The sequence below is a fragment of the Aptenodytes forsteri genome, unplaced genomic scaffold, assembly GCF_000699145.1.
Source record: "Aptenodytes forsteri isolate BGI_AS27 unplaced genomic scaffold, ASM69914v1 Scaffold174, whole genome shotgun sequence".
Lineage (NCBI taxonomy): Eukaryota > Metazoa > Chordata > Aves > Sphenisciformes > Spheniscidae > Aptenodytes > Aptenodytes forsteri.
Genome location: NW_008794603.1, coordinates 2,404,056 through 2,475,422, shown reverse-complemented (window position 1 = coordinate 2,475,422; position 71,367 = coordinate 2,404,056). Strand labels below are relative to the sequence as shown.

Sequence of the window (71,367 nt, the reverse complement as noted above, 5' to 3'; positions counted from 1 at the left end):
CCTGGTTTGTTTTTTCATGCTGGTGCTAAGGAGGGGTCTCTGAGGGTATGAGTGGCTGGGCAGATGTGGAGGACTGCGTGTGCTACCTCAGCATGTTTGAAAACCATTGCCTTGAGTGCGTCATGGGTGTGTTAAGTTTGCTGGCTGTGACCAAGGCTGTTCGCAGAGTGCCTTGGCCCAGTTTGCTGGTGCCAGAGTACATGTGGTGCGGTCCACTCCCCTGGAAGAGTTCCTGCAGGTTTCTTTGCTGTCTGCTTGCTCTTGGCCCCAGTTATACTGGGGCGTGCTTGAACACACATTTTTGGAAGTCTGCATGCCACAGCTTTTGTGCCACGGCTCTAACGCCTGCTTGTACTGCCTTCTTGTAAGGATTGTGACTAGTGTGGCGGCCAGCCTGTCCTCTGTGAGACGCTGCGCATGATGGCAGATCTGCCAGTGTTGCTCATCCCTGTAAGGGTGGATAATTTCCTACAATGTTGGTTAGTATTGAATTGGAGGTAGAAGAGATGAGATCTAAATCTCCCTAGGAACAAATGTAAAATTAAACAAAATGCGTGTTTGTATTAGTCAGCCTAAAACAGACTGTGCTATTTAGGGCTCTCCAGTGCAATAAAGTTGTCTCTTGTGTTTGTGTGGGTGGACTGCAACAATTAAGTCATTTTAAGGCTGAATCTTAAAAGAGAAAATGAAATGAAAAGATAATGGTTTGGTTTAAGAGAATAAATTAATTGTATCGTGTTACGTTAGAGGAAAGGTAGAAAGTACCTTGCAGGTTGTTTATTATTGGTAAAAATCATGTCCATGTTACAAGTTGAAACTCTTGACTTCATAAGGAGTAATACTTTTGTGTTTTTTTTTTTTGTCCGTTAATTTACACTCTTTACTGATGCTCGAGTGTAACTGCCTGTTGAAGCTGCAGTTCTGTGTAGCAGCCTGCTAAAACATTGATTTTGATTGCATGGGCTGGGCAAATCCCAGGCTGTAGGATGATTTGGCAATGGATTTTATGTGGCAGTCAATCTTGTAGTATTATGTGTGCGACTCCTGATTTTCTATTGTCAGAATGAAAAGATATACGACTTGTAGTGCACTAGTCTGAGTATTAAATTAGCTAATTCATGTCTACTTAGGAGTGGAATTAAAATAAGTTGTGCATTTTAAAAAAAGCTATTTTCAATTTGACTTTTAAATACTGGCTCAAGTTAAATGATAATAAAAAGTATTTTAGATGTGCTCTTAGCTCATGAAAAAAGTGCTGATGCTCGTGAATTAAAAAAAAAAACCAAAACCGGGGGTGTGTGCTTTTGGTGATTGTGATTACAATAGAAAAATAAAATAAATATTTGGAAAACTTAGGCTGGAATTCTTTTCCGGACATTCATTCTTACTTGCTGGGTGTTGATCTAAGTAATTTTTACTCCACTTGACCTGTATTTTGGACTGAATTGTAAAACCTATGTGCATCCTGAGTCTATGATGATATGATAATGATAAAAAGATGCTTGTATGGCAATTTTCACTCTGCCCGCTTTTCATCTCAAGGGTAGCTAGGTGTAAATGTGGTGTGGAACCATCTCTGCTTATCTTGATTCAGGAGTTGTCTTCACTGAAGAGGTAGCATAGGGTCTTACTTTGGTGTAGTTCTTCCTCTCTCTCAGGCAGAATCCTTTTGCTGCAGTTGAGAAGCCCTTTCCATCCAGACTAGCTAACCAAACACAAGTCTAAGAGCAGAGGTATGTCTTTACTTTGTGGTTATGATGAAGGTTAAATCATTTGAGTATTGGCTATCCTCCAACATCTTTGCATAATTTGAACCCTTCTCTGTCCAGAAAGAAACATGCAAGTTATTTCAAGTCACTGGGATAGAAGAAAAAGCTCCACCTAAAAGATTGCGAAGAAACCTGGGATATGTTGCCCCTACCTGCAAATTCCCGCATCATGCACGTGCAGCACCAGTAAAGGCGCAGCTTGCAGTATGGCTGGTGGCTTCCTATTTTTCAAATGTGTCATAACTTGGTCTTTCCTCCATGTCTGTTCTCATGCATCCTGCCCCTTGGTTTTTGTTGTCGGGACTGTGCACTTCTTAAAAATTCTTGAACAACTCCTTGGCTTTGCTTTTGCTATCTCTCTTAACATCACATTAGTTGATTGTCAATTAGGCCTTTACAAATGTGCCAGAAATGCCACGTAGACACTTTTGTGTGTGTTTGTGGACCCGGCATGTTTGCATCAGCCTTCAGTAGAGAATAATCTAAATGAATAACATGTTCCAACTTGCCTAAACAATAGGGTTTTTTTCTGTCTTTGTGTAGGCATTTTACACATTTGTAAGACTCACGTCCATATCTCTGAAGCAAACTTGTGCATAATTGTTCTGCAAAACGTGTTCTAAAATCCGAAGCTGTTTAGACCCTTCCCTCCATACATGTTCTTTACGACACAAATAATATTTTGAAGAATGAGTGCATCAATATGACTGTTCCTAAATTATGGAAATAAAAACCTAAGCACCATAAAATATTGTTTGAAAGAAATATGGTATTTCCATGGCTTATGCAAGAGTGGCATTTTTTTAATGAGTGGAAACGTCTTTGACTTCATCTTTTTAGTTGGGATTTGATCCTGGATGTTGGTTAGACATTCAAATAAGACATTTATTGGACTCTAATGTACAGGATTTTGTGGGAACTTTATCTTGTTTCTCCATTAGGAAGGCCAAAATGACATGCAGTTATGAGCCAGAAGACCAAACTCTCTTTTAGAAGCTGTTGGTTTTCTTATGCAGTTACTGGAGTCTCTGGTGAGAAATTGGTGTTTCTGAGTCTGCAATGCAGTTTTATGCCGCCTTTAACAAAGGGTCTGCTAGGAGTAAAACTTGCTTTATTCCCAGTCTGGGGATTTGTAAAACTTTGACGTGTAGACCAATTATAATTATGTTGGTTTAGTTCCCGAAGTGGATGCTCTTTATTCTAAAAGAGGCCCTACTGCATGCAAACAAGAGTATTGTTAGCATTTGAATGGTTTTGGCTTAGCTTTAAAATAAATATCTACTGCATATAGAGCTCTGGAGAGTAGACTAAAGCAAATGGAAAAGGTGAATTAACTTGAAGTTGTTCTGCAAGGCTGGGTTAATAGAGCCACAGCACATCAACACAGTGGCAGATGAAGACAAAAGAAAATGATTTTGAGAGCTTGTTTATATTTTGAGGCTATTCAGAAGTGAAGTAGATGCAATTCAGAGGCTACTGTTCCTCTGCACAGAGTCCTCTTGTCGTCGTTCCTACCCTGCAGCATCAGTCCTTGTATGGCCTAAGCGAGTTTCCTGCGAGTGCCCACGCTATTCCTGCAAGGAGTAGTGAGAAACATTTGTTGCTGTTTTCTGATGTAGGGAAGCCTTTAACTTGCAGCTTTTGAAAGACTGCGAAGTTTGTCTCGTGGTACTTGATGGTTCTTTTGAGACCTGGTTGAAGAAATCAACAGGTTCCCTCTTTGAAGAGGGAGATTTACAGTTTTTTCTGGCTGTGATGGAAAACCTGGAAAGAGAAGCAAGTGCGTTTCTTCAGGCATGTGTGTGCCACAAGATGACAGAAAGCAAAACAAATTGGCAAACCCCCCTTTTTCTGGGGAGGGAAGGAGCCTAACTCATAGCTTTCGACTGCCTTCTGATAGGAATGCTGGGGTTCGATAGTTCAGGGTGAGTGGAGAAGGCTCTTTTTTTTTTCTTGATGCTGCCTAGTTGAGAGTACCACATGGTCCTTTCCCTAAGGAGTACTCTCTGGATGGACTTCTTTGTAGGATTATGTGATTGTGGGACTTCACAGCAGTTGGGGAAATTGGAGGACTTTGTGGAGAATCTGGGAGAGCAAAGGAGCCTCCTTCAACAAGCTTTGGAGGAGATCTGATGGAATATTAGCCAAAGACGACCACAGAATTTGGGTGTAGGTAACTGTCTGTAGAAGTGAGACTGGAACCAGCCTGGAACTTGGAGAACCAATGCGACCTGCTTTGTGTAGGGTCTTCAGCTTGGAATTCCAATGCCTGTGAACTGGAAGTGGCCCTGACACTGGGGTCACAAGGTTTACAGGGTGAAGAACCCATGTGCTGGGAGTGAAGGTCTCCTCTTCTGTCAGGCCACTTAAAGGAGAGTTCTGGAGAAACAAGATGGAGTTTGGCTCTCTTTACAGATACAGGTAACTTGTGGGGGTAGAGGTGAAAGAGGAGCACTCGGGCAGGCTTCATGGGACTCTTATGTGTCACTGTGAGAAGGGTTAATGGCAAAAGGCCAGGCATGTAGCTGAGTATCCATAACAAAATAAGTTATTGCTTATCAGTTGTTAATTGGTGCTGTTCAGCTCTGTGCGTACACTTAGTGTTTTGTGAATATGGGTAAAAGTTGCTGAAAACATTTCATCGACATTTCAGGTGGTGTGTCTTGGTGTTTACCCTGCAGTTTCTGTGTCCTAGTTGATGCACTAACTGGTACGCTGTAGTACCATGGCACCATGATAAGGTTCTTGCTGGCAAGTCAGAAGAAATGTGATGGCATCGAATTGCGTGTTTGACTTGGGATTGTCTTACCTGAACAGTTCCTAGTAGCACAGGGTGAGGACTGTGGTTTTTAACAGCTTTTTGTCAGTGGGAGGTGCGAGGGAACTGCTCCTTACCGTGTGAAGGCTGGAGGCCTTGCAGTCTCCCTTGTGTGGATTGCACTGGCAATGACCCTCTGCAGGTTGAACTTCAAGGCCCCTCAAAGGAGTAGGGCTTGGTGAGCATCTGCTAAATTCTTGCATGGCAGTTAAGGGTGCATAGGAAAGGTTTCTTTCTAAAATGCTGACCAATGTGAATATGAAGAAAAAAAACAAACCCGCAAACAGAAGTGAACGATTAGGTGTAAAATGAAATCTCTGAGGGTTTTGTGTGCCAATAGTGTGAAAGGATATGAAATGTATTTTTCTTTCCCTCAAAGTTCTGAAATATTCTTCCAAAAATGTTAAGGCTTTTTTGACATGATCGATCTTGTTTCAGTCGCACAGGTGTGTTTGGTTGTATGTGAAGTGAGGGATTCTTCTGAAAATGAACATGTTGCAGTTGTAAAAGTTGGTGCATAAACATGTACTGAAAATGTGCCTGCTTATCCTTAGCTCTTGAAGGCGCTTTGAGTACAGTTCTTGCAGTTTCTCTGTAGCTCATCTTTTGGAGTTACAGCTTTCCTGTAACAAGTGCATAAATAACAGTTCATTTTTTAGTTTAATGTTTGTCTTAGCTTTATATTGATGGTTGGCTTGTCCTTTGTGTTGTGCTCCAGGTGGCTCTGCACAAGAGATGTGGAAGTGCCTTAGGGTTGCTTGTGTGCACTCTGCTGGCACTGCTAAACATCCCAGGAGGATGAAGAATGTCCCAGGTTCAGTTCGTAATGGCATATTAATTAAAAAAGGAATGTTGGACAAGCCAAAAATGTCTGATTTAACACTCTCAATTTACATATCACAATTGTATGAAAAAGATGTCTGTTAAATGTGTTAGTTGACAGCTTGATGCAGCTTATAGTTTTTACCCAGATTGTTCATAGAATCATTAAGGTTGGAAAAGACCTCTGAGATCGTTGAGTCCAACCGTCGACCCAACACCCCCATGCCCACTAAACCATGTCCCTAAGCGCCTCATCTACACGTCTTTTAAATACCTCCAGGGATGGGGACTCAACCACTTCCCTGGGCAGCCTCTTCCAATGTTTAACCACTCTTTCAGTAAAGAAATTTTTCCTCATGTCCAATCTAAACCTCCCCTGGTGCAACTTGAGGCCATGTTCTTAGGATTATAGCCAATACGCAATCATCTTGGTTCTAACAACTGGGAAAAAAAAAAGTATGCTTAACATGTTATCTTCTTTTTGGGTAATAATTATTGGTCAAGAAGGCTGCAGTAGCTACTGTGTCAAGAAGCAAACGAACACCAAAGGAAAGAAATTAGGCTTGTGTGGCTAACCATGAGTTAAGCTTAGTATTAAAGTTGGTTTTCTCGCATAATAAGAAAAAAGTACAGTGGGTTTTCTGACATAGTATTTGATCAGTTTCTTGAGACACAAAGGAAATACTTAAGTATCTAAATGTTAAAAGGAGATTCTGTTGATTCTCTGATCTTGAAAAACTACTTTCCTTACAAAACAAACAAACAAACCTGCAAAAACATGTCTTCTCTGTTGCAAGTAATTTAAAATGCTTAAATAAAATAAATTAACATAGTAAAGATTTTTCCATGTAAAACATGCAAAAAAAAAATTAGCATTTGATTTTACTCTGAATTGAGTTTAAAAACTAGAAAGCTAAAACTTAGACCTCTGTGGAAGAATTTGAGGAAATAATGAGATTTTAATCCCTGAGCTGACCTGCCCCTGAAGTGATACTGAGGCTGAGGTCCTGAAGAAATAGACTTCACCTTTGCTGTTGCGCATTTTAAAGTATAAAAGTTAAAATTAACCTAAATTGTTGAACTGTTTTGGGTTTAATTTAATTTGTATTTTTGTTTGCTTGTTGTTTTTCATAAAAGAACACAGCAAATGGTAAATAAAGCTTATTAAATGCTCGCCCCAGCTGCATAATGAAGATGATTTAAAGGTGATTAAACACTCCCTCCCAATCTTAGACATTTCAGACATTCCTAAAAAGTTCTTTAAATCTTTCACTTCAAGATGGTACGCAGGCTGATGGGCCCTTGCTGCCGAAAGGGATCGCAGCGGGCAGGTACAGCAGCAGGCCGACTGCGCTGGTGCTGGTCCTGCTGCCTGGCTGGGCAGGTGGCACCTCTACCTGCGCTCTGCTGGTCGGGTGGATTCAGAGCTGGGAAGTCAGCTGTGACTTCCGAAAGCAGAAAAGCATGTTTCCATCTATCTGTGAACTGAGAAACAGGGGGATCTTATCCCCCCCACACACCCCCAGATCACCCAGACAAGATCAACTAGCTGGTTTTGGTTAATTTAGTTCAGTAACTGCAGGTATGGTGTCTTTTGTCTAATAAACGGGCTTTAATAGCAAAATGTTTTGACAATTTTTCTTGCATAATTAGCACAGTCAAGCTGTTGTAAGCCTGTTTTCCAATTAAAAGTAAACTTTTGAAATATTTTATTTTGATTATTCACTCTCTTACAAATAGATGTATTGCTTTCTATTACAGTAAAACGTGAACTATAAAAACTAGGAACCTGGGTTCCTGGATATTGAAGTAGAGGCATAGAGCTGCTTTGGTTAAGGCTTGGTTAATGAAATATGCCCAATGCGCTGTAAAACAGACCTTCCTAAACAGCTGTGACTTATGCTGCCCTTCCATGTGAACTGCTGTTTGTGTCCCCATCCTTCCCGTGCTGTATGCTTCCCTCACAGCATGCTTGCTCTGTTTCTCTCTCGCTCGCTATTACTCCACGCACTTTTTGCATCTCTTTTGCCTAATTCTTGGTTGGGGTAAGCAAAGATTTGCAGCAGTAACTTTGGGGGCTGTCCCTCCCCATTACTGGAAGTCAGCACAGCATGCTCTCAATAACAGTCAAAAGTCATCTTCTTCCCTTCCATCCCCTGTTATTCTTAACAAGACTGCCTTTTTCCCTGGGAAACGGTCTTTAACGTCCGTATTTAGTTTGTCCAAAACAAATGAACATATTGTTAAGACTATAATTAACCTTTCTTTAGAAAACAACGAAAAATAAGTGCAAAATCAGATGTAAAATTGGTTAAGTTGTGACTGAACTTGGTAATTTAAATCACCTTGATCAACCTGGAAATATTTAAATACGTACCAAAACCTGAAATGAATATTCTACCTGTGAAAATGTAAAATGCTGTTTAGAAAATCTCAGAAAACCAAGTAAAATTCTACATGGTGTGGGTTTGTTTTTTTTTTTTAACCTTGAATTTTGCTTAGCTTTTCTTTGAATCATTATTCTCACACAATTACTCAGCAGGGTTTATTTTGCATTTCTCTAGCTATTTTTTTCCTGGTAGTAGTCCAAAGAAACTTCCATCCTGTGCATCCATCCCGAGTACAGAATTCCCTGTTCAAGTGAAGTGGCTATAGCAAAAGGGGGAGTGTGGCTGTCTTCAGGGGTGTTGGATATTTATTCTGTGGATTTATCCAAGGTGAGCTGAGAAGTGTTGGGGATATGAAGTGCTTTGAAATAAAGTCACTGTCATTTTATGCATTTCTAAGAATAAGATTTTGAATTTGAGGGAGGAGACAGGAAGAAGGGGATGAAGATGGAGTGAAGTCTTAAAGCAGTGTGGAAGGTCCAAAGAAACCTTTACCTTTCTATAAGAAAATTTCTCTAACGCCATTGTGGCATAACACAGCCCCTAGAGCTGTTGTGCAGAGAACTGGAGCAGTCTGGGAAGGATGGAAATACTCTATATAGTGCTAAAATAATTCTATGCAGTGTTACTTGCCTGAAGCAGCTTGTGCAGACTGGCTGGATTTTCAGGTGGCCAGGGATTGTTTTCTCCTGGGGAGTAGTGCAGACCTGCAAAGATCCCTAGCTCGTACAGCCCTCCCCAGAATTGCTAGTTTGGCAACTCTGCCCCTAGGAAGTTTACCACAAAATTATTTTGAAGCTGTTTGATTTCTTTGCAGTCCTGCTTGTGGGAGCCTCAGTGTTTTTGGACTTCATACCATGGCTCAGTCTGCCTGCACTGAGCTGGCATTGCTGCTGGTGCGTTGCTGCTGGTGCCTGTGTCATGGTGTGATGGCAGTGCAGGCTTTTGCACAGGCAATGACAGAGCTGTTCAAACATCTCTTACCCTTTCCTCCCCAGCTGGTGACAGGTGAGCTAAGGCTGTGTTGATATGGTCAAATAACAGACCACCGAGCAGAGCCTTTGCTCAGAATTTATGTTGCCAGCAGTTTGTGGAGAACTGCCTTATGCTCTCTGGCTTGCATGTGGTGCTAATATGAGATTGTCTACCTCTGGTCGTACAGAGGTATAACAGTCCCAGGATTTTAAAGAAAGAAAACAAACTGTTGAGTGCAGCAGTGAGATGTATAGTTTAATCGCTGCTTGAGGAGAACTGGAAGGTTATGTACAGTTGCAGGTCCAGAAATACATGGCCCTCTAAACAGCTGCAGGTAAGAAGTAATCTCTTGCAAGGGCTGTTATTTAAAGATCTGTTGTTAGTAGTTATGTTTCTTGCAGCAGTGTTTTTATATCTGTGGATCGGTGTTAACATGAGTCCAGCAACACTTGTCTTCACCAAAACCCAGATGCTCTGTTGTTGAACGTTTAGTGTCATTGCTGAAGATCACAGCCGACGGGCACCCTGGCTGCACCCTTCAGAACCTGATAGGAAAAAAGGGAACAAAAAAGTTGTTGATCCCAGCTAGAAAAAAGTAGTTCGAGATCATGCACTGCATTCAGTTATCAACACTGTTTTCAACACAAATCCAAAACATAGCCCTATACTAGCTGAAGAAAATTAACTCTATCCCAGCCAAAACCAGCACAGCTACTTTAAAAAAAAAAAAAGTGTGAGGGTGGAAGAGGCAGTCAGTCACCTCTCTCTTCTTAGCCTTCTGCTGCTGAGTGAGATCGACCCCAGGCTCCATGTTCCTGTCAGCTACACAGCTGAAGGAGGAAATATTTCGGGCACTGTTCATTATTGCCTCCCTTAACTTCTTTGACATTAGCCGAAGTTCAATCTAATCCTTTTGTAAGCAAAGTGACAATGTTTGAAAATTATCTGCTGTGTAGTATATGTGAAGTTCTAGTGCGGAAGATAGCTGGAAGAGAAGGTGGCCAAAAGGAGACTGCATGGACTAGAAGGCAGATGGGAAGGTGAAGGATAGGGGAGGTTCCAGAAAATGAAGTGAAAATGATCGCTTTGAAGGACCTGGAGTGAGTGAAAATGATCATGGTGTTCGCAAGGGAACAGAAAAAGAGGAGAAATCAAAGTGCTTTTCTTAATTAAATGATTTATGCCATGTAACTTTCGTAGATAGCTAAATTTCAGTTTAATGCATTGTCATGAACTAGGTATTAAGAAAATGCCACATTGCTCCTCTAATTCAGGAAAATTCTAGGCAGAGAGAAGATTTTGTTTGATTGTATAAATGGCTTTTCATGAAAAACAAACCTGACCAACAAATAACTTCATGCAGTAGTGGTTCACTGGTTTGTTAGTTTCAAAGTCTGCTAGCCCCGGTCTTGATTATCTTTGTTCTGGGAATCCATGAGGAATATTAGATGATCTTTTCTGAAAATTGCGAGCAGGACAAGAGTGAAGTCCCTTCCCTCAGACAACAGTAAGACAGTTCAAGCCCAAAGCTCTAGTACAAACGAATGCGGTCTTATCCATGTCCACAGTGAATGTTACACAAACAAAAGGCAAATGACTGTTGCACAAATCGGTAGGGATGACTTTTATTTTTACTAGCTCAAATTGTGCAGTAAGTTCATATTATTCAGTCAATTCTGGGAGTTTTGGAGATGTTTTAGTAATTTCTGTGTTTATCTAATCTGCTTGTTCGCCAGTGCTTAGCTTTATTTGGAGTGCCAGGCTGCTTGCAATGTGGATTGGAGACCTGCAGTGGCAGGGGGCATTGGGTGATGGCACAGTCCTGCTGTTAGCAGAGTTGGGTGTGCGGGGAAGCTATTGCGACGTCAGTGCTTCTGAGTACTATTGCTTTTAGTTAATCCTTCTTTTAAAAAAAGGAAATAGCTAAGAAGTTAGTAGATGCCTTGGGAATAGGCAACAGCTGGGTATAAAGCAAAAATCTGCTAAAACGGTAGTAATTTCTGAAGTGTTGCGTAGAGGTTTTTTTTGTTTGTATTCAGTAGCAAATTACCATTTGAGCGTATGCTGTTGTTGCTTCCCCGAAGTTGGCTGAAGTTGGCATGAGATGTCTATTTGAAGCTGATTGTCATTGCTATGAGACTTTGTTAAAACGGTTGTACAATGTAGTGGTTGGCACTCTGTCCTTCCACTTGCAACACAATGGATTCTGTTCAACAGGAACTATTTTAATTGGTTTCCACTCTGTTATGTTAAAACTCTGCTGCTAGATGTAGAAACCTGTGACATATGTTTTGTTTGTTCCTGAAAACATACACTTTATTCTGCTTTGGTCATTCAGATTCATTTTATGTGATTGTCAGCTGAAAAAAAAAAAAATACTGCATTTGGCAGCACTTCAGCAGCAAGGAAGCTTCCTGCGGCCCAGGACTATAAACTGTATAATTTGTCTGGGGGGGGCTGTGCGTTACAGAAATGAAAATTCCTTCTCTGACAGCATTCATTGCTTAGCACGCAGCAGCGTGGCTGTCGGAAACAGCTGGCACTGTGGAGAGGGATGCGAGGCAGCACTGGCTCAACGCACCCACTGCTGCAAGGATGGAGGATGGGTTTCGCAGCTGGTCCGCAGTGGCAGGCAGCACTGCACTCCAGGAGCCCTGGGCTCGGGTGGTGGGCGCTGCCAGTGAGCAGCGGGTGGAAAACATATCTGCCACTATTGCCTGGCTCCGCTTTCCCGGAGCGCCCAGTTATGCTGAATGCGTGCCCGTGGTGGGGAGCTGTGTGTTGGGCTAAAAGCCAGGTCTTCGTCAAGTTTAGGTGTGCCGTCTGTTGCGAGGAGAAGGCAGGCAAACAAGTGGGAGAGTATTTCTTTGGTGGTAAGCCTTAAGTTCGTAATTCTCTTCAGTGTGATAGCTGGTTAGAAAATAACCAGTAGTCATGACTTCTGTTAATTAACTACTAAGAGTTAAATAAATGTTGTTGGAAAAACTAGTGTGTGTTTATTTGGCATGTCTTTCTCCAGAAAAGGCTGGTGCTAGTTGGTACACGCTTGATTTCTGTGCATGTCTACAGCGTGGTTTTATGTTTTTTCTCTGTATTGATTTTCATGATTCATTGAACATGATCTAAGCAAAAAGCATACTTAAATGACACTGGAGACAGCTGTCTGTTAAAGTGGGACATTTATGTATGCTGAAATGGCGCCAGGTTTTTTTCCATTACTTTATCAAGTAACACACACCAGTAATATTTCTTTGTTTAATTTCCTTTTCTAGGTCACTGGTATGTCACCTTTCTTTTGTTTAAAGAGCTATGGTAAATTCTTACTCTAAACTTTCATATCAGTTTTGTTCCTGTTATTTTTCTGATAATCCTTTTTGAGGTTATTTTGAAGTGGAAAGAGCTTTACATTGTGTTTGGGAAGTCTGTATGAGGGACTCGTTTTTTCTCCCAGTAGAGCTGTTTTGGAAGGTGCATGTGGGAAATTTGGATAAAAGCAGAAATGTATAAAGCTCTGGAAACTGATCTGTAGCTCTTTCCAGTTTTAATCTCTCTCTCTTCTTTGTATGGCAAGCTGAAGTTCCAGATGTTGTTTTGGCTTGGAGATAGTGAATAGGGGGAAAAATAAGCATTCTTAACGTTAACAGAGTCAGACTGGCTGGTTCTGTACTGACAGGAAAATGGAGAGATAAAACCTCCATTAATGGTGCATGCGCTGCCTAAGTAGCCAATAAAACAATGCCGTCTTCACTGGAAATAAGTCCCAGATTGGCAATGATCAGTGCCAACTGCAAGAGGAGACAGCTGCAGAGGCTGAGAAGTATTAAAGTAAAACTAAACATTAACTTACTTGGATAGTAGTGGGGTTTTGTTTGAGTGTGCAAATCCCCCTTCCCCCCTTTTTTCAGTTAGAAGTTAATTCTTGGCCTCTTTCTTCTTGCTCCTGACACGCATCTTAGAGTCCTGCTTGCTTACCTTCAGTAGCTGACTGTGGATGTTAGGTGGGGGTGCAAAGCTGGGGTGAAGGGATGTCAGTAAAATGTGCTTTTAGGGTCAGATGGTTTTATGGCTCTTAACTACATCAGAGTTTTGTCTTGGAGCACCAGTGTGGTTTTTGAAGCTCATCCCCCTGATGAGCTCCATTTATTGTGAGTTGCAGAGCGGTTTGGGCATGCATGTGCTGGGTTCCTTCTGGAGGAAACTAAGCTGCAAGCTCTGTTTCTGGTGTGCACCAAATGTTCTCCATCATGAAACATGGGCATAAAGGTCTCAGCCTCTTCTGGACAACTTTGAGCCGCATGTGGTAGTGGCAACTTCCAGTAAAGGGACCAGGCTAAATCCACTCTTAAGTAAAACTGTTGAAATGCTTGTTAGGAGTATATATAGTGGCCAGGAATGCAATTTCCTGTACTAGTCTATAGGTATATGTAGAATAGCCTATCCATTTTCCATGTTATATTACATTAAATATATCAATATGCTGTGTCCCGTGTCTCTTCCTGAGCTGTTCCTCCTGTCATGCTTATTTCTAAAATGTGTGAGCAGTTTATTTTTAAATGATTGCTGCAGTTCTGCTTATTTCCTCCTTAATCTTTTTGGTTTTTTTTTTTCCATTGTTGAGACTAGGAAATAGCAGTTTCTGGTCAGTGGCCTGCTGCTCCCATCGCCCGTCCCTTCCAGTATGGCGTAGTTGTCCTTCGGGGTTTTTTGACCAGTTCTTGTAAGAATGCTCAATTCACTTGCCTTGTTTAATACTATAAAGCTAAAAGTTAATAGTGCTGACACTGACTCATCTAAGTTACAGAGGAGCCAAGCTGTTACAGCTCTTCTGGTAGCTGAAATCTTGTCTGTTTGCTGCTTGGATTTGGGATAAACTTGTCCATGTCACAATTTGTGTAATTTATTGAAACAAGGGTTTGGCTTTGTTTTGGGTGGGTGGGAGGGAACTGGTGTGTGTTGGTGTAACAGAGTAAGAGACACTCGGAGCATGTACAGTCTTAGCCAGTTGGACGTGCATGTTAACACGGGCTAGGATTGTAATGACTTAACCCTTTTTGCCTTGTTTTTGCCACAGAGATGGGACAATGTGCCTGGAGCCAGCTGGCTGACCAGCCGTGGTTGTGTAAGCATTGCCTGATGCCCCAGAAACACCATCCTTAGAAATCCTACAGGACTGGGCTGTAGGAAAAGCTTCAGAATAAATGGGCCATTGCATACGTTTGCTGGAGGAAGATACAGAAAGAAAATCTGGGTGTAGGAGACTCCTGCTGCCTACCTTTGTGCTGCTCTGCATTCTTTCACTCGGCTGCCTGGAGGCAGCAGTGGGGTGTCTTGCTCATGTGGTTCATGATTCAAGCCAAGCCCAGATGTTTTCATGCCCAGTCTGGCCTATTTTCTGAGAATAATTTTGGATGCCTCAGTCCATTTTATTGTGGTTTCCTTAGCGTCTAGTCCAGCTGAAGCTAAGATGATTCCTGGCCTAATTGAATGCTCATAGGCAGACACAGCAGCTACTGCTTTATCTCTGCAACCATGTTCCTGCGAACTTCAGAGCACTCAGAATTAGATCCACACTGGTGAGAACCTGAGGTTGTTTTTTGTTGCTGTTTTTCTTTGAGTGGAAAGTTTTGCAGCATAAAACTCAGAAGAGTCTATCTTGTGGCCAGGAGGTAGGTGAAAACTCGACAGATTCCTGTGGAGGTAGATCTGGCCTTGCTGACCAATCTGGCTTTCCATTTCCACTGAGCAGCAATAAGGATATGGAAACCTTTTCATACTCGCTGTTGGACCTCTTCATCAGTATTATCATCTGTGCTGACAGGTTGATGACAATAACTATCCAGGGCATCCAAAATTTAGTTCCTTGTGCCTTTGACAATGCTCTGTGCCCCTTTTGTAGGAACAGTTTCCATAAAAGGTGTTTTGTGGGAAGTATGTTCGCTCCTTTAACTTGTGCATTCTCATCTCAGAGGAAAATGGCTTTATGCCAAATACTTCCTGACATTGAGAAAAAAAAAAGTGGTGTGGTCACCTACTCTGTATGAACAAGTGGTGTCTTTTCTTGTATCCTATTCAGAACAGTCTCTTACTCCATCACTTCCCATTAGTGAGGAGGGCTCTTGACCCAAAGCATATTTGGATGCTTCCTTTTTGAAAAGCAGTTGGTGAAGGTTATCTTTTAACTTGTTGTCTTCAGTCTGTTATATTAACAATCATGACTGGATCTGCTCTGTGGAGATGTTGAACCTTAGAAATCGCCAGTGGATGTATGTCATAAGCTCACTTTAATCAAGAGAGTATGGCTTTGTTTCTACGTGATCATAGATGAGTTGCTCTTAGGCGGTCCTTCATTCAGAGATCCAAAGGTAGACTTGTCTGTAAAGAGAATTTTAGCTTGCATTTTACTTCACGTTTGCAGCTAGGATTATGTGCGAGGTCAGCTATGGTAATTTAGCTGTTAAATAGTAATTTGATTGATTGGTTTTGGCATCTGTAGCAGCAATTAAAACAAAAGTCTGAGTAAATACATGGAACAGCTTTCTGAAGATATACAAGTACAGCCAGGTTTGGCAAGGCCATGTGAGATGCGTGAATTTGAAAGCTTATAGCTAAATAGGTGGAAAGGGGCCACTTATAACAGCTCTGGAAAGAAGTGTCAGAATTGTATATATTTGGAGTAAATTTGATATTGGGAGAGGTGACAAGATGCCCGATTATTAGATTGAGGGTTGCGTAGTATGGCAATGATGAACGTCGGTTGTGACTATGAAAGGGTAATTCCATTGTCAGGAGGGACACAGATGTTTACCTGTGAGGTCAAGATGGACACAGCTAAAACAGCAACTAAGGAACGTCAGGACAGAGTAATTTGGAAAGAAAGATCTCAAGTGTTTTAGTATACAGGTTTGAATGTTAGCTGGATTAGTGTTGGCAGGTGAGGCTGCCACAGGTAAGACATGAGCAGAACAGAGACCTGTGGTGGAGGTTGCGGAGACTTATAAAGCCTCAGGTGAGAAAGGAGGACAGCTTGCAGGATGCACTGAGGGAGTTGGAGCAGAGCAAGGGGAAAGGGATAATGGTGGAGGGTGAGAACAGAGGGTAAAGCTGTGGTGTGAACAGCAGCACAAGTAAGTTGGAGGTTAATGTTGCTGACATGGAAGGGACAGAAATATCATTGGAGAGTTCTAGGATGGAGAAAAGCCCCAACTGTTCTTTATCTTACTAGCTCCTTAAACTCAGCTTTGAGTTACGTTCATCGTAGTGATGACTGACCTTCCGATGTTATGTTTCTAGATTTAATGGGGTTCTGTATGCCTCTGTGCGGTAGTGTCCAATTTGCATAATCTCAGCAGAAGAAGAAAGGTTGCAGACCACCATGCCTGTAATATAACTTGTTTTTTTCTGTACTTTATATTTAAGAACAGAATGATACGGCTCTGGCCTGTCCAAACAGGCAAGACCAAATTGTAGAACAATATTGTTAAAATTTTGTGGTGGTGTAATATAATCTCTGAAGAATTTTACTTTCCTGTGCAGCAGGGTGTTTCCTTCTTTTCTGGATTGCTAATTGCATTCAGCTTTTTGGACTCCAAAGTAATAGTTAATGAAAGAATCTGATGAGATGAATAGCTGTTCAGCAACACGTGCCTGTGGAGTGTTAGGAACTTCTGTTCTCAGTCTGATTTGTTCTAAAAAGATTTTGTTAATTTGTATTTGGCTTCCTTTGGATCGCTGACGTTTGGGAGCAGTTAAGCTTTAAGTGGTGTGCAAAATGAATAGCTGACTTTTTCGTGTCCCTTAACCTTTCCTACTTTGTAGCAACCCATCACTCCTGAAGAATGCTGTTCTAATCCCGGTGTAATCCGTGAGCAATGAGCCGGAGGTGTAAAGGCCGGCTCTCCCAGTGTCCCAGCTCTCCTCTCTGCCCCTCGCCATCGAGCGGTGGTCACGCATGGTGGGGCTGCTCCTGCAGTGCCGGCAGCCCCATGCCACAGCAGCTCTTCGGCCTGGCAGCTGCGGCGTGTTGTTCCTCTGCACATCTCGCTCTCCTGTCCTGCTTGTCTGTATAGGTTTGGTGGCTTTATTTTAATGAACGGCTGTGTTTGCTGTGTCATGCTGCAGTTATATTATTCTGCCAATGCAATGAAATGGATTAAAAAAATATTTTTTTTAGCTAATTTTTATCAAAATACCACAAGCTGCATTCTGGTTAGGCTGCTTGGGCTAGGGGATGTAAATAGAGTATTCTTGTGGTAACAACCCTGTGAAAATAATTGTAGAGGTTCAGATTTACCTAGGCAGACAAAATCCCTCTGGGATTATTGATGTGCAAATGAGGGTCCTCACTGGTGGTGAAATACCGATGCAGATAAGGGGTCACCCGGAGGCAGATAAGGGGTCACCCGGAGAGTCCTGCGGCAGTAAGGGAGCTTCCAGCAGCTCCTTCAATTCGGTTACTGAGTTTGGCTCTGAATGATCTGGCCTGATAACATCAGAGGCTGAAAATAAAAAGCATTTGCGCCTCTTAAGGTCCCTGTGTATGTGAAAACACAGAACTAGACTGTAGTGAGACACTGCTTAATTAATACATTTGTAGGAACTAGACTACACTTTTATGTTTCAGCAGGGCTTGCCAGAGTGAGAGATGGTCTTTGAATGCTGCTCACATAATATAATCAGACCTTGGCTTTTCTACTAAAAGAAAAAAAAAACCCCACAACACACAAAAACAACCCAAGGTGAAGAAATGAGTATTCAAAATTTGTGTAAAGAAAAAAAGAGGTGAAAACCAGAAAAAAAAAATTGAACTTTTTTGAGGAAAAATTAGGACTTTCATTGGTGAGACTGAAGCTAACGATTTGTTAGAAATGTTTGTTTTGTGTTGGCAGAAGTGTTCTGTGAGAAACTTAACACACAATATATGTAATATTTAAATAGTTAATAAAAAGCATTCAAAAATCCTGATCTTAAATTAATAGTCATTGATCTCATTTAGACCGTAACTTCAACCATCTCAGTTTTTTTGTTAAGATTATAATGCAGTTCTCTGGAAGAGTTAAAACAAACTGTAGGACAGGACCATGTGGGGATATTCGGTATCTCAGCAGTGTACACAAACAGTGACACAACCTTGGACTTCTGTAGGGCTTGACATAGGTGCAGTGGTTTTGATACCTGGTTTCAGTCCAATGTGATGATGTAATGTGATTGACCATCTGGTAGAATTGCAGAGAGATCTTCTGTCATCCTGTCTTGCAGGCCACCTTCTGAAACTTTCCTGAGGCTGATTGGCGTGTTTAGTTTATTATAGTATTATTTGGGGACATGCCACAGTTTCTCTTAAGTGGTCTCACGAAATGGCAAGGGCTAGCCTGCCAGGAGGGCTCTTTGCTGAACCAAGCCTGTAGCAGGAGGGGGAGCTGGCAATTGCTTGACACAAGGAAAGTGAAAGTGCGTAATAAAAATGGGAGCTTTGTTTTAGACTAAAACAAAAAAAAACCTAGAGAAATGTTCTGATGAAAATATTTTTTTACTTGGCAGATTGTTAGGATTTTGCTTTAAAAAGTATATTTTATTTGGAGAGCTAGGGGGAGTGAGTGTTAAGACCCTGCTGTCTTGCTAATTCTTTTGTAGGGACTGAAGGTGGTGGGTTTTTTTGTTGTTTTTTTGTTTTGTTTGGGTTTTTTTGTGTGTTCCCACCACCTCTCCTGTGCTAGCACTGGCAACATTGCACCGCTCGGCTGAGCCTCGCATGTTTAGTCACAGTGAAGACTAAACAGTGTGTGGTCTGATCAGTGGCCTGGTCCAGCTTACCCCATGGCCTTGCAATCACTGCAGCCAAGAGGAGGGGTGAGAGCCTGCTTAGAGTGATGGCAGTGAGCTGAGGACACGGTTGGACAGCCAGTTTTGGCACTGCTGTGTCTAGATTGGTCCAAACTGGTTGTGAAACCATACCCTAATAAAACTTGACTCTGATCCTGTGTCAGACTATATGCCCTTTCTGTGCAGCTATGAATTAAGCTCAGTGTTTCTGCCCATACTTCTTGTTTTCATCACCTGTCAAGACAGACGTGCCCAGGATGTGATATAAGCAGTGTTTGATAGGCAATTTTGGAACGCCTGCAAGCTGTGAAAGTGTGTTCCTCCCTGAACTCCTTCATCACATACTGCACAGATAAGATCTTTAATAAATAAAGTATTGCTAGCTGGATGAAAGCAGGCCAAGTCTCAAAGAGGTAGACTTTGAGTAAGTTAAAAGTAAGTAGCTGTTACTGTGTGCGTTTTGGGTTTGTGTGGTTATTTTATTTTTCCTAAAGAATGCAGAAACAGCTTTTACAGGCAATTTCTGATAATTTGTTAGTTGAAAATATTTGTGTTTGGGTCTTATTCACAGCTGGTGGATAAATCCAGGTTTTCTGTTTAGATTAGAGGGAGTTTATATCTTCACTGGAAGTTCTGTGCTGAGATCTGACAGCAGATACTGGCTTCTGAGAGAGAACAATTCTAGGGGAAAAAGTACTGTGTATGACAGGGTATTTTGCTTGCCTCTTATGCCCAAGGCCTCAGCACAAATTAAGTCGCCAGCTGTTAATGGAAATTGTCTCCACTTTGGGCACTTGGAATAGCCTTAGCAAAGTGAGTGGTACCCAAGGTTGTCTACAACTCTGAATTGTTTCTAATAGGGGAAATGTCCAAGAAACTTTGCAGCTGTGCAATGGAGCCTTTTTCATGGCAATTACAGAATGCAGCGTTCCTCTCTGGTAGGAACTGTCTGTGTGCCATGTAATAATACCTGTGTAGCAGTAAAATGTATGTAGTATAAAATAACATCTTTGTTTATATGTGAGAAGCCACAATAATTCACGTATATCTAACAGTGTCTTGAACTGATACCTGCTTGATGCCTCAGGCACGCAGGTTGTAAGATGAAGCTACTGCATGCTTTGACTGTTCACTTGACTGTCTCATGAAACTGCTTGTAAATTCACATCTGTTAATTTGCCCATACAAACGAAATCATATGTAGTTGGTTCTTTGCAGATGTGGAATTGCATACCTCACTTTCAAGATGCTCACAGCGATGACATGATCAGTGAACCATACGCAGTAACTTAGTGAATGAGTGTGTTTAAGGGATGTTGCTGTGTTCAGGCTCTGCAGAGGAAAGCTGTTCCACGGTGCAATGTTAATCCTTGATAGCTGCCTCCTCGTGAATTTATTTACCCTGCAAGGCAGTAAATGATATGGAAAGAAGCGCATGTGGCTTCAAAGGCACCAGGAAGTTGCAATATGTATTGGGGTTTTCAGATCAATTTAAAAATGTCTGTGCTTACTTCATCATTTGAGTAAACCATCCACCATTGGGTTGCCTAAGACACCCGTATTGATGTAATACCTACACACTACCTGAACTTTTATACTTGGGCTTTCTAATGACAAGCCACTTCTGTCTTCTGTCTCCTTCAACCACACAGGGAAGTTCTGCTGCCTACATACAAGGTCGTGAGTCCACCTGCTCACCAGCTGACCTGCATGGGGAAGCTAGCATTATTTTTGGTCTCTTCTGTGCCCCTTGTGCATCCTGGGCCTTCAGCTGCTCTGCTTATTCTCAGGGGATTACCCCTGTTCTGGGCACAAGAGAGCCCTGCCTTCCCCTCCATTAAAGGAAAGGCTGTATGTGTGTGATTCGTGCCTTCCCCATCCTGCTCAGGAAGGGGCTGGTGCTGCTTCTGGTTCACTACTTTGCCTAGGTAAGATTATTTTCTCTCTTGGATAAGTGGTTGCATTGTCCCTCCGTGTCGTCCTGTGTCTGTCCCCTCACCCCGACATTGTGAATGTTAATTATTTGTTGTCCCATGCTATGCCATTTCTGCAGTTGGTGTGTCAGCTGGAGCCTTTGGGTGACAGCATAGGCAATAAATGGATTCTTACTTGCATATGCCAGGAGGGAGACCGAACAGGATTTTATTTCTATAAGTGACGCTCGTGCTTTGTTACCTCTTCCTTTTCTTTTAAGAACCTAGGGAACGGCTCTTCATGAGCATATTCAGAGCTATTAACCTCATAAGGAGTAACTTTCATGACATTTTACATTGTATAGGTTGTTTTCCTCCTGGTGGTTTTTATTCTTATTCATCAGTGTCGTGATTTTGCTTTGTATATGAGGAGTATAGGAGAACCAGTATCTTGCACACTTCACTCTCTCTGGTTTTGTGGTCATTTGAATCCAAGACACTCAGCCTTTCAAGGTGGCAATCTTTTGCAGATTTTCTTGAGCTGAAGTGTATTGATGTGTGTCTTGTGCACTTCCAGGTGGATGCCAAATGGAGTTTGTGGCTGGCTTCCATCTTGCTGAATTCTGGCAACAAAGTTTAGACTTTAAGAAAGGAACACCCAAGGTTGCTGTTCTCTGACATTAGGAATGCCTTTGTGTGTGCTGTTCTGAGGTTGTTAGTTGGTTTGTGTGTGTTTCAATTAAAAAAAAAAAAAAAGCTGTGAATTATTGCTTTTAAATGCACATCTTTCCTTCTAAAGACACAGCTGTTGATGAATTTAGCTTCTATGTGGCTATTGTGGATGGTAGAATTACAATCCAGCGTTATGGATGTTTTCTTTTGATACAAATCTGGTGAGGTACATGCAAAATATGTACAGCCCTTGGGCTCTTGGCGGGTTGCCACCAGGACTGTCAGTGATAGTGTGGGTGCTTCTGATCTCATCAGAAAAGTCTGAACTCCCCTAATGGTTCGTGTTCCCATGTCTGTGTCATATTGAGATGAAATGTAATCTTAAATTTCTTCACTAATTGGACTTACTCTTTTGTCTGGTGTGGTCTTTGCTCTGTATCAGGGTGGTGGCATCAGAGATTAAACGCTGTTTCCCAACAGCCTGTGCTGGTGTTGGTGTGGTGTTTCATGTTGTCTTAACTCCCAGTTCTTCTCTCCCCTGTGGCTTGTTGCAGCAGCGATCTTGACAGTCCCAGCTATGGATCCGAGGTCTCCCTCACCCCCATGCTGCTGTCAGGCCATAAAGGAATGATTTGGCAGGAGACAAATAGTTTTCTTAGGAAGAAAAGAGAAAGCAATTTATGTTTGCTGTGAAAGCGGAAAAGGTACTGGGGTTTTCAGGATAAATTCTTTAAAGTGTTGGGACTTTATGAATACAAACCGTAAGGATTCTATCAATTCTTTTATCTAAAACAATTAGTTGTGCATCTGTATGTTAAGTTGGGTATCCTAACCAAGTATTATATCTGCCATATGCTATGCTTATTATTGTTCATTTAGGCTTCTGAAAACAGTTTAATTTATTCCTTCTTTGGAATCCAAAGCTGATTTCAGAGTAGATACTGGCCTGCTCTGGAGCTAGGTTCTCTTCGTCGTCTGCACTTCACAACAGATTTGTTTGGAAATCTGTTAGCTGCTACTTTAAAAGAGACTTTTCCATCGTGACCTATAGCAAGATTCAGGTTTTCTAATTATATGCCTTTGTAGGAAAAAGTTAAAACCAAATGATCTTCTTTTCACTGCACATGGATGAAATTCACAGACACTGTAACCTGTCTCCAGCTCTGCCATAGAGCATCCAACACCGGTGTGTATGAAGTATGGCATGGAGTGCTTAAATCCCAGGTGCTCGTGTTTTGGATGCCCTCTAGTGGCTACTGCAGCTGTAATAGTTCTCCTATAGGACATGTTGAACAGTTGCAGTTAAATAATAATAAAGATTGTGTCTAGAAAGGAAAACAAATTTTGTGTGTTATTTGCTGGTTGCTTTCTCATTGCTCTTTCTTTATCTGGATTAAATCCCAATCCTCCGCTTTGGAAAAAGTTCTTGTGAATACAAACACGAGATAGTAACTGGATATCTTATGGATCTCTAGATCCATAGCAACTTGCTATGGAGTTTTATTAGAGAATGTTTTGTTCTTTACATTAAAACTTATATTTTCTCTCTAAACAAGTAGTAAGTGGAAGAGACATGCTTGCTGGTGTCACTAGAACCAGAATTTGGTTCTTATGTATGTGTATTAATTGCTTTAAAAAAAAAAAGTTATTTTTTTAAGCAATGCAAACAGGACTTTTAAACTCATCCCCTGCTGTGTCTGCAGTTTGCAACTGGGATAACCTGAAAGTCAAATAGAGCAAAAGCCTGGCTGCAGTATTGCATGTGGTTTTTGTGCCTTCACTTAAAAGGGTACTGTGGGAACGTGGATGACTGTAAAAACCAGAGCACCATTTCAGAGCCGCAGGACACCGGGGCTCCGTCCCTGCCCCAGCACCTATGGTGGCTTTGAGCAGTGCCAGTGCCTGGTGGGACCCCTGGAGAGAGGCTTCCCAGCCCCGCATCCCACAGCTGCCTTGCAAGCGGTGTGCTCTCCAGGCTTATTTTTAACTGCTGATTTAACAGGTGCGTGGCAGATACAGCATACCCTGAGCAAAATGGCAGCCAGCAAGGAATCGTGACACCTCTTCCGAGGCTCTGGCAGGATTTCAGCTGTATAAACAGTGTGTCTGTCGGCTGGTGCTGGGTAGCGGCGTGGGCTGAGAGCAGACCTCGCCTGATCCCACCTGAAATGTTCTCTTGCCTTAGAGCAGGGATTAAGGACTTGACATGGTTTTAATATAGTGAAGAGTTTTATTTGTCATTTTTTTTAATTTTTAGGGTGGATGCACTTGCTCTCAAATAATTTTTGAAGGAAAATCGGTGTTTTGCAAAGGTCAGAGTCTCCCTCCCAACTCCTTCCCTCCTCTGGTCTCTGAACCCCAGCAGGCCCAGTTGAGGTGGTGTAACTGGGCTGTGCTGTGCAGGCAGCTTGCCAAAAGCCTAAGAGCTGTACCGAGTCTGCACATACATGGCACAGGATTTTAACTGGCAATAAGTACATGAAGAGTGGGGTTTTTTTATAGGCTGTTGTAAGTATGCACAGCACTCCTCAGCGAAAACAGACAAAATAGTCTTTGAGGCTTTTGGGAAAATGAGTGTCTACAGGAACAAAGTTTCATAGAAGCAGGGTTTAAATTCTTAGTATTTGGCTTTTTTCTTTGAGAGGACCATGCATGCTGTGAAATTCATAAAGTCTGTTAATAGTCTGATTTTGTTTTTTGCATTTATAATAGGAAAAGTCTATTCATAAATGTAACCCTACCAAAGAGGCTTGCACATATAGTTGCTTGCCAATGCAGGGCTGAATGCAGGTCACTCAGCAGGCCTTTCTATAGGCACTGGGCAAGCCGTTTCTGGTCTGCGGGACCAGGATCTGGGCTGGAGCAGTCTCTGACCCAGCTCCTGCCTGTCCCTGCTGGTGCTCGCTTGCTGAGTCACCGCAGGTGGCTTCACTTCGGTGTGCCCACCTCTCCTGCAGCTGTGAAGCAGGGGAAGGATGCCAGCCTTTTTTGTGTTAGGCAATTAAATGCATTTAACAAAAATTTGGTGTAATTTCGGGTGCATTACTCAATGAAGTCATCCTTGGGCTGTGTTGAAGGGGAACCTTGAACAGTGTTTTGGATGAGGGATCGAGAATGACTGTTATTGTGGTTTTGTGGCTTTTCTCCTTATTTCATCCCTATGGTGAGGACTAGTAAAAATCCTCATACTTGTTGATGAATTGCTGTCTGTCTCAACCCGTGCTGGCTTTGTCCTGAAGTGCAGACATAGGCTGGGGTTGTGGGGGCATGTGGAATCAGAGGATGGGGAGCTGATTTTAGCACCCTGAACATGTTACAACTCCCCTTCTTGAGATGGGAAGTAGTCACCATGGGCCAGCTCCCATGGGAGGTTGTTTGCCTCTTCGGGGGGGTGCAGTCTTGGATTTCCTTCCTCTGAGAAATACAGGGCAGGGACTTGTGTGTGTGTGTGTGTATATATATAGTTTTTTTTTTTTAGGGAATTGAAATAAACTGTTTGAAAAGAAAACAAATAGGCACATGCAACTTCCAGAGTTTTCCTGGTTTCCATACTGTAGTCTGCTTACTGTATCTAAAATTCCTTCTCTCTAGCCAGCTGACATTTCTTGTGTTCAGTCTCCTTTCCTGGCAGAACTGAACTGAACTCACTGCAGGTTCCTCTCCTGCTCTCTCTGCTTCAGCCAGGTTTGACAGCCAAGGGTGGGGGGACTTGCAGGCGGTGGATGGCTGGGAGGAGGGAGGGAGCCCAGCTGAGGGGAGGCTGCAGCATGTGTGGGTCTCTGAGCCGACCTGCAGCATCTGAGCTTGTGTGATGGCTCCCCGCCAGCAGAAAACAACCATTGTCACTTTTTTAATTGGGCATGGAGGATGCAACCGTGAATTACAGATCTGTAGAAAATCTGGCAACCGCTCTGCATGTTGGCAGCATGCTACTGTTTAATGTCTTAACCCACTCTATGTTGTCAAATTCATTTTTGTCTCTTGTAAAGCCCTTTTTCCTTGTGGTCAGCGTCCCCGCTGTCTGAGGGGCTCTCTGGGTGGGTCGGCTGCCCATCCCTGTTGGGCTCACCCTGAGCACTCCCCTCTGCCCAGCAGCCTCCAGGGCAGCTGGCTCACCCAGCTCCACTGCGGCTGCGGGCCGGCATCATTAAAATAAGTTTTCTGCCTCTGCTCTTTGAACCATTGGTGTGTTGAAAGAAAGAGGGCATGTCTCATGAGCCACCTTTGTCTGGACTTGCAGAGAGTTATCCAGGTGTAATGCTGAGGAAAACGCTGGTGTAAGCTGTTCAGCCAAAGGAAGTGCGCGTGGTGGCTGAGGACAGTATTGCTCTCGTGTCCTGCAGCTGGCCCCCCTTTGGAGTGATGGACCCCTTTGAGCTGATCCAGAGCATTGAGCAACTGATCGTTCCCTGGGATAGCTTTCTTCTGCTTTAAACTTCCTATATTGGATTGCTTAATGATCATGCTGCGTATGACTTTATTTCATAGTATTTCTAGCATAATTGTTGAAGGTTAAATATTGGCATGTATTAAGAATGCATTGATGTGTATCAGGAATGAGGAAGGTAAAGTTACTTGGTGAATTGATGTTTGAAAGTGAGTGTTTCACTCCTAGAGGTTAAGTGGTGAGCGTTGCCTGATCCTTTCTGTAAGGACAAAAACTTTGAATACTTGGGTTCAGACATATTTAATCATCTTAACTGATGATGAAGCAATTACTGAAATGTTTCTCATACTCTGCAAAACAAATCCATGTCAGGAAATAAATACAGAAGTAAATGGCTTGGCTTTCGTGACCAAGCACTTAAGCAGCCTGTTAATGATTTGAAAAGGCAACAACAGAAGATATCTCAAAGAAAAATGGCAATATCAAACTTATTTTCAAGTTTCATCTGCTTCACTAGAGTTGAAAAATGAAGACAAATACTTACACGTAAGAAGAATGGTAGTGAATCAGTGCCTTGGTCAAGGAGAATAACTTGTTTTGCACGTACTACTTGCCTCTGCTTTTGACTGAAATTTTATGGCATGTGATGAGGCCAGAGAGTCTCTGTAGGAACCAAGTAGCATAGGACAGATGAGCCCTTCTGAGTCATCTAGGCCTGCTTGTTGGGTTAAATCCCATTGAAGATTGATTGTAGTTAATCTCTATCCCTTCATAATAGTGATCACTTAAATGCATAGTTTAAGAAACTGCAGAAAAGTTCCTTTCAGAAGCCTGTTAAATAATCTTTATTTCATAGTAAAAATTGGAGCTTTATTTTCTTGTAAAGACCAAATATCCTGGAAAAGATTTGAAATACACAAGAGAATTCACTCCTTCATTTACTGTTATAGAGGGAGCATGTGCCTCTACTGATATGCTGGAAACAGCCTGAGTTTTCACACAGGTGAAATGAAGCTGGGCCATTGAAAGGAAAACCCTTGGAAAAGCAGCTTGAACTGGGAAATTACTCTTCTGAGAGTGGTGTCTCCCTTAAATATATCTTGCTCTTTTTCTTGCCACCTAGCAATGGTTTCTGCTGGTTAAAGAAAGTTATTCAGAGTTTTCTGGCTGAGGTCTTGTCTGTTTCCCCTCAAAGCCCAAATAATACACAGTTTGTGGGCCTTCTTTTCAGTTCACAATAATTTAACTTTTTAATACCTGGTTGAAAGAGCATATATTCTATTTTACATGCCTGCTTGGTACTGAAAGGGTTCATGTTTTCCTACTAGCATGCTTCTAAATATGCACTGTAGTTGCACGTGATGTTTCTGTGACTCAAAAAAAAAAAAAATTAGATTTAAGAAATTGCAGTAAATTATGAATTTTATAAATGAAGGAAATTACTTAGGAAACAAGACAGTAAAAAGGACACCAATCAACCTTGGTTGTTCTGCGTTTTGTATAAGGAATTGATGAAAGACATTGCTAAGCAGTGATTTTGGGGTGGTTACATTTTAAGACAACAGTGAAAGTGTACACAGCTCCCATGTCTCTTCTCTTTCTGCAGCTCTACAATGGTAGATGGAGTTATGATTCTTCCTGTGCTGATCATGATGGCGCTTCCCTCCCTGAGTTGGCAAGGTGAGTGACGTGCGTGGTGGTGCAGTAGCTGTCTGCTGCTGGAGGAGCCGGGTTCGAGCGCCGGCTCAGCTGTTGGAGCCGCCTGGCACTGCTCCACGGCACCCTGCTCGCTTCACGAGCTGACGGCATGGGCAAATTCCTCTCAGGAATGAGATGTTTGCTTTTCCATTTCAAGTTGCTTCAAAGGATGTTCGTTGCCGTTTATGTATAAAATGTATAGCAGGTGCGATTGGCATAGGTCTTGTCAGGGCCTGGGGAGGGAAATGGGAAACCTTGTTTGAATGGCAAGTTATTGAGCTATGTAACGAGTAGGCCTCTCTAGCCCATGGGCTGAGGTGCAGTTGTTGTTTGCATTCTTAGAAGCGAAGTTTTTTCTCTGGGAAAGCTCTTTGGAGTATTTAGTGTGGTGTTAGATAACTTTTCAATGATTGCTCCACTAAGGTCTTTGAATATGGAAAGTGACTTTTTCATAAATCGTCTATGGCAGTTGTGTGCACATAAAGGTTTTATGACATGCAGTACATTTAAGACTTGCCTCAGCAAAATCAGAGAAGGGTGTTTCCACTGCCGTGGAGAGGCAGGAATGGTTCATTTGAAGGTCTTCTGGATGTTTTGGGAGACGACCTGAAAGATGCATACTTGCTACTTGCAAACAGCCTTTTAAAAATGTTGAATAAAGGTTTTCTGTGAGTAACTTGGTTTGCTCAGTTTTAAATTTTAAGTGACTCGAGAGGTGTATCTAGTGTTTGTTACGGCATATCTATGTTCTTTTGTGTTTACCTTGTGAAATCTCTTTCTGAAATACTCTGCTAAAATGCATTTATTTTCAAATGTTAATGCAAATAATAAAAGGGAGAGTACATTAAATGGAATGTTAGCATGGATGGTGGAAGGTGAAGATTAAAAACGCACAGAGGTCTAGTGGTTGACTTTAGTCATGTCTATGAATAGGAAATTGAGACAAAATTTAAAAAGGGAGGAACGCTGGACAAATGTTAGTGGAAATACATTAAACCGCTAATGTTATTGATACAGTATTATCTTGAAATAAGGTTTGGTAGCAGTTATCACACTGTACCTTCTTATCACTCTTGAAGTGCAGCTATCTGAAAAAACATTTGATAAGCAGCTTTCAAAGCTGCTTATATTAAAAATCTTAAAGTTCAACCACCTGCCTTTCACATCCTTAACATGAAGAGCAGTAGATGGGGAAGAGAAACACATGGAAACACATGGAGCTTCTGGTTAATTTCTCTTGTACAATGTGTGGAATCAGACACTTGCACTACCTGCACAGTGCAACCTATAGAGCAGTATTATCAACCCACCCTACCCTTCCAAAGCTACCCTACATGTGTTCAAATCTTAGTTATTTGACCTGACTCCACTTAAAAAAGGAAAGTAGGTGCTAGGGCTTAGAACGGTATCTTTTTATTGAAAAGATGCCAATAAGTGATCAGGAGGAGAAGAGTTACTAAATCCATGCCAAGACATTTTCTTTCTTTCCCTGGCTGTCTGTAATACTAAGACTGGAGGTACAGGATCACGCCTCATCTGGGAGCAAAGGCAGAGCTGGGCCAGATGTGCTGCTGGAACGCGCTTTGGACAGAGTTTGTGTGGGGGCAGGAGCATGTGAGCAGAGATGTGCAGATGTTGTGTTCTTGCTGTCCATCTGCCTGTGCCAACGGGACATCTACGAAGAACAGAGTTTCCTGTTCACGATGTGGAGCTGCCGTGCCGAGAGAGAGCTTGTCCAATAATGCTTTCTAAAGAACTCTGTGTTTGGGGCTGCATTTCTCTCCCACGGTGATAGAGCTCCTGTGAAAGACTTTGTAGAAGAAACATGATAATCTTGCTTTGCTTTTCTTGCTTTATTCCTTCCCTTCTCCTCCCCTCATATTTTCTTTGTCTGTGAGCAACTTCTTGTCTAATGCACTTAAATAATACTGCTCTTCCCTCTTTTCATGTTTGCTAGTAGTAATGCTGTTCTTTTTCCTTTGGAAATAGTTTCCTACTTCCAAGCTGGTTGTAGAGGGGTGTTTGGGGAGGCAGAAATACCTAGTGGACCCCTCAGCAAACTTTCATTTACATCTCTTCATCTAGGTTTTGGCTGCTTCACCAACCAGACACATGGTAGCAATGGGAGAACTCACCGCTTTGTTCCTTGAGCATCTAAGTGCCGCTCGGTGCTTATGAGCCAGCAGCCTATGCTAGGGCTAAGGTGGTAAGACCAGAAGCGCAGACTTGTGTTTGGAATGTTTTTCAAGGGGGAGTGCACCTTTAGAGATCCTTTGAGGGAATGGAAGTTGATCCTCTGCTGCCTGCTAACATTCCCATATGCTTTTTCTGAATTTTTTAAAAAGTTGATGTTCTGGGGGAGAACAGTTATTTTGTCTTCCCTTTGCACAAAATAACAAAAAAAAAAAAGTGTGAAGCCTTCTGATTTTTTTCCCCGTGTGTTTTATCACAGATCAAGCCACTTCCTTTCACTGGGATTTGGGCTAAGTTTGGGGTTTTTGCATTTTTGATGAGTGAAAAATGTCTGGGCATATCTTTGGGTAGCATTTGGGGTAGACTGACTATTTCTGCATTGCTATTAGGCTTCAGAAGATGAGATTAAACATGATTTAAAAAAAAAAAAAAAGCAACTCCACAACCCAACCCAGAAAATCACTGGGTAGAATTCTAAGTGCAGAAACACGTCTCTTCCCTACTTGAGTGTCCAGAAAATCCTTTTATTCTAAAGGTTTATTACAGCACTTACTTCTGTGTTACTTCTTTATTAGCCCTGTAAAGTGGGGAAAGGGGCTTTTCTTCATTTCCCAAGAAGCTAAACGCTGACGAAATAATGTCATGCCTATGCTTGAGAGCGTGAGGTTTCTCACTTCCTAGCGACCGTGCACAAATACCGTTTTCTGCTCCCAATGGCAATGTTAGGAGCATGGTGCATGAAATGCTGCCGATGCTTCTGCCCTCTCTAATGGCTGGGGGAAGGCATCTGGGCCGTGTTCTGACTGCTCTGGCTGCTGCAGCTTCCCTGCCAAACGCAGTCCCTCTCCTGGCTGTGAGAGCCGGGCAGGCTGGAAAGGGTCTTGTGTCACACCATGGCCAGGAAGCATTTGGGAGCTACTGAAACTCCAGAAACTACTGTCTGGCCTGCTGGAAGCTGGCTCTGGGAACAGCCTAACCCCCTCTCCAGCAGCTGGGCTTTTGGGGAGGCTGCCCTTCTGTGGAGCCGCGCACCTCTGCCCGGCCTTGGAGCTCTCCGACTGACTGTCACTGTCTGTAGCGCCTGTGCTTTTTCTGTTTTAGGGTTTTTTGTAATATGGAGAACAATAATAAGACTAAACAGCTGTTCCTTAGTGCTGGAAAATTCAAAGGATTTTGTTAAATTAATAAATCCTATATAAAATAAATTAGGCTGCCCAGGGAAGTGGTGGAGTCACCATCTGTGGAGGTATTTAAAAGACATGTAGATGAGGCGCTTAGGGACATGGTTTAGTGGTGGACTTGGCAGTGTTAGGTTTACGGTTGGACTCGATGATCTTAAGGGTCTTTTCCAGTCTAAATGATTCTGTGATTAAATGATTCTGTGATTATTATTATGCCTGTTGTATAATGCTTGTTACTGTATGCATTGAGAAAGAGAAAACTCTGAATGGAGTAGTCATCTCTGCAAGCTTATTATTTTTTGTTTCCCTGAAATGGCTAAGAATTATAAAGGGAAACTAAGCACCAAAAAAGAGCTGTCTAATGTACAATTAAATGGACTCTAAAGAGATTTTAATTTTTCCAAGTCTGCTTTCCTTCATCTTCAATTCATTATGATGTGAAGCCCTAGCAGATCCCACCTCTTCCCCCAGTCCTAGTCATTTAAAAAGAACATTGCTGCTTTTAAATGTTTTGGCCTTCGAGCGTGAAGTCCCTTTCGTCCTACTAGAGATTTCAGCAACTCTGTAGCTTCCAAGAACTCTGAAATAAGCTTCACCTGTGATTTGTAACCTTTCTGGTTTGATTTCAGGGTTTTCCACTTGAAAAGAGTGATCCTGCTTAGCAGGTGCTCCTGCTCAAAGCCAAGCAGCAAGCCTACAAAAGGGATAACAACCATAGTACGGCTCCGAGTGGTCTCGGGTTGGAAAGCCGGAGCCCGGTGGCTCAGGGCTGGGATCGGCCGCGCGTGCCTGAGGCTAGCCGATGACTGCAGTGTCTGTGCATGTTCAGTATGCGGCCACGGAGGCACAGTGCCTTCCTGCTGCACAGCTGTGGGCTGAGCTGGAGGAGAGCTACCGGACGGATCTTCTCTGCCCTCTCGCTTGTGACTGAAGGTGTCACTCCTTTTTGCTTTTCCTCACTCTTCGGTAAAGAAGAATCAATTAGACGGAATTGTGCCTCTTAAACTTAGGCTGATGTGAAGTCATGTCTTGGTGAGCGAAGGACTAGTTTGTTTAAGGCTTGTTTACCTCTGTCCATCCTTGGCCACCTGGCTTTTTTTTCCAGCCACATATTAAGAGGTCTTGTGTCACGTAGATTATCCCTCTGAACACTCGCTCGCATGCATGTGCTAAATATATATTACATCTGTGTAATAAGATGTCCTAGTTTTTATCTGCAAGGTGAAATTTTGAAAGGGATGATATGCAGTGGTCGTGCCTCACTGGAAGGAAATTATTTGATATTGTTAAAGCCCTTCTTTAAAAGGTACATGTAATATAATTAGAGTCTGTGTCTTTAGAAAGAAAATTGAGACTCTTATGGTGTGTGTGTATATATATGTTTTTACTTTGTTATGCTTTTAAAAATTATTTCAGTTCAATATTTGCTGACCATGTCACATAGTTAACGTAAGCATTTTTTCAAGTCAAAGCAACTGTGTTGCTCTAGTGCCAATAAGAAAAAGTGGCCAAGTGCCTATTGTACTAGCTGTTTCGATGGAAAATGAATCACTCTTCTAAATGTGAAGAGATCACCTCAAAATTAAGGTGTGTTACCAGAAACATATGTAGTGTATTTCTCCTTGGAGAGAAGTTTGGTGTTTTCCCAAACAGTTAACAATGTTTACAGTCCAGGAATTGGATATAAAATATGAAATAAAACTGTCTAGATTGGTAACAGGTTGTGTGAAACAAACTTCACATAGAAGTAAATGACTTGTCTTTGTTTCCTTGCATCTGTACATTTCCATCGTTAACCAGTGTTCTGAGTCTTATGGTTTGGTGTCCTATGGATTCAGGTTGGGACGGCTGAGGCTGTGTGCCTGCACATGAGCACTGCACGCAGCATAACGTGTCCTGTGCAGTCACCAAGAGGGTTAAATGCTGCACCTTCCAGTTTACTGATTAAAATGTGGAGTGTCTTCGTTCTTGTTCTGTTGAAATACCTAGATAATTAGTCAGCACTTTTAATTGTTGACTTTCACAAAATGAATAAGCAAACAAAATAAAGGAGCTTCAATTTTAACACTTTCATAATAATGAACTAATAAACTAGTTAATGAGAAGTTAACGCAAATCTCTGTATCTTTGTGTGGCAAGTCAGATTTTTGTGTGTGTGTGTGTGTGCAAAATATATATATGGGCCAGAAGTGCAGCAATGAGTCTCTGTATTACGAAACAAAAATATATGCAGTGAATGTGTTTAGGTAATGGAAGTATTTTTAAGCTTGGCTTCTTGCCTGCACGTGTTGCCTGACTGCTACATAAGTAGTTGGCCTGACAGCCTTCCATGCCTGGAGCTATTGTTGAGTAGATACTTACCTCTGAGCGTGTGTGTTTGGGGGAGTTGATCTGCTTCAGCCATAACCTCTTGATTGCAACTGGCCTGTGGCATTTGCTGGTCACATCTGCTCTGCAGACTTGCTCGCACAGCTATGCTCGTGAGAGCTATGGAGAAGTATCACCCAGTCCAGCTCTGTCTCTGCTGTGGATTCACTGTATGCCAACAAAACTGTGCTTTGCAAGTGCAGCTGGTTTCACTTTGGGGAAATATGGCTGGGATATCCAGCCCTTCATAGCTGGCTTTGTGCATGGGGAGAGTGCTTTGTGGGTATAGTACAGTGGTTAGCTTGTACGTGTTCACTGAAGCATCGGCCCGTCTGTCTGATCTCAGGCTTCTGACCTGCAGCTCTGTCTTAGCTGGTGGCCTGCAGAGGCAGGAATGGGAGGACATGGTCAGTGCTTTGGCTGGTTCTGCAGCCTGAATAAGCCTTCCTGTTTGGGTAAAGCTCAACCTATTTTTTAAGTGAGTGTGGCACTGCAGGAGCATTAATGAGGGAAGGGCTGGCTGGTGCATGGTAATACGCCATGGAGTTGGAAAACCAACTAAGTAAAGAAAGGAGCAGTTTGGGCATAAGGAATAGTAACAGTCATGAAGGAGAGTGTCACTGTTTCCAACCCAGGAGCTCTTCACCAGAAATGTTTCATTTTTACAGCCGATAATTGGTCTGTAGTGGTCCATGGACACATCAGAATCTGCAGCAGTTCACATGCATGTAGTCAGTGTTACTCTGTCTTCATGCTCTGTTAAATGGATCCACAGCCTGTGTGTCATGTTAGATCGCTCGCCCTGCCTTCAGACTAGAGCAATCTTTTCAAAAGACAGGTAGCATGTTTGGAGTTGCAATGCCTTACTTCATTGCTTGTAAGGGATATCAGGTTTGCTCTGCATGGGCTGATAAATTGCCCTGTGGCTGCGCAGTTGCTTCCTGGCCCATTTTGGGATTGCAGAGCTCCTCCAAGAGGTGGCACGTGAGGGAAGGTGGTTTTCTGCCAGAACCTCTCCTCTGGCTTGTGTGAGGTTTGCTCAGTTTTGAAGGGTCCTTGGGTCAAGAGAAGAGGGAAGCATTAGGCTGGATCAGGCTACAAGCCAGATGAATTTTCCTTGTGGACTTGGTATGGCTCTCAGGTGGTAGGTTAGTTGTCCTACTCTGTGTAGCAGCTATTTCTGCTGTTACTTAGTAGCTGAAATGGCTGTTACTGCAGCCTGCAAACCGCTTCAGCTCTGTCTTCACAGGCCAGTGTTTGTCAATGACAACAGAAATGTCTCGCTCGCTGGGAGGTACTGAAATCATAGAATCATTTAGGTTGGAAAAGACCTCCAAGATCATCGAGTCCAACTGTAAACCTAACGCTGCCAAGTCCACCACTAAACCATGTCCCTAAGCACCACATCTACACGTCTTTTCAATACCCCCAGGGATGGTGACTCAAAAACTTCCCTGGGCAGCCTCTTCCAATGCTTCACAACCCTTTCGGTGAAGAAATTTTTCCTTATATCCAATCTAAACCTCCCCTGGCACAACTTGAGGCCATTTCCTCTCGTCCTATCGCTTGTTACTTGGGAGAAGAGACCGACACCCACCTCGCTACAACCTCCTTTCAGGTGGTTGTAGAGAGCAATGAGGTCTCCCCTCAGCCTCCTTTTCTCCAGGCTAAACAACCCCAGTTCCTTCAGCTGCTCCTCATCAGTCTTGTTCTCCAGACCCCTCACCAGCCTCGTTGCCCTTCTCTGGACCTGCTCCAGCACCTCAACATCCTTCTTGTAGTGAGGGGCCCAAAACTGAACACAGTATTTGAGGTGCGGCCTCACCAGGGCCGAGTACAGGGGCACGATCACTTCCCTACTCCTGCTGGCCACGCTATTTCTGATACAGGCCAGGATGCCATTGGCCTTCTTGGCCGCCTGGGCACACTGCCGGCTCATGTTCAGCCGGCTGGCAACCAGCACCCCCAGGTCCTTTTCCGACAGGCAGCTTTCCAGCCACTCTTCCCCAAGTCTGTAGCGCTGCGTGGGGTTGTTGTGGTGGAAGTGCAGGACCCGGCACTTGGCCTTGTTGAATCTCATCCAGCTGGCCTCGGCCCATCGATCCAGCCTGTCCAGGTTCCTCTGCAGAGCCTTCCTACCCTCGAGCAGATCAACACTCCCGCCCAACTTGGTGTCGTCTGCAAACTTACTGAGGGTGCACTCGATCCCCTCATCCAGATCACTGATAAAGATATTGAACAAGACCAGCCCCAAAACTGAGCCCTGGGGAACCCCGCTCGTGACCAGCCGCCAGCTGGATTTAACGCCATTCACCACCACTCTTTGGGCCCGGCCAGTTTTTTACCCAGCAAAGAGTGGGTAAAGTCCTTGGTCCTAAAGGGCTCTGTGGGGAAGGCTGTCCTTACCAAAGGTACAGATCTTTTAGGCAGGTTGTGACCATGCCTTGGGAGGAAGCCCATTTTAGATCTCTGGCTTTGAATGCCTTTGGCAGTTCCAGCCAGACAAATCAAGATTAAGGTCTTGTGTGTTACAATACCAGTTGTGTTTTACTGCTGCTGTTGTGGGAGGAGAAGGAACAGAACTTCGATTATAGGAATGTTTGGCATAATTTTTTTCTTTTTTTTTTCTTTTTTAATTCCCACAAAATTAGCAAAGTTATTACTTGGTATGTGTATGACCGGAATTGTGTATACCAGTACTTGAAATCAATGTGACAGACACTGTCTGATTTCAGGATTCTTTCCCTAATTAGTTTTTGTTAGTGGTTCAAAAAATGGAAAATTGTATTTGTGTATTTCTTCATTGTGGGAAGAGGGGAGGAAACCAAAGCGGAAAACAAACTGTGTTATATTCCCAGTGGGCAGACTCTCATGGTAGGCTTGAAAAAGTCCAACATGTGGTATGCTCAGCTGCTATTTTAGAAGCATCCACTGTATTTGTGGCTGCAAATTTTTCTTGTGTGTTAGTACTGAAAGAGAGAACATAAATATGAGTTAAGTTGCCATAAACGTGTGTATGTGTACGCACGGGATGTGTGTAACAGATAAGTGACTTGTTCTGTCCTTCACAGTTGTGCCTCTTTTCTCAGCCATCTGTGAGTGCACATGGCTGTTTACCACCATGGGCACCTCTATTTTCCAGGAAACTGAAGAGCGTCCAGTGTTCTCCAGCAGCTAGTCGAGAGTGGTGTCCTCTCCTGCAGAGACTGGAGTGGCCCAGTGCTGTGTGTTTAAAGGCATGTGATATTCCTGAAAGTGGCAGTGTGTGCGGTTCTGTGCAGAAAGAGTGGGTTTTTCCTAGCTAGTGATCTCTGGACACTTTGCTGAGGAACTTAGAAGTTTAGTTTCCTACTCTATACGTTCTCTTAAAAGTTCTTCCATTTACTTAGCTGAAGCATCTGGAGTTGGAAGGGAGGTGTTGTACCTGCTGACAGTGTGTGCTGCTTCTCACTTTATTTTTTATCTCCGTGGTTACTCAGACTTGCAAGGTACTCCTCAAAGGCTTGTCTTTCTGGGAAAGTTGGTCCAGATTTACTTTTCAAGCAAGCTAGTTAAACCCACTAAATCCTATGTAGCTGTTTCCGCTGCAAGTTTAAATGACCTTAATTTGATTTAGTTAGTCATTTCTGGAATGCTTGAGAATATTTCCATATAGAAATATAATGTGTTTTAGCAAATCTGTTTTAAATTTACACTGTTTGTTAGGTTTTTTTCCCTCTGCTGAGTGTCCCTGTGTAGATGATCCTCCCATGTTATATAGCTGCAGTAGTGTGTGTGCGCAAGAGGTGACGTAAAATGTCACTGAATTCTCAAAATTTGAGTACTTGGAGTGGGCAGATATGAGTGGTATTTGATGATGCAAGCTCATATCTTTGTCTTGCTGAAACGGCTAAATTAGTATCATTAGCTCCTACTTGCTGGTTCTTCAGCACTAGCTGCAAGTAATATTTCTTCCCTTAAACAGAAGGTTTTATTGTCTAATGATTTCGTTATCTCTATATTACTGAAGCTATTAAGAATACAATGGTGTTTTTTCCTCAACTCTCCCCTTTTACAGATGATGAACTGAAGCCAAATACAGTCCAATACGAATGTGTGTGTGAAGGCATGTCCTGTGGGAATGGAGATCGTTGCCAAGGCCAGCAATGTTTTGCTTCCCTGAGCATTAATGATGGTGCTAAGGTTTACCAGAAAGGCTGCTTCCAAGTCTACGAACAAGGGAAAATGACGTGCAAAACACCTCCGTCTCCTGACCAAGCTGTTGAGTGCTGCCAAGGACACCTGTGCAACATGAATATCACTGCACAGTTGCCTTCTTCTAAAGGTGAGAGGTTAATTAATAAATAGTGAATTTTAAGAAAGAAAAAAGGTTTGGCTTTCATTTGATGTGATGGGGGTGAGACGGTTTCAGTGCTAGCGAAAGTAAGGGCTTAATCAACACAGTAAAGCCCTTTCTATTTTGTTCCCCACCCTGGGGCCCACTGGCACACATCTGATGTCCACAGGTTGAATGATCTGTATTGCTGGATGAATGACGGGTTAAAGCGCGCAGTCAGGGTCAGGATTGAGTTACTGCCTGTGAGTGAATTGCACAGGCACAGGTGGGGCTTGTTCTGACAGCTCTGCAGGGAGTTGCTGTGGTAGCATCCTTTGTGTAAGTGCATACCCATAGCTCTGGCTGTGTCACGGCCTCTCTGGGACTAGGTGGCTACCAAGTTAAATGTTGGTGTCAGTGCTACTGGTTTTAAAGACTTTCTCTGGGAATTTGCAAATTTATTTTTTTCTTTGTTTTTTTTCCTCCCCTCTCCTTTCCAAGGGCAAACCTTTCAAGGAGAAGCTGCAGGTTACAGCATGGAAACACTAATCATTGTTATACTGGCTCCTGTGATAGTGTTGATAGTTTTTTCTGCAGTAGCTGTGCTGATCATCCGGAGAATACAGAAAAACCATATGGAGAGGCTCAATTCTAGAGATGCAGAATATGGTACAATTGAGGGACTCATTGCATCAAATGTTGGAGACAGCACGTTGGCAGTAAGTAACCTGTGTGCATGGTGAAAATATGTGTGAGCTTTCTTCACTTCCAAACTCCCCTCTCGTACCCTCCAGACATGGCCACATCAATAACAGGACCTTTTGCTGCCAGGGGATGCCACTTAGCATCAGGACTTCTGTGGTGACATTCCTACGCTTGCAAAGCCGTAGTTTAAATGAAATTTAACCAAAAGATGGCTTTTGCAAGTATAGCTCCTTTGACCTGGAGAATGGCTATAAACTGTAGTCAAACTGTTCATGTTCCTAGAAGCAATGTCTAAACAGCAAAACAGAGTATGCCTGATTGTTGGGTAGCCTGAAGTGATATGAAAGGTGTAAAAAAAGTACTGCATCTTTGATATATGAAAGACAGCCTGAAAAGTTTGAGAAGATGTGATGCTAGGGGGAGAAGAAAATACAGATATTTGTAACTTTCAAAAACTTCAAACCTGACTCCCATGATCTTAGTAGAAGGGCTCTTGGACGGCTAGGAAATTAGTGAAATTTTGTTGACAGAAGAGCAGTAGGAATTTTAAGAAATGAGAACTGCTTACTCAAAATTCAGTTTTTAAAATACGTTCTTGTTCATGCAGTCTCTGGAAAATAAAATGACATGGGGAAGTGTTTCCTTTTTAAAGACTTAATGTATCTTACCATTTCACTTGAGGCCAGAAAAAAAGTGTTCCCAGCATCTTTCCCATGCTTTATCGAAACTGAGCAAGTAGGGCTTCAGAGGCAGCTTGAGTGTTTGTTTCTGAAACCAATGCAAAGCGGAAAAGTTTTCTCCTCCTTGCATTTCTAAGATAAAATCTCTTCAACATTAAGAGGTTGGAAAACATTTTCCATTTTGGTGCTTTCCTGCCATAATACGCTTTCACTGCAGGGTTGAAAAGTGGCTAAAGAAAAATGGTCCAAAACACAAATATTTTTAATAATATGCTACTAAATACATTGACCGGGTATTTTCTTTCTGTGTTTCAGACTGTGTTTCTCTCTGTACGACAGAGAAACTGAAATGCGTATTTCTTTAAGTGAGGAATAACCTTCAATATCTTCCTTAGAAAATGTTGGTTACCACCAACTAGGGAAGCAGTTTTGACTATGTCCAAAAAAAATACCCCAGAAAATGGTTGCACCTCCTCACTGAAAGTTGACAACCGCTTTGCAGGCCCAGCTATGGGAATTTATTAAAAGAAAGATCCGTGGGACTGCTCAAAAAATAGAACTGTTTTGAAGAGCTGGAAACTATTTCTTGCATCTCTTTATTTTGAGGCAGAGGTGTTTCTATAAAATACTGCTGTGAATAAGTGCTGGAAGAGTTACGTGGAAAACCCTTTCATTCACAAGACAGTATGATGTGACAAGTAAGCTTTCAGGGCTTGAGATGGCCAATAAGGGATACCATTGGAGCAGGGAAGATTCTTCTTTGAGGAAGAATAGGTTAAAACTGAGTAATCGGACTCCTGGTCATCTGGATGCCCCAATAGGCATTTTTGAAACAGCCTATGTGGGGAATCAGTAAGTAAACCAGTGCTTCAGCCAGGAAGAAGAGCCTGGTTCTCTTAGGGGGCTGGGGGGTATGATGGAGACACAACATGACAAGGAGTAAGGAGAGGATGGATAGAAATCAGTTGTTTGCCTTCTGCAGTACAATAACAGGAGGAGGCATCAAAATTAGCAAATAAGAGCAAGTTTGAAAATAACGAAGGTGGTTCTTAACACAGTGGTAATTGAATCAGTGGAACTCCTTGCCCGACGATTTTTCTAGATGCTACAGGTTTGTATACATTCAAAGAGCAACAGGAATAAAAGACTGTATGGTGTTAAGCACATTTTAAAAAAAAAAAAAAAATCCAGTTAAGGAAGTCCTTGAGCTGAATGTGCTTGGAGGCTGGGAGAGCATTAGAAGAAGGTATCATGTATGTTAAAGTATTCCCATATTTGCTTCTAATTCACTCCACTTCTAGTATCTCAATATTCTAATACCGCAATGCTCCCTATGTACTTCCATGTCTAATACTCCTATATGTCTACTACCCCAATTCACTCCACTTGTAATACCCTAATTAAGGGCATTGCTTTTGGGTACGGTCAGAGACAAGGTACCAATCTAGAGGGACTTTAGGGTGGCCACTCCAATAACAGAGGTTTGGCTTTTAAATGATAGCTTCCTTGGTAAGATGGAGCAATGGAAATTGCCTCCTTCTTAGAGCTTGAAATGTCCAGGCACTTCATGTAACTGCAGGATCAAGTGTGGTGCAAACCGCAGCAGCTTCCTACTACTGCCCTGCTATTTTGCTTCAGCTTGGCCCTATATAAACTATACTTGGTAATTTTTTTTAATGCCTTTGGCTCTCTTTAATTAGCCCATGAGGCTTGATTCTGTGTTACTGTTTTAAAACAGTCAGTCTCGATATGTTCACCATGAACTAGGCATGTGTGCAACTGGTTATCTGTCTTTAAGCACTGACTTCCAGCTTTTGCCAGCTCTTATCTTTTATCAGTGCAAGACCATTTCCATGCCATTTGCAAGCCTTTTGCACTTCAAGTCATTTAATGTTACTTGGAAACGGTGATAAAGCCTGAGAAGAAGAAATCAAAATTCTTTTTATAAGAAATTGGAGAAGTTGCTAACTGTAAAGGCTTGGTCTAATGGAGCTGTTCTGTTTTCAGCTGTCAGACCCTCTTAGCTTTATGATTGCAGTGCCTCTGGTGTGCCTCTTGAGTGTTGGTAATGTAAAATAAAAAAGTGATAGTTCCTTGTTTCTAAATGTTCATCTAAACACTAAGTCTTTTTTAAATTCCAGATTTTTCTTCTCCATTGTGTGTTTTAAATTGCTGGTTTTGTTATACGTTAGCTTACATTTAGTGTCTTTGTAGTGTAGCAAATGCTTAAAGCCCTAAGCTTCCTAATGGGGAATGGAAAGAGCTGCGGCCTCTTCAAATCTTGTTTTTACAGTCGCTGCAGATAAGTTTGGGTTTTTTTTTGCCTCTGATACAAGCAGGAAGGAAAATGAGCTCTCAGTTTGTATTAAAAAGCAAAATAGCAGTCTCCTGTCATTCTTAGATTATCTTTTTCTTGAGCACTCATTAAAAAAATTGTTAGGAGAAATGAAATTTCATCGGATCTGGTTAAAGCCCAGTAGTGCAGTTTGGAAATATTAGAAAGTTGATTATGCTTATGCTTTTTTTTATCCTACTTTCCTTTGTAAAGAAAAAAAAAAAGTCCAGTAATACAGTTGTTAATGCTTTGAACTAGTACGGAAGTCCTAGCCATAAAAGTAGCTGGGTATTAGCATTTTAAAAGGCTCATAGGATTTTAACATTCAATTAGAATCTCACTCGTTTTTTTATAAGCTTACAGTTAAAGTCTGGTTTACATGCACTAAAAATGCCAGAAACTGATAAAAACTTTTAAGAAAGACTTGTTATGGAAAATTTTCTGGAGTATCAATGACGTATCTAGTGTAGGTGATACAGGTAATACTCCTATCACCTTGTTTATTTTAAAGTGTTTTCAGTTATAAGTAACTGTACCAAACTTGAATAGTTTGGGCCAAAACTTCTCATGACTTATCTACCACAGAATGATGACTTTTTTTTTTTTTTTGAGGGACTGTTCATCTGGTGTGGTTCAGCCACTTTAGGGAGGGAGACTTGCAATAAATTATTTGGGTGTTGTCTTTTAAAGAAGTTCTAATTTGGGGCAGGGACTTGACATTTATCAGAGAAATCCCTGTGGTGCCAGACACGCTTGTGGCCATTCTTCTTGGGGCTCTCTGTTTTGAGCCACCTCAAAAGCTTATGGTTTAAAAGATCTATTCATAGACATGTGAGTCTGTTGCCCTGTGGACGCTGTATGGTGCTCCACATGGAGACAGAGCACGTTTCTTCCCTGAGCCAAGGCATCTTTGCAGTGTTTCTGGCCATAGGGCCGAGGTGGAGAAGAGGAGGGTGTGCAGCACTCACGCCTCTTGGGAGCGGGCAGCGGTGGGGGAGGTGGTCACTGACCGTACGGGGCCAAGGGAGTAATGACAGCAAGGGCAGAAATGGGAGCTGGGGTGGGAAATGGGCAAGGTGTGTATGGCAAAGGAGAAAGGGAAGGAAGGTTGGGACTAAGATGGAGAGAGGAGATGAAAATGTAATGGAGGAAAAGGACAGGAAACTGGATGGGGGGCAGAGTGAGGGATGAGCAAAGAGCCTGTACTGGAGAACTGTTAATCCCAAACTATCTCACTTTTCTGTGTAATGTATGTGAAATAAACCCTAACCAAAACATGGATCTCTTCCCTTCTCTTTCCTGCCAAAGGTAACGGGCTTCTGCAGCTAGCAGTTGTTGCCATACTGCAGAGGATGTATCTACAAATCTTGATCTGGCAGATTACCTGCATAACAGCAAAGTATTGCATGATTTGGTTTCTCTTCACTGTCACTAAATTAATTTTTAGCACTTATTTTTGGGATTTGATTGCTAAAACAGAGGTGTCTGGTGACATTAAGGTGCTGTGTGGTTTTTAGGGCATCTGTGTGAGTCTGACAGGTGTGGTACAGGACATATTGGATACCTGTTCTTCTCTGGAATGTTGTCTGCAGGTCAGTGAGAGAGACTGGGACATCCCAAATAGCACTGGGTGTCGTTAATCAGCAGTTTGCTAGTGGATCCCACTGTGTCAAAAGTAGAGTGGGGCACACGGGAGCAAAGCAGTGAAGATTGCTGCAGCAGCCTTCCTCCTGCTCTGTTACAGCTGAAGCCTTGCTTTGCAGGGGCACAGAGTTTCATAAATTCATGCTCAGACTCAAAAGTGGGGAGGATGGTGCACAGGCAATGGGGGGGCCTGGGCTGCTGTGCAAACCCACCTGCTGGTTCAGCCTTTCCCAGAAGGGTTCGGTTTTGGGGTGCTCGCCTGCTCCTCTTGCTGGAGCATGCTTCGCAGGGGGGGCTTGGTGGGAGGGCGGAGCAGCGAAGCAAGGCTCCAGCCCCGGTGAAGTCAGTGGCCTTAAATGTGTGATTAAAAGTTGGAGGAAAATATTTGACAAGCCAGTGATGCTTTTTCCTTACTGACAGATCACACTGCTACGGCTGCAAACGGCACAACTCGCTGGTGCAGGACGGCATGGGTGTCCTAGGCGGCCGTGCCGTCAGGCTGTGTGGTGGCTGGCGGGGCAGGTGCTTGTGCTGGTGGGCAGCGGTGTCAGCAGCTGGCTTGTACCCACGGGTGGGTGCCTCTCCAGTCCGGGTGCCTCTGAGGCATCCCTGGCAGTGAGCCCTGTGCCGTGAGGTGTGGGCTTGCAGCCTCTCCACTCAGCTCACATGGACCCAAAAGACACCTGTCTGTAGGTTTTTTTCAGCAAAACTGACTCCCCTCCCCATATTACTTTAGACAAAATGGTCAGCTGAGCACGAATTGTGTGCAGGCCGCTGATTAAAAAGGTGTTGAAAAGCAAGTTGTATCACAGGAATGTGTTGGCTTTATCTGTCTTAGCATTTCAATTAGAAACTGTCAGCTGTGGCTGTTTCTAGAGTCTGTTTATATTAATAAAAAAAAGTTCAAGGTTCTGAATGTCTCTTTCTATGAATAAACATGCATTAGGGAATTGTAAAATAGATTTTGAGCGTATCTGATACCACAGATTGGTGGGGCTGGGACATGACCTTAGCTCTAGTTAGTGAAAACACATTTCTGTTGCTGTGCCCTTCTAGTCATCTTTACTAGGAAGAAACCACAGGTAACTGGAAGAGTGGGAAAAGGCTCTGTGACCGTTCAAAAGTAAATGCTATTTTTCTTTTTGCTAACTGTATAGGGATGAAGGCCTTGGGTATAGGAGAAATCAGAGAAAGTAAGTTTACTTCTTATTGAGGTGGCTCAAATTATTGCAAGACATAGAAAATTTTTTGGGGAAAAAAGTTGATATTAACCTTTTTGGAATAGGTGACAGATACAGAATTGAGAGAGCATAAGCTAAGTAAGAGAACAACAAAGTGCTGAAAAAGGGTGGAATTTCACTACAGCGGATAGCTCGTCAGCTATGAGTGAGCTTCCAGGTTCACAAGCAGTAAATTTATTGTCACGTATTAAACAAAATGATTTATTTATTAAACAAATATTTAAATGCCAAATAAAAGATGGAGACAGAATAAGAAATCTGAGAATGAAACAATGCTTGATTTATTTGCTGTTTGTTGTGTGTAAAACTTCCAACAGAAAGTGATTGCACGTAAGTTATGGCTCCCCTACCAGTCTCTTGTATGTGTGGGATGTTCTTTGAAGTGGTAAATCTTGCAAAGAGCATTCTCTGTCCATCTGTACGGTGATGGCAACAGTATGTCTTGATCAAATGGCGTCACTGAGCCATTGAGATACCAATGAGCTTTGACTTAACCTACCTTGTGAAGTGGTGTACCGTTGTGTATTTAAATGGGGGAGAAAAATGTAGTTTCTCATAGGTTATAAACTTCTGCTTTTCCTTTTGAACAGGATTTATTGGATCATTCCTGCACATCTGGAAGTGGTTCTGGACTTCCTTTCTTGGTGCAAAGAACGGTGGCTCGCCAGATCACACTTGTAGAGTGTGTAGGTTAGTATAAATCTTGTTCACATATAGTGCCAAGTCTTGGTAACAAATGCAGAGAGAAAGCTTTATCTCCCATCCTAATTATCTGTTTTTCCTCAGTTGCTTATATAATATATGAAACTTTTCAGGCTTCAGCTTACAGAACATATTTAGTTTTGGAAAGTGAAGTGAAAAAATTCCTTTCAGATCTATGCAGAAGAGGGGGGCAAATATTATCTGTACTTTATGATTAAAAAAATGTAAGCTTAAGTAGGGTGGTTAGAAAATACCCAAACAAGCCTAGTTTGTACTTTGTAAGCGAAATAAACTATGTTTTTAGAAAAGCAAGCTCAATTTGATGTTTGAAACTGTCAAACTGTGAAACAAAATTTGTTCATTAAACGGTGTTCAATTAGAAAGCTTTAGAATTAGAAAAGGATCATCTGGATTTGAGATCTGGAGTTGAAGCATCAATCAAAGTGGCTAAAGTGGCATTTAAAAAAAAAAAAAGTGTGATTCTGTGCCATTAGAATGGTAACACGAATGGTTTGTAGCTTACTTGCTCTGCACTGCTGCTTTGGGACTGTGCAGTCAATGATATACTCTTGCTGTTCTTTTGCCCGTAAAAGAGAGAATCTCTCTAGTAATTCTTCCCTAAAACTCTTCTAGGTCTTTAGTCTTTTTTTCAGGACTTTAGTGTTAATTTTAAGGATCCATTAAATTTTTCTTCAGCATATATATATATTATTAATTGAATAGTGTTAAATTTTAATTTAGTAATTTTAGGAAGCATTTAGGTCAAAGTTATCCTGAGGCAGAGGCATTGAGCTAAGATGCCATACTGGCATTAAAGAGGTGAGGAAGGCATGATAATGATTGATTTTCTTAGAGGAAAAAAAAGACTGTTTTAAATATGTTTTATGCTGCTGCTTCAGTGATTTGAACTCAGAACGGGTTAACACCTTTCTGTAAGTAATGAAGTTTTAACTCATCAGGGTGTTAAATCAAGCCCCAGACTAAAACAGACGAATCTATAGGGACTGGGCCTACATTTTACTAGTGTTTCTTTGCTTCTGGCTTATAGTATGTATTGAGTAGGCACAAATGTTCACACTTGCATTAAATCCGAGTGTACATCCTCTGATGCTCTGCAATTTCTATTCATCAGAAACTATAGAATATGATATGCATGATGATTTTGCCTGCAATATAGACATATCTTTTTGTGCGTGTATATACGTGTAAGTGTGTCTCTGGAATTATGCCTGCTCCCAAGCTAACTCAGGCTGGCACTATTTCCAGAGACCATGTGTTTTAGCCTGTGTAGCAGAACCAGATGAAAGTGCTTGTGGAGGAAGTCTCTTCTGGGTGACAGCATTGAGGCATCAGTGTTGGGTATCTCTCTTCATTTGGTTATACCTGCTGCTGATTCATATGTGCCTCTAAAGAACACTGTACGGCAGAGCAATGAAGGGCGGAATTTGGATATTTATAGTTGTCAAATCTAGCACAATTCATTGCACGAAGCCTGAGGCTGTCGTATTCAGGCCGCAGTGAAAAGGGCAATGATCAGAACCTTTCCAGTGTGCCTTGTCCATAATGTTGCTTTGCTGTTGGGCACTTGATAATTTCATACATTCTTCTAAGCTATTTAGATGAAAAGCTTGGTATGCAGACAGTGTTCCACAGGACAGGGGTGCATGGTTTGGGTTTTGGGTTTTTTGTGGGTTTTTCTTTATTCTTTTTTGTTTGTGGGTGGGTTTTTTGTGTGGGGTTTTTTTTTGGTGTTTTTTTGTTTGTTTGTTTTTTTAAATTGTCATTCTGCATTTTGTGTGTCTGGCTGTGCTGATTGTTTTTGCAAGGGTTGATGATGTGATAGAACTATAAGGGCTGCATCCCCAGCATTATATATCCTTCCTGTCCTCCTAACTTCAGAATTCATAGATTTATTTGTATTGTGTACACTGACCTTGTAGTATGTTGCCCGAGTTGCTTAAGCTGCAAAAGTGCTTTCATTGCTGGTAGTTGAATAATTACACCTGCCCAGTACAAGCACTCTGTATACTGTACCAAAATGCAAGGAGGAGAGATCCATACTCTCAGAGATTGCAGTTGAAACAAACAGGAAAAATTAAGGGACAGTGGAGCACAGCGTGACTGTAAAAGTGGTAAAAAGTGTATGCAGGTGTGATCAGACTACATCAGTGTGATATTTGGGCCATAACTGTTGAGTTTCCATCCTATTAGCTAATCCTGTCCTTCTGCCCTGTGAAGATTGTTAGTTAACAACTTTTACTGTGTGTTTTCCCCCACCAGGAAAGGGCCGTTATGGAGAAGTTTGGAGGGGTCAGTGGCAAGGAGAAAATGTTGCTGTGAAGATCTTCTCTTCTAGGGATGAAAAATCCTGGTTCAGGGAAACTGAATTGTACAACACTGTATTGCTGCGGCATGAAAATATTTTAGGTAAGTAGAACAACCATGTTCATGTTTCCTAGTGTAGCTGGCATAAAGGTGAGTTAACTGATCAGTTCACTTGCAAAGCACTGCAGATTTGCTGGGTATCTTGCAATCACTGAGATTAGGCTCTTGTGTTTGTGATAAATAGTTGAAGGGAAGTTTTAAGGGGGAGACTTGCAGGAGGGTGCTGAAGTCTGAGTCTCAACTGGAGAAAGTGTTGTAGCAACCATGAGTCATTGTCCTCCTGCAGAAATATTCTAGCAAGAAACAGTCAACCAGATTAATCAATTGTTGGCAGCACAGTGTGTAGGGAAGAATGGAGGTGCCACAGACCCGCATGCTAAGAATTCAGCCTTGCAGCTCATGTTGCAGGGCAGCCAAATGGCAAAAGAGTATTGTGCAATGTGTTAGGTGAAGAAGTTCTAGTGGATCTAGGTTTTTTTTATAACTTCAGTTTATCTGGGAGAAATAAAGGGAAAAAAAGTGGGGAGGAGTTTATAATGAGATTTAAATATTTGAATACTTTTCCTTGTGCCTGAATAAACTGCAGTATGAATCTATTATTTTCTTCTGTCTAACTATTCTGCTTAGGGTCAAACTAAGCTCCTTTGGTGTTTAAACTTCAACTACAGTTGCCCCTTTATGATGTGTCTCATTTCCTTGTAAATATGAAAGTACAATGATTTTGAATCTTCTGCATCCCTTGTACCTTGTGTGCTCAGTTCTGAGAGCTTAGAAAATGGCTTTTTTGTGTTGTGAGCCATGGCTGAAGTTTAAGCAGTCCTTTTGATTCCTAACAGACATGACCTTCCTTCACTGGTGTGCCACCTTTATAAATAAAAGCAGCAGCATGTTTTCTGTGTGCTGACATTACATCACCCACAATCTGTCTGTCTTCAATTAGTTTTACTTGGGCTCCTTATTCTTGTTTCCTGTCAGAGAATATTCCTTGCTATAGCTCACCCTGCTTGACGTTTGTCTAATGTTTCCTGAAGCAGTTTGTTTGTTACTACAAAAAGAATTTGGGGGCCTCCTGAAATGTGAATTATCGAACTTTCCTTCCCGAGAGAGCAAGTAACTTGGCTGAAATTACATTACACATTTCCCATGTTCCTCTGTCTGTGTTTAGTCTTTCTTGATAACTGTCAAATTTGTTGGCTATTTTATAGAATTTTTTTTTAGATGCAATATTAAACAATATCACAGATTACAAAAGTGTCACATTGTGCAGAAATCTGACTCCAGGAGAGAAAGTAGTGGGTGTTCTTTCTGACAAATGTCGTATGTGGGCTTCTAATAAACATGATTTGTTCCTCTAACTTAGGAATAAAACTTTTGTTGCTTCCCAGCTAAAGCTGTTGAGGTCAACAGTGTGCTGATACACAATAAATTCAGAGGTAACAGGAAGGGAGCTACTCCTGAATTTTGGGTTCAGTTTTAAGACACCACATTTTTGAAAGCCGTTCTTGAGGTTCATGAATTTCGAAGAGAAATTTTTCTCTGTTCCTTTGTGGAAAATCATTGTGAAATACAGCTATGATGCATAAAGGTGCTCTGCCTTACTTCACCATGGAAGTAAGTTGCACACCAGTTGAACTGTCTAGCATTTAAAGTAGAAGAATTACTATGCTTTGTTTTCTGGTATGCCAATCTTCTGGTGCTGCCACACTCTCCTTAGCCATCTGCCACTTTTTATATCCCGTGACTCTGTTGTGAGCTGGTGTACAGTTAAGGAGATCAGGCATTTGGAGCCTATAGCAGTTCAGAGCAGTCCTATAGCTCTGATAAATTACCAGGCTGCAGCAATCCGTCTGCAGCCTTTTAAGCAATCGGAGATCATTGGAGAGCAAGTTGTTGCTGTGGTGAGGTGTGCTTTTTTCAGTCTATATTTGGTCAGAAGGGTGTGACGTTTCAGAAGGGGACAGCAAGCTTTTCACATGTCAAGGCTGATTGTTGAAGTGCTCCAAATAGACTTACCTTGGATGTAAATGTGAAGCTGGCACAACATACTGTGTCTGTTTGTCGGGATGTGATACGTATGTGAAACATGTTTAACCGTTTTCTCAGCAGCCTGCGCTGCCTGCTTGTTGTCCTTAAAAATGGAAATGATTACTTATGACTTGCCTATTTGAGGTATTGCTTCTCTCCAGTGTAATCCTGTTGAGCGGACAGCAGCAGATGTGCTACAACCTGGTGGTCTTTTTGTTTAACTGGAAAATTCCTCACCACTAAGTCCAATTTTTTTTAAGTATGTGGTCCTAATAAGTGGTTGTGTTTTGGTGTGACTGACAAAATACATAAATACATTCTTGTGAACAGACTTGAGTTAAAGTTCCAGAATATGTCAGCTCTTTTTTCATCATGGTAATATCTGCAGTCTGTTTACAGTGCAGTACAATAGTGGAAAAGTTTTAATTAAACAGAGTTTTAAATTGTAAGAGGGGCCTAGTAGTATTGATTCTTTTCTTGGGGGAGTCTTGAAGGAGCTCTGTCATTTTATTTTGTTGTTTCTCCTTTTTTCTTCCTCTCTTTCTAGGTTTTATTGCATCTGATATGACTTCCAGAAACTCTAGTACCCAGTTGTGGTTAATTACCCACTACCATGAAATGGGGTCTCTGTATGACTATCTACAGCTCACTACCTTGGACACTGTCAGCTGCCTACGCATAGTACTGTCTATAGCTAGTGGTCTTGCACATTTGCACATAGAGATATTTGGAACCCAGGGGAAGCCTGCCATTTCTCATCGGGACTTGAAGAGCAAAAATATCCTCGTTAAGAAAAATGGACAGTGCTGCATAGCGGATTTAGGTGAGTTCATTTTGATGCTAATATACTCAGTGCATTCCTGCAGAAATAAAATATACTGGATAACTGCAACTGTAAAAGTCTTAAAGTAACCTTAAAATAACCTTACCATGATCTGATATTACCCTGAAGGTTTACAGCAGCCACTAGATGGCACTTACAACTTAAAAATGCCACTCTGCTGCTGAGGTGGCCCAGCGCAGCCTCTGAGTTCAGGAGCAGATCTAACATTTTAGACTTTCTCTTGGGTTTTCGTTGTTAAATTCCATTCATGGATCCCAGAAGGCAGCAGTTATTAGGCTTCAGCTCATTTCTGAACTAATAAATGTCCTTCCACTTACAGTCTAAGTACTATGTGCTCACTGTCCCAAGCTCCGTAGGTCCATCCAGCTTGAGTCTTTTGCCAACTAATTCAGTGAGCCCAAAATTGGGTTCTCCGTGACCAGGTGGTTTTAGACTTTAAGCTGGTAGGGTGCTGAGAAACAGTTGCAGCAGTATGGCTTGTTCACACCTTGGGGGTATGTCTGACAATATTTTTTTTTTCTTTTCTCTGAAGACAAGGGAGAAAATAGTGGTAGAACAATAGTATTGGGGAGTCATTGGCTAGACAAAAAGTGTATTGGTAGATGGGATTTTTTTCAATAGTAATCCCACTGCATAGTTCCTATCACTTTTGCCTGAGGGACATGAGATACACACAGGGAAAACATGAAAGCCACACACCTGGGCCTATCTAAATTTGCAGAGGGAATAGTAAGTAAAAAATGGAGCAGTAAGTTGAAAATACAAAACTTCAGAGATCGGCTTTTAAATAAATTTGTAGTTCACACTGAGAAGGGGGCAGCACATACTGGCATTAACATCACACTAATAAAGTAAAATCTACTACACTGTTTAGCTAGAGGCTTCAGATATTTGAGAGATTTTCTGAGAGAGTACAGCAATGAACATTTACCAGTTAGTTTTTATGGTGGTAAAATAGCTGTTTTTTTAAACGTGAAATCTTCAGGCATATATCTGACGTGCTCTTTGTTTGTTTCTTATCTGTAAAAGAGAGTTACCAAAGAGTTTGTTGCTTCTGCTATATATTCATGCCCTTTTATTCTGTATAGCTTTGTCTTTTTTTTCCTCCTCTGGTCTCCTCCTCTGTTTCAACACATGCACCATACAAGAAAAATGGCACTTAGAGGCTGGTAAGTATGAGCAGATGGAAAGATTCACTACAGCTGCCCAGAGCTAAGCTGGACTTGGGTTCTGTCGGTTACACCAGGTTCTGGACTTGCAATGTACCCATTAAGAATAGGTGTCAGCTCTAAAAACAAAAAGGAATAAAATGCCTTTGATGCGTATCTTGTATGTTTTGCCGGCAGCCTGGGTGCTGCACACCTGAACTGCAGTGTAGCTTAGTGTTTGCCATTCAGTGCTAGTCCTTTTGGCTGGCACAAGTGCAAAAGCTTTGTGAATTGGCTGCTTGTCCTTCAGCAAGCATGCTGCAAACTAGTATCTCAAACAGCAACCCAAGTATCCAGAGTTGCAGTTACAAAACTGGCTGTTTCAAATATGTTCTAGCTAAGCAGAAACTGTGTGATAAAGTCCAAGGATGGATGTCGATCTCGCTTCAGTGTGTCAGCACTGTGGAAAAGTTCTGCCTTTCTAAAGCAATTCACGTGCATGGTAATAGGTCTCAGTTGAGCAACTTTATAGAACAGCAGGATAATGCTTATACAAAAAGAAGAAAAAGCCCAACCCTCCTCTTACTCTCTCCTTCCCCTTGCCCGTCCATATAGAGTAGCGAATGTCCATTTGAAACAAACACTAGTATTTGTAAGGAAGGTGCAAAGAATGCTAACAAAACATATTTGGTCAATTTTTGTTTCTGGCAGATACTCCAGTATACTAAAGAGGATTTGTTGGTGTCTAGAAAACCATTGTGTTTCATCAATTTGTATTCCTGTCAAGCTTTTTTTTTTTAAGAATTAGTGTCTTACAGTAAGAGCTTCTCCGACAAGCACTTACGCGCCCTTAAGTTAGTGTGCACTGAGATCTCCTGAGGTGAAAAGAAACTGAAGCAGTGCAGTATCTGCTTCCTAACTCATAAACAGCACAGATGCTACCATGATGAGAACCTGATTACAACATTGTTGTCCCCTGACCTTATTGCAACATGTTCTTAGTTTGTAGTGTGCGGGATGCTGACTTGCATCCCTCAGTCTTAAACCTTTGACCTGTTAATCTATTGAATCTGTTTTGCCCAATTTGGATGGAGTATTACGATTTCTATCAAAGTGTTCTCCAAAGTCTTGACAGCTTCAGAGTTTGCCAGGAAATTTGTTTTCTAACCTTTGTTTCCAGTGTGCAAGTTTTTTTAAATATTATAATCCATACATACTGTATAATATAAATTAATATAAATATAAATGAATACATAAATATGTAAGTGTGTGTGTAAGTATGTCCTTTGTGTGTGTATATATGTATATATATGTATATATGACAAAAAATATTTTTATCTGGAGAGCAGGCTTTCCAGATTATCTTCTCAGCTGTCATGGGGTTAGTAGATGGTATCTTTCTAGAGGTGCCATAAGCATTGTCTTAGCAGCGGGAAATTACTTGAAGTGCATTTAAACTGTAGGAAAGTGTTTTCCAAATTTTTGTTACGGTGAAGTACAGGCTGGTTTTTTGGAAGGAAAAAAAAAAATAATGATCTGGTGATAGGTTAATTTTTTGTGGGACTGAGCTTTTTAAGTTTCATCTAAAGTAAACTCATGTTAAATGTAAATAGTATATGTTATTCTTACAAGAGTTGTTGAGGAAATTAGGGAGAGTTTGTGTGGTCTTTTCTATTGCTTAGTTATGTCATGCACCTGTTGCTGTTCAATTTGCAGTGCTCTCTGTTTACCATGGCAAAATGAGTACTCTGTGTGTTTCCAAATTTACAGTAATTTAGTCCCTCACATAATGTTCTTTGCTTAAATGTTTAGTAATTAGTAGAAACCAGGTAGAGTGGTTTTGACTGACTCATTTTAGATCAGCTTGAGGATGTTTATTTTTCAAGCTACTGCAAATATGGTGTTTTTTATTTTCCAGCTTTATTTTTTAACTTGTGTGTATCCATCATGCAGTGTTTTTCTTCTCTCTTCCCCACAGTTTGGATATATCCACCTACCCAAAAGTTCTATAAATAAATTTGAATGCTGTGTAAAATTGTTTTCTTCTAAGTAACAGATGCTTGGCCTTCTGTGTATACGTGCCTAGAGCGCTGGTGACATCCAGTGGCTGCAAAACACTGAATGACAGCATTTTGCAACAGTGCAATAACATGCTTAATGGTAATCCCTGAGGAGATAATTGGTCTAAGTCTACGGACACAGTGGCTGGTTTTGATAGCTGGTTTTGAGCTGACCCAGTTGGTCTTTGGACAGCTGGACTCTTAGCTCCTTCTTTTTAAGAAACTGTCTGATGGGTGTCACTGCTCACATGTAATTTTAAACGTATGCTGCTATAGTTTTAAAGGGGACTTAACAGTGTTTTTTTTCTTTCTGTCCTTCAGGCCTTGCAGTAATGCACTCCCAAAGCACGAATCAGTTGGATGTGGGGAACAATCCCCGTGTGGGTACCAAACGCTACATGGCTCCAGAAGTCTTGGATGAAACTATACAGGCAGACTGCTTTGACTCTTATAAAAGGGTCGATATCTGGGCTTTTGGGCTGGTCCTTTGGGAAGTAGCTAGACGCATGGTTAGCAACGGTAAGTATTTGGGACTCCTTTACTTGTTTTTAGAAGGGATTAAGCAAATGGTAATTCACAGCAAAGCATCTGCCACCAAAATGCATAGGATGTGCAGTAAAATACTGGACCTCCAAAGTATTTTGATTCCTGACACTTTGCTGCCTGTGTTGAAGTTGTTGGTATGTTGGGTACAATGGCTGAGTATTGTTGTCATTTCTGTTAAGGTAGAGAAGAAAGAGGGTCCCCTGCTTCATCCTAAATTGTGATGAGAAATATTAATACCAAATAGTCAGTTGAGTTAAAATTTTAGATCATAAAGTCTCTAAACTTTTTCCATGTGTCATTAATCCATAGTGAATACTTCTAGGTGGCTGCTTCTTGTGACAAAACCTAAGGAACAGAAGGAAAATATGTAGGAAGTGAAGAAGTGATCAGAATTCAGGGATGCTTTTGCTTTACCAAGTTAAATGCACTCACAAAGCAGGACTTGGTCAAAGTACAGTTCTGCTTGGGAAAGGTGCCACTGTAATCGTGTTTTGTAGTGCACAGTGTTGCTTCATGTTTCCTTGGCATGGGAGTCTGAATTTAAGAATCTTTAAGCTGGGTATCTGTTGGTGTGATTTCTTGTGCTTGTCAATTCAGAAGTCCTCTCTGACTTCTGGACCTCAAGTTGTGCTCTGTGGACCCAAGCTGACAGGTGAACGCAGAAGATGCCCTTCGGGCATGTCTGCAGATACTGGCAGTGATGGATTGTTAACAGCGACATGTTTTAAATCTGAGGAAATTCTGAATCATCATATGTATTTATTTGCTCTGTGTCTGTCCGATCTATTCCCACCAAATCCGAATCTGGGATTCTGTAACTGACATCAGACAACAGGTTTATCTTCTTCAGGAAAAGACGACTAGTCGTTTGTTTGCTGCAGTACCTCTGAGCCTTGATGGTAGGCTGGAACCCCACAGGGCAGGAAGTGCTGGTGCCAGCCAGGGTGCCTGCCAGCTTAGGATCCAAGTATGAACTTGTTGGAAGGAGAGATGGTCAGAACGATAGGCAGTAGTCAGAGTGGCTCAAACTGAAGAATTGAGAGCTTGGGGTTTTTTTGGTTTTTTTTTTTTTTTTGGTTATTTTTTGTGGGAACTATTGCAAGTCAGAGTTTGAAGGAAGACTTTGGAGGAAAGGATTAAGATAGTTTTAGAGATGTTCTCAAAAAGCAGCTGTTGAAGGCCAAAGGAGGGAGTACGAGTGGTTTTGTGGAGAGAGGAGCAGTGAGTGGACAGAGGTAGGCTGTAATAAGGTATGACAGTGAAGGCTTGTGGTAGGTAGTACAGAGTAACAAAGCCTGGCTCAAATTCTAGTGGAAGTTAATGTACTTGCCTCATATTGTTTCTCATGCATTATGTCCCCTCCGTTCCCTGACCCCAGTGGAAATCTGGTCCAAATGGTGTTACACTGGATTACAGGGAGTGGGAGAGAGGACAGGCGAACGTGCAGCAGCTCTAGAAGCAAACAAATATTGTTATTCTATTAAAGTACAGGACTTCTTCTAAATATGAACCTTTTACTTCATCTGTTATCTGTTGGTGGCCAAAATAATTTAACTGTAAGAAAAAAAAAAAGGTATTGCTCCCTTGTTCAGGTAACTCCCAGCACAGCAGCCACAGGTAGCTAGTTATCTCCAGAAACACTGTGGTGAGGCTTGTTTTGAGAAGGCTGCTGGAAGGTGGCACTTTGGAGAAGATTTGCAGACCTTCCAAGCTTGCTGTGAGATTCCCTGGGGCCTGGAGCACTGTCCAAAGCCCCTCGCCTTCTCTATGATACTTACAGGGTGCTTAAAGAAAGTTGACTTGGAGGTAGCAAAATGCATCAGGTAGGCTCAGATGGCTAATTTAAGTCTCCTTGTAAGCCTGAGAGCTTGCTTTGATAGCTCTGAAGAGAACCAAAATGGTCATTTCTCTGTGATCAAGAGAGCAGGGTAATCTGTGCGGGTGGACAGCTATGTTGGTGCAATTTAACTTGCAGGGTCCATAGTGAGCAGCTACTGTCTTGCTGGAAGCCAGTGGCAGTCACAGGACTGACTGCAGGAGCAGAAGGGAACTTCCACAGGCTTTCTGTGAGGTGGCCAGAGCTGAGCTCATGACCTTGCCTTCCTTCTCCCTTCACTGTCAGAGGAGTTACTTGAAGACATATGCAGCAAAAGGAATAGGTATTGTTCTGATAAAAGAACATATGTCAGCTGAATCACAAAGTGTAATGATGATCTCAGGTGAAGGTGTATGTGGTTAATCAGAGAAAGGAGAAGGTCTTGTGAATGCATGGTGTTAATTTTTCTTATGATATACTGTTTATTGGCAAATGTATGTCGTAGGCAGTTATGAAGACTTGCTCATTGCATTTCCCAATATTTGGAGACCTCTGGGTTGCAGTTCACGTCAGTGTGAGCGTCTTGAGAATTTAAGCTGTAACTTTATTGTTTTCAGTGCAGTTTTATATTATGCACTTTGTCTGTCTCAGCAGTCTGTGAGCACTGGAGTTTACCAGTTGCCATAATATGATAGGCTTGCTGGGCAGGGGTTGATTAATTCACTGTGCAATAGGTGATGCTCACTGTGATGGGCAGGGAAGCCAGCGCATGAGAGGAGGCAGTCGGTCTTCCTCCGTGCTGCCTGTGGAGGGACCGTGCTAGTAGCTGTGGGTGGCGGGACCAGCAGTACTTACAGGGGTGTGTGCTTACATGTAGGCACCGCGTAGAGTATTGTCTGTTCGAATATAGCAGTTGGCCTATGTGATGACAAAACTTCACGTGTAAGCTTTTGATAAGTTTGTTTTTATTGCCAGTCTTGAATTTTGAGTAGTTCATCTGGAATCTGTCCTGCCACAGTGCTGTTCTGGAGGCTGGTAATCCTTTGTGGAATATTAGATGTCTTGTTCTCCTTGTATATGAATATATGTTTATACTTATGTGTGTGTATACTGTACATAATACATATAAAAATACACACAGTCTTACCTAGTTACCTCTTGCAATGAAAATTCCACAAAATGGTACTTATTATTTAAATATTCCCATGCTGAAGTTTTGATACATACGTATTGCTGCAGTAACTGCAGTTCACAGACAACTTAGCTGAGCTACTTTGAAACTAGTGAGCTTAGATTGTGCTGGCAGCTTCACCAGGATGGTATGAAACTCAGCATGGACTACAGACCTACCAAAGACGATAGGTAAATGCTTCAGTAATTTGATTCAGGCTGAGCTCAGTGCCACTGTGGAAGCACTTTTCACAGTAATACAGGTACGTCATGACATTGGTCATGTCAATGAAGTCTTAGGTTTAAGATGACGGTGATGCTAATTCCACAGTACTTATTTCCAGTTGCTCAGTATTTCTGGCTGTTGCCGTAAGTAACTACATTTCCTTGCACTTGTTTGAAATGGAGTAAACGTTTTCTCTCAAATCCAAGTGTTTAGCTGTGTGGAAATCATTACTTCATCAGGTGGTCACTGAGATAACCCTGTTTGGTTTGTAGTAAGACTCTGGCACTGGGAGTGAGCATGCTGAGGTCAAGGTAGCATGCTTATGTGAACTGGGTGATGGTGTATCTTAGGTGGGCTAGAGGCACTTGTGTCAGTTAGGTGTGCTAGAAATTTTTGCTGCTGTCCCATGCTGATGGACACTTGTCATCTCTCATTTACTGGGTGGAAATGCAGAGTCTATTCCAGTGAGTCAGCCTGGTTTAGTACTTCAGTTTGTGGAGACTCTGAAGTTGTTGTAATCTGACTAATAAGTCTGATTTTTTTTTTTTAAATTTTATTTTAAAATTTTTTAATGTTTATTTTTACACTTTTAATTTTTTTAAATTTTTTTTTTTTAACTTATCTAATGGTCCTTGAGGTGCCACAGTAATTCTCAGTACTTTTCTCTTGTGGCTTAGTATAAGGAGGAAAATGTAGGAAACTCCTTCGCCACAACCAAGAGTACTTGTGTATTGTCTTTGTGCTGTAGCAGGAGCCACTCAGCATTTCTTTCGTACTTGAAAAATGTGATTTAAGCCCCCAAATCAGTATTTTACTCTCTTTAAATAGACCAGTGCTTGTTCCTTGTAGAGTGGTTGTTCACTGCTTTTGAATGTGCTCCCTTCCTAGTGTACAGTGCCTTGCATCTTTCCTTACCCGGTACCTGGCACTTACAGTTCTGTTCCTTGTGAATCTTCACTGTCGTTCCCAGTGTTGTGATCTTGTTCAATTTTAATAGTAACACCAGAAGCTGAAAGATGGTTACTGCTCAAAGCCACCCCTGGTGTGTGATCATTATCTCTGCAAGGCTGTGTCTGTTGCTTAGGTGTTTGTGTAGATTTTGCTTTGCTCCAACAGTTAGATTCGTGCATGCATAGGACAAGTTGATGTTAAAGTAACGAGGAATAAAGGTGAAGAAAATGCTACTCTGTGTGTGTTCTAGTTGATTTGAGTAGCAAAAAGCCAGCAACCCTAGGGGGAAAAAAAAATACAATATATTGTAAATTACAGAAGTCATCCTAAAACTGTTCAGAAAGCGGCAAGCTATAGGTAGTGCTGAACGACTCTCGGGTCTCCCTCGTAGTGAGCGGCTGGCTCGCTTTCCCGGGACAGTGGGCGAGGGAAGTGTGTCACAGTTCAGTGACCGCTTTGCGAGCAGAGCAGTGTGGGCTAGAGGTTGCAGTGGCTTGCTGGCACCACTGATGGGCTGCTGCGGAGCCGGCAGTGGTCCCATGGGATCTGTGATGTTTGGCTGTGGTAGATCAGAGTACCCTAGAATCACTTTATTGGAGTAAAGGCTAGACCCGCTTCATTTCATATTTATTACTATGTCTTATCTGAAATAGCCAGCTATAGACCCTATACTTTGGAAGGACCACATGAAAATAATAAATTAGAGCCAGACTCTCTCTTTTAGTGATAAAGTTCATCTGTAATATCCTAGTGACCCTGGAAACATTTTCAGATCTATATGATGTAGCTCTGACGTTCTGCATTTGACTCGTATAAAGCCACTACTTTATCTGAAATGGAAGTATAGACAATGTGGATACACAAGAGGTTTTTTGTATTCTTGAGTTCTCACAATAAACTTTATTCTGTGTTCTGGGAGGAAGCAGGAGGAGTGTAAAAACAAGAGTTCGGCCCTGTAGGTGATACTTGGTATATGCAATTATGAATTGCTTGAAGGAGGAGGGTAGGTGATGCTTCTTTACACAGCATGTAATATAGTCTGTCCTTCTGCACCTATGTCAGAATACTATAGGGCAAACCCTGTAGTCTGCTAGTTACTTTATTATGGTAACACGCTTGGGTAGCTAGGTCTTTGAACTGTACGACTGTTTTCTAAGGGAGCTGTAATTTCCTGAAGACCATTTCCCTTTTTGACTAGTCATCACAGATAGGGATTTATAGATTTTTTTTTTTTTTTTTAACAGAGGATCTATGGGATTTTAATCTTCATCTCCAATAGAACAAGAAAACTAAATCCCAACCACTGTAGCAAAGTTTGAGAACCTCTTTTCAACTTCAGTATATCCAAAGCAACAGAAATTCTCCTGGATTTCATGTACGTCTGACTGTGGCACAGCTGCCAGTCTGCTAAAAAGCAGTTTTAAGATTGTTCTGCCCTGTTTCTGTTTCTACTGTACAGAGAGGGGCCTCATTCGCTTGGTGTTTTTCCAAGCTGCTGACCCAAATGCCTGTCTTTGAACACCAGTTTTTAAATTGGCGTCTGAAGAAAGTTGAGCTCCCTATAGATCATTTGTGAGCTTAATCCACTGATGAAACAGCGGTGCTGCATGCATGCCTTAGAGAGTAGGCAAAAGGCTTTTTAGCCTGCCAGTTTTGTGTAAGCTGGGTGACAAGTTGTGAGAGCACATACATAAACTCATTTTTCAATGCAGAATCCTAGAAAATGCATTCAGACACTGGGTGCCACAGGCTCTCAGGTGTTTGGCTTTGTGGTGGCATGTGGTGCCAATTACCCTACGTATTTTACTGTTTTAATAACAAGAAATAAAATTATTTGAAGGACCAGCATGAGGGTCTGTAGATGCTGGCATGCTTATTGGACTCTTTCAGGAATCATAAAACCGTGCAAAGTGTGTGGTAAGTCTATTAAAACCACAATGCAGACCTTACATTTTTTACATTTGCTAGCAGAAATCCCAGTTCCGTGGTAGTCAGTAAACCTCCATGCATTATAAAAGATGTCCTTTTGGCAAGTGAATTTATTTCTCGCCATTTCAGCTCAAGCATCTGCAAAATGGACATAGTTCTTACTTTGTGGAATTGTAATATGAGCCAATTAATTAACATTTTGGGTAGAAAAAGCCGTTCCTATGATATAAGTGCTATTCTGTTGTTTAATGGCTGCTTGACACTGTGGTGTTAACTTTTAAAAGATTTTGTGCTGCTTAGACAGCTAGGTCATCTGTTCTCTCCTTCTGTGCAGAAATCCTGTTTCACTGACACAGTCATTAAATAATGCCTCTCTTTTTGTGTCTCACTAGGTATTGTGGAAGACTATAAACCACCATTTTATGACTTGGTTCCAAATGATCCCAGTTTTGAAGACATGAGAAAAGTGGTCTGTGTAGATCAGCAAAGGCCGAACATTCCCAACAGATGGTTCTCAGACCCTGTAAGTGGGTGTGCCTGCGGGTGGTTTGCAGAAGATATGAGCTGACCTTTCTTCTTTTGAAATAGTCATGAAAGCTATTTTCAATTCTCACTTGAAATTGAAATGATCTCAATGCTACTTGTTAGGAGCATTACCTGTACAGATTTCAGAAGCATGCTAGTGTGGACCTTTATCTTGGAGCAGGAAAAAACGCAATGAGCAAACTTATGACTGTTAAGTCTGAGCTATTCACAGATTAGCCTTTTAGAATCATAGAATCATAGAATCATTGAGGTTGCAAAAGACCTCTAAGATCATCGAGTCCAACCGTCAACCCAACACCACCATGCCCACTAAACCATGTCCCTAAGCGCCTCATCTACTCATCTTTTAAATACCTCCAGGGACGGGGACTCAACCACTTCCCTGGGCAGCCTCTTCCAATGTTTAAACACTCTTTCAGTACAGAAATTTTTCCTCACGTCCAATCTAAACCTCCCCTGGCACAACTTGAGGCCATTTCCTCTCGTCCTATCACTTGTTACTTGGGAGAAGAGACTGACCCCCACCTCGCTACAACCTCCTTTCAGGTAGTTGTAGAGAGCGATGAGGTCTCCCCTCAGCCTCCTTTTCTCCAGGCTGAACAACCCCAGTTCCCTCAGCCGCTCCTCATCAGACTTTTTCTCCAGACCCCTCACCAGCCTCGTTGCCCTTCTCATGCCCTTAGTAGCATGATTTAACAATAACTATTTTAAAGCTGCTTTTCCTGTGTTGTTATTCTCCCTCCAAGGGGAAATTTCTTTAAGGGCAAGGTAGCCTGTGTAGGCCTTTCTGTGGCTTATAAGTATGCAGATTTAGAACAGAATTTTGGTCTCTCTCCTGCCTACAGGATAAGGGACTGGTTTTTTTGAAAGGCTAGTGCTGAAGTTTATTTTTCTTCATCAGAATCAGCCTGCACTCTCCAGGTTGACCAGCTGTTTTTTTCCTTATTACTGAAGCTGTGGAGGTCAGTTTGAATCTGTACGGCTGGCTGGGGCCAGCAAGGACGAGAGGTCCCATCTATAAGCTTTTGATTGTAGAGCCATGACCTGTCCTGCTGCCCCAGCCAGCTGTGAATCCCAGCCATTTAAAGCTGCACTGGATGTGATGAAATCACAGGCAGAAAATCTGTACCTTCTCTGGCTTCCTTCATTGATCTTGCAGGAGTCAGTTTCCTTGAAAAGAGATTCTGTAGAGTGTTTTCTTAATTAGGAAAAAACCAAAACTCCATTGTTTAAAATTACACTAGCTTGTCACTCCAGTCAGCCCATTGTCTAGTTATTCTCTTGGTTTAACCAATTTATCAAACTTGGTGGTTTTTTTTCCAACACGTGAAATCTGTGTATTTGATAGTTAGCAGTAAACTCTGTAGATTCTGAAAATTGAGTATTAATAAGGCAATAAAACCATATTGTATTAGCGCTTAACCCAATCTAGTGTTTTCTTGGCCTGTGATTTGTGTGCTTACATGTGTGTTTTGTTTTTTATTCTTTCCCAGACATTAACATCTCTTGCCAAGTTGATGAAAGAATGCTGGTATCAAAATCCATCAGCAAGACTAACAGCCCTGCGAATCAAAAAGACTTTGACCAAAATTGATAATTCCTTAGACAAACTGAAAGCTGACTGTTGACCTTCTTGCGGTGCTCTCCTGACAGGAAGGCGTTTGTCTGGTTCAGAATTAGTCTGGCCAGACAGTTTATACGATTGGTCCCCATGTGGCTACTTATAGAGGCAGAAGTTCTTACTAAGCCATCTGTTTGGGAGACATCGGAACCATATGGACTTTGCTCAGTGACTACAATGGGCATTTCACAAATGGTCAAGCTATAAGGACTCATGCTGGATGTACTGTTGCAAAGGTAGTGGCCTGAAGGAAGACAGAGAAATCCTAAGACAAGATCAGGGCATTAAATAATGGCTTTGAACAGCTTTTTTCTATTTCTTTTTTTTTTTTTTTTTTTTTTTTTTTAATTCTCCTAATCACTCCCAGGGTGAACACGTGGAAGTGGTAAATTTTAATCAGCAATATTGCCTGTGCTTCTCTTCTTTATTGCACTAGGAATTCTTTGCATTCCTTACTTGCACTGTCACTGTTAATTTTAACGACATGACTTGCCAAAAATATGATTGGCTGTATACTACATTGATCTATGCCTGAATAATAGGAAATGAATTTGGTAAACTGAAATTGTAACTGTCAGATTTTAGCTGCATTTTACATGTGTACTGATGTTTACAATAATGCTGAACATTAGGAATTTCTCGTTTATACAAAACTTGCAAATTATTTATTACTAGTGCACTTGCCAGTTTTTTAAACTGTAAAATAAGTGCATAAAGTTAAAGCTTATTTTTATGTGGCCTCTTTCATGATTTCTTACACAGATGTTTTTGTAGCACAATATAACCTGAAACATAAATTGTTTTCTGTATTATCATATTACAACTCGATAGTCACATTTTAAGTGCTTCACATTTGTAGGTGTGTGGTCTGTAACATATTTTCAGTTCAAATACGGAACATATATATAGCCATTACCCACATAACATTGTGTCTAGTATCTTACTGATCTAGAAAAGGAGAGCAATGGAGGAATTAACTAGAATTTTAGGTCATGAATGCTGTGGGGAAAATGCATTTTATTTCTTCTAAGCTATATAATACGCATTTAAACTCTGCCAGAAAAATAACTATTTTGTTTTAATATACTTTTTCTATTTAGTAGTTATTTGTATAAATTAAATAGAATGTTTTCAAGTCAAACAAAAGAGTGTTTTAGTTCTCTTACTGCCTATTAGTAACAAAGGTATACTAATGCAGCAGTGTGTATCTCCAGTCATATGCTCGCAGGTGAACAGAGCTGGTCCAGGTCAATACGTGGTGGAACACCAAGGTACTGAGGCTGTTAACAGTTGTTTGTTTGGGTGTGTTTTTCCTGTACTGAACTGGATCCCAAAATAGTACAGCAGGGAACTGGTGTACTCTCTTTGGATGTGACATCAGCCATGTCCATGCAAACCTCCTAGAGCATGTCTTGCAGAAGGAGGTATGTTATCCCCTAGCCTTATGGGGAAGAATTCAGCTTTATACCCAGAGAACTTTTTTTCTCTGCCTGTACCTCTTGATACTCTCGTTTGTTACACCAAGTGGAAGAGTAACTAGGAAGTGACAGTGCCCTTTCATCCTTGGAAAAGAACTCCTTTATTCATGGGCCTGAAATCCTCCAGGTAATCTAAGGACCTGGATAGTAATTAGCCATTTGGACATGTTTCCTCTCCAGGTTAAAAAATTTCTCTGAGATTCCCTTCTGTGCTTTAAGTCTGCCAGATTCTGCTCTCCTGTTTCTCTGTAACTTTTCCTTCTCAGCCCCAGTCTTCCTTGTCCTACTCTGGCCAAGTGGCGTGCCTTTCTTCTTCTACATTTCTAGTGTAGAAATAACAGCCAAGTTAGCAGGGTGGGTACTGCATGGGGCTAAGAGACTGCACGGTACAATAGCTCTGCAGAGCAGACTGAATTGGTACCAGTTGCTACGTCTCTTAGTTATACTTGATGAGAATCTGAGCAGATCCAGCGCTGCAGAAAACATGGGAAAAGCGGGATCTGATTAGTTTTTATTGTTAGCTTTTAATAGGAAGTCAAATGCTCAGTTGCCTGAATGCATTCCAGTTTGCTTTAAACTGGCTTGTGTATGTGATGCATGCTGGGCTAACTGTTAAATAACTGCAGCCCAGGAGCGACAGTATTTCAGCAATGACTCGAGTGAATCAGTCTGTTGGACTGAAGATGCTATACGAATGCAAAATGAGTAGCTGTGTTAGCAATAATTTTCTGATATAGAGTATTGCCTGAAGTTCTTTAGTTCTAGGTGCCTGGTGCACACAGACACATACACTGATGATGGAATAGGCATCAGTATTTAAAACAAATGGGAAGTGAGGCAACCTGCTTGCGGAGGTCCCAGGCTGCTGCAGTGCTCAGAGATGAGGACAGCTGGGGATGTCTGGACAGTGGAGGGCGAGAGGGGAGGTAGCTCAACAGATGGACAGGGACAGAGCTAGAGGTGAAAGTTCAGTGTGCAATGAGAGTTTAAAGTGGCTGGTTAGGTTTTTTACTTTGAGTTTTCACGTCTCCAGCATTTTCCAGTACACGTGTTGGAAGAGAGAGACAATCTGTCATGCTGATGATTAATAACAATTCTGGCCATGTTGGCTGAATTTGTGGTGCCCTTCTCAAACACTAACATATTGAGTCACAGCATCTTACTAGATATTAGGGAAGATGGTCATGTTGAATACTTGATCCATCTCTTCTTTGTGCTGTAGCATCTTCTGAAAAGTACTGTGTACGTAGAACAACATGACTCCAGATTGGTAACAGCTCCGTAAACTCTAGCGGTTTACTGTGCTGTCTCTGAAGATCCGAATTTTCTAACTGCAGCATTGGGTATCGGTCTGTTAGCTGTGCTAGGACTAGTTGGGATCCCGCAGGATGTGGGACCTGCAGCAAGGAAGCGCACGGTTCTCCCTCTTCTCTGTAGGGGGTTCTTCCAGGGCTGGGCTCTGGGAACCACTGGCCTCTTCTGAGTTTGGATACAGACTTGACTGAGGAGCTTTAGCATTAATTAAAACTGGAGTCTTGGCTCTCCCTGTCTATAAAGCACGGATAACCAACTAAAGGATAAAAACACAAACCATAAAAACACCCCAGTAATATCCTGTTTATCCTGTGTTAGGTAAAGAAGATTATCCAAGCAAGCTACTGGCAGGGTAGAAAAGTCTGTCCAATGCTAGGACTCTTAGGCACTCATCGATTTGCTAGGCGAGGTCATTTTAATTGGTGCTGCTGCTAGTAGCTTCCTTTTGCCTATCAAAACATCCAGGGATTATTTTAAACAAAATTCACATTCATGCCCTGCTAATGAAGTATTTTTGATCCAGGCTTTGACTGAACTATTTGAAATGTTAACTATTTTTTTTTTTTTAATTAGGTGACTATTTGGCAAACTTGAATCAAGAAAATTGAGTGGAAAATAATTGTAAGAAGTAATTTCTTAGCAATTTCTTATCCCTTGGTTTAGGGATAAGTCATTCGTCACTGTGCTTTTCTAATGTATATAGTTGCTACTGAGGATAGCCAGGGTCCGTGCTTTCAAAAAATAGCAGAAATAGCAGTGTTCTGAACAGTCCTCTTGGGAACTAGATGGTGGTGCACCTGGGAGCAGAGAAGGAAAAACTCAATGATAGCCAGTGAAGGATTATCTGTGGTCTGTTATTTAACCTCATTTTCAAGTGTCTGGACAATCATAGAAGAAAATTTGTTGCTGCTTTTCCCCTCAAGGTGTCCAGGCTTGGGCAGCGTGGGGGAGTTTCCAAGTGATGTATGTGAAGATAACATCCCTGCCTCCTACGCTATTTTTCTAGCATGTTTATTAATCAATGTTCCTCTAGTACCCCCATAAAATCTAATCTTCTAAAGAGATTTGGAATGCTTATATATAATCTGCCCGCATTAAGGGCGTCGCTGCATTTATTACTATGGAGATGGCACAAGCAGTTCCATAGTTGAAGTTGAATTATTCATGTGTCTGGCGGATTTGCACTGTGCTCAGCCAATATGGATCTGGGGTGTTGTCATTTGATCAGTGCCTGGCCATATATCAGAGCCCTAGTAAGAGGAGGCCCTGCATGTAAAAAAAAAAAAAATGATGCATCAGTGTATGAGTAGCACTGATTCAGCTATGCTGTTGATAGGTATGACCACCTGCCAGTTATAGGAGGAAGGCTATAAACAGAGGTACTTTAGATTGAGGGGGGGGGGGGGGGTTGTTGTTTTTTTTTTGGTTTGGGGGGGGGGGGGAGGTTGTTGCTTTTTGTTTGGCTTTGTCTTTTTTCCTATGCAGAAGTTTTTTTTTTTTTTTGGTTTGGGGGGGGGGGGGGAGGTTGTTGCTTTTTGTTTGGCTTTGTCTTTTTTCCTATGCAGAAGTTTTTTTTTTTATTATTGGTTAGGAATATGTTGCACTTTGACAGGTGTCCTGGGGACAGCTGCCTAAAGCAGCCTGTGGCCAGCGATTCACGTTAGTGTTGCTGTAGTGAAGTTACTGAAGGCTTCCTCCCACTTGTCTGTAACTTTCCTTGCGGGCCTTCTGTGCTGGAATTTTCCATGAAAAGTCCATATCTAGCCTTCAGGAATTTTTTTATTTACCTGGATTAAACTATTTTGATAGGGACAAGGAGGAATTGTCTTCCCTGCAGGGCGAAATGTCTGCTGTGCAAAAAGAACAGCCTTGGCATAGTGGTTGGCATCGGAGAAGGGAAACAAAGACATTACAGATGCTGTTCCATTTATACAGAGAGAAGTTAAATCTTTTTCAAACACAGAATACATTTTTATATTTTAAAGCTAAGATTTGTGTGGGAAAAGTAAGCATTTTATCAGATGTAGAGTTAATGATGTACTGTGACAGATGCTCTCACCTGGGAATAACACATTTGCTTTATCCCCAGTTGGAAGGAAAAAAACCCACCACATGTCTAGTGCCTGAACCAAGAAATTGTGCCAAGACACAAGCCAAAGCATGCCAGGAAAAGCGAAGTGCAGCTGTACATGGTTTATGTCAGTCTCAGCCTGTTACGGTGGAAAAGAGGCTGCAAGAGGGACCTCTGGTGCTCAGGGAGGAGAAGCTGGGACTGTTTCTGTGGAAAGTGCAGTTTCTCACTGGTTATGGACTCGTTTCGCTACGTCCAGATCCTGCATGGTGGAGAGCCATGTGAGGTCTGCAAAAGGATCCTCCAAGGGGTCTGGGACACGTGCTTGCTGGGTCAACCTGTTCTCTACCAGCCAGACTGCTTAGAGGTCCAGGAATATGATCCTCTTGGGGATGGTGGCCTGTAACACAATGCACCAAAGTGCCTGCCGGGTGTCAGACTTGAGAGACTTAGTGTTTGGTGGTTTGTTGTTTTTTGTTTGGTTGGGTTTTTTTATATTAAAAAAAAAAAGGTGTCCCTCTTTCCACCACAGTCGTTGCCATGTGTTGCTCTGTGTGTAGTGGAATTTGTCCCAGCAACGTGTCTAAAGCTGGGGGTGTAGCCCTGGCAGAGCAGCACGAGAGCTGGTGTACACGTCCTGTCCTCCAGTCTGGTGTAGCTGCTCAGGACTCTTTATACTTACAGATCTAATAAATATCTTTGCTTGTTCTTGACCAAAACATTCCTACTTTATATCCATGACTGGTGGACAGTGCTGTGCAGCCCCCACAGGCTGTGCTTTCCCCCTGCCCTGGCGCAAGGCAGGGTTACACCAGATGGGGAGGCAGATGGAGGCTGCTGCTCTGCTGGAGGGGATGCAGCCGAGTGCTCGGTGCGGGATGAGCGGTGCCCCCGGACGGAGAGCGGGGAAGGATCCTGCAGCAGCCGCTGACGGAAGGAGTGGCTCTGTCCTCCCCTCTGCCAGGCAGTCGCCTGTTGGTGGGGCTTCAGCGTGTGCTTCAAAGCGTGCTGAGGGTTTTGTACTGCTGAGGGTTTTGTACTGGGGTTTTTCATCTTTGTGAACTGCATGAGTGATGAAGCAGCTGATTCACAGATGATGTGAGGTGGATTTTGAAAATTACCTAACATCAATAATTACTAATCTGTCTTTCCAACTGCAGTCCCCACCAAAACGCTGACCACCTTTTCCAGTGCAATGACTGAGGGTTTCACTGTCACAGAAGCTCTGAACTCCTAAAATCAACAACATTCAGATACTAGCGTCAGTTTTAGCAACTCCATGTGTTTGTTACTATGCTAAAATCTGTTCCTTTCAAAAAATGAAAAGCTGATGCTGTGTTCAGCTTCAACACCTGTATTTTTCTTCTTCCTTTAGGCATCTTGGAAAGCTTTTTTTTTTTTTTTTTTTTTTGGTGGCTTTCACAGCATATAGAAGGAGCCAGCACACTCTGACCTGATTAACTGTGGTGAGGCAGTACCTTAGGAAAGAGAGGAAGAGGCAAAGAGTGCGCTGGTTACAGTACTGTACTGCTGTCAGGTCAGTTCCTAAGTTAATGCTGCACTTTAAATCAGTGAAAAGAAGCAACCATAAAGATATCGGAGTGCCTTAGTGGAGTAAGGCTGCAATTTTCATCTCTTGTCAGTCTAGAAGTGAAAAATCAAGATTTAACCCTGGGAGTTACTGGAGGATTTTACCTGGTTTCCATGTTTTTCTAATTGCTTATCTCCAGCAAAAGCTTTTAAATGTGCTGTGACAACTCACCAGGGTGTGGGACCTCTGATGGCTGTGCTGCTGGTCGGGCTTGGTGTGCCAGTGTGCCTTTGGTCCAGGTGTTTGTGTACACAACCCCAGGCTTCATTGCCATTGTTGGAAATGGGGTGAAAGTCACATGGGTTTTCTTGATGGAAATGATTATATGGGTGTCTCTGCAGCACTGGAAAGTCTTGCTGAGCCCTCTGCTTGTTCATACCCACAGCGGCCAGCCTGTGTGGTCTTGCCAGGTGTTGCGCTACTTATTGAAGTAAGCTGGGATGATGTCCTGGAGCACTGAGCTCCTGCTGGGCCCTGGAGAGGCCGTAGGGCATGGGGCTGGTCTATGAGGTGGGCACCGGGACGCTTCGCTGCTGCTGGAAGTGCCATTGCTGAAGTGTGCCCGCTCCAGCGGTTTCACTGGGACACACGTGTGGCAGCCGAGGGCTGTGACACTTCTGTGGATTAACTGCTGGGGTGGGCGCCCCGCGGTCTTCACAGAGCTGCGCAAGTGTCCGTCCTGTCCCGCTCTCCTCTGCAGCCCCTTCCTGGCCCAGTCCATCCCTCCTCTGGGCTGGCCGTGGGTGTGCTGGAGCCCCATCTGCCACTGTTTCCATCTCCTTGTTCCCAAACTCCCTCTCTGTGTCTGTTCCTCCCTCACTTGTCCTGGGAGTTGTCCTTGTGGAGGGACAACTTCTTCTCAAGGGCAGCGCCTCTGGCCATGCCCACCTTCCTCTCATCTCTGTGAATTGCTCTTTTTCCTTTCAGGCTCAGAGAAAAGCTGTGCGCCAGCTGTGGAGAGCTGTGCCAGAAGGAAATCAGACTTAACTGGGCCAGGGACATTTTTGTTAGAAGACATTAAAACCTGCAGTCAACTTGTTCTTTTGATCTTAAAAGATCATGACACACTTGACTGAAGCTCAATGGCTGTTGCTAACTAGACTTAAGGACTTTGTATCACACCCATCTCTTCCCCCATAGGTCTCTGCAGCAGTCTTCTCCATTTTTCACCACCCAAAAAACCGCCAAATATAAATATTTCAGATTCACGGCATAGATCTCTCTTCATTCTTGGAACGTTCTCCTGGAAAACCTGGAGCCTTAAAATATGATACCTACCAAAGGTGGTGAGGGGATAGTGAACTGTTGAATGCTAGTCAGGAATTCTATTCTAAAAATTTGCAAAAAATAGCTATCAGATTACATTGTCTACCTCCAATAAAGAGAACGTATCTTTAACATAAGTGCTAAAAAGGAGGAAATTGAAAGGTCTAAAAGGCAGTTTGTAAGAATAGCAGAACTGCTAGCACAGAAAAGCTTACCATAATTCAGTGTACAAAGAAGTTGCAAAATAAGGAGGGAAAAATAATGCCTTTTGTCTACCCATTTATCCTTGTTTGATTATTTACTGTATGTGGATCTTGCAATCTTTAATGCATGGAGTTAAAAATAGCTTAATATTTGTCATACACTTGAGCTGTTTAAGAAACATGGAACACAAGCAATAGTGTTCTCTGACAGGAGTTCAAGCACTGAACATATGCTTTAGACAATGTCATGCCTAAACTGTATAGAAATCGATCGATACCGTGGCTAGAGTTCAAATGATTGTATTTCAACTTACATTGAAAATAAGCTGAAAACTGTGACAAATTTACTATGTCAAATCTCTTGTAATGAGATTCTGTGTGAATTTAAAATACATAACTACCCACCTTCATTAGCAGAAAGAACATTGATAACAGTAAAAAGAAAAAAGGGTATTTTACTGTTTCTAATTGCTCACTGAAATGAGATAATCTTAAATTGTGTTTTCTCTGCAAGCACCTTTTTAAAAAATTGCCTGAAAAATATTCTTAGTGTCTTCTGCTCTGTTTTATAAGGATCTCAAATTACAATGGAAGCCTTTAGGGAAAGGGCACTGGCCCTTTCCTTTACCTCCTACCCTTTGTTCCTTTGGCCTTTTTCAGCAGTTGGGAGCGGATGGTTCAGTTTTCCTTTTGCTGTTCCTGGCCAATCTCTTCTCATCTCGCTCCCCCAGGAGATAGTTCCGAAATGGGCCACCGGGAACTCCCCATAGGAAATACAATGAATAAGCCCTGATGGGCCTGATCCAAAGCCCAGGGTTATTGTTACAAAGGGATGGGAAGACCAAAACGGTGCGTTCTTGTCCACACCAGTATAGAAATGACGGGTGAGGACACCATTTCAGGAACATCTCTAGTAACTGTCCTCTTCTGAGCAGCTGTCTCTCTGCTTGTGCTTTTCACTGGTGATTAATGGACGGAAGGTCAAGTCCTTACTGCGTTAGGTCAGGCACGAAGCAGAGCACAAGCAAAGAAGCTGGCCTGGGCTTAGTTTATGCTTCACACTTAACGCTGCAGAAGGCAACAAAGAGGAGCCAGGACCAAGCACCTGAGTCAGCAGCTTCGTCCTGCTCGGGCTCTGCCACTGTCTGCCCTGCAGCGACTGCTGTCTTGGCACTGGCAGCATTGCGAGGAGGAGGAAAGCAAGAGCGGGTGAGGAGAAGGTGGCACCGTCAGCACTGGGATGGCAAGAGAGGACACTGCCAGTCATCCCGAGAACAGAGGTAAGGAGCGGAGGGGCAGTCCCATTAGAGAATTAGCTTTTTAATTACACTAATGCTCACTCTTTGGACACTTCTTATGTCTGAATGATGCTAAAATGTTCTGAGAAGTTCCATTATTACCTTCCTCATCAAAAAGGCACCCACTCAGATTAATATGAACTTTTCAATAGATTTATGGGCTACTATTTAATAGATTTCAGAGAGGTAGAAAGAAGCATGTCCCATTAGAGAATTAGCTTTTTAATTACACTAATGCTCACTCTTTGGACACTTC

The 71,367-nt window shown here is 42.1% G+C and overlaps 1 protein-coding gene across 1 annotated transcript; it reads left to right on the top strand.

Annotated features, from left to right (window-relative positions):
• The first annotated feature begins 27,166 nt into the window (after positions 1-27,166).
• On the top strand, positions 27,167-62,809 carry ACVR1 (activin A receptor type 1). Its single transcript, XM_009273158.2, has 9 exons — positions 27,167-27,242; positions 37,059-37,325; positions 37,818-38,035; positions 44,512-44,611; positions 46,904-47,050; positions 49,581-49,856; positions 53,407-53,604; positions 60,116-60,246; positions 61,763-62,809. Exons 1-9 carry the CDS (start codon positions 27,176-27,178, stop codon positions 61,895-61,897), a joined length of 1,539 nt encoding a protein of 512 aa, XP_009271433.1. The 5' UTR covers positions 27,167-27,175; the 3' UTR covers positions 61,898-62,809.
• The last annotated feature ends 8,558 nt before the right edge of the window (positions 62,810-71,367 follow it).

What these genes read in the sequence shown, in the direction of transcription:
- ACVR1 (XM_009273158.2), top strand. Translation starts at nt 27,176, where the DNA reads ATGGTAGATGGAGTTATGATTCTTCCTGTGCTGATCATGATGGCGCTT. An exon ending in ACAGTTGCCTTCTTCTAAAG is followed by an intron (nt 37,326 to 37,817) that starts GTGAGAGGTTAA and finishes CTCCTTTCCAAG; the next exon opens with GGCAAACCTTTCAAGGAGAA. An exon ending in TTGGAGACAGCACGTTGGCA is followed by an intron (nt 38,036 to 44,511) that starts GTAAGTAACCTG and finishes CCTTTTGAACAG; the next exon opens with GATTTATTGGATCATTCCTG.